Here is a 72,089-nt window from a genome sequence, read left to right on the forward strand (position 1 = left end):
CGAACAGTTACCAAATTGTAGTCTTACCGGTATATTATTGTTCATTATTATTATACTGTTTAAATATCATCAATATTATTGTGCCTAGTGTTTAAACCATGGCACCCTCTATGGTTTTAGTTTCATAGAGTTATAGAGGGCGCCATGGTTAAAACATATTCGTACTTTATTTTGAACTTATTCATTCGAGAATCGTGGCGGTTCTTCATTACAACATAACATACGTCACTCGCGACATAAGTATACGTCATAATCGCTAATTTTGTTACGTCACAATTAGTCGAAAATAACATCGCGATATTACTTTTTCGCTTTTGCTAATATTGTTCGTCACCTAACTTTGGTTCGTCATAGTCAGGTCGTCTCTCGTTTACACACGCTCTTATGACACAATGTGGTTTGTTCTACGCGTGCGTTGCGCAACTTTTTTTAACGAGACCTCACTTTACGTTGACGCAAGGTACATTACTTGTATACTCTAATTATATTTGCACTATGAACGCGAAGCAAGATCATTGAAAAAGTATAAATACGATTAGCATTATTACGTATATAAGCTACGTGACGTCACGAAAAAGAAAATGTAAAAGTATGACGTCACAAAAGGTCTGACGTCACGAAAGGTGTGACGTTACGAAAAAAGTGTGACGTCACGAAATGTGTAACGCCACGATAAGTGTGTGACGTCACGATAAGTTGTGACGTCACACTTTTACGATAAGTTGTGACGTCACACTTTTTTACGTCACGAAATATGTGACGTCACAAAAACTGTGACGTCACGAAAAGTGTGACGTCACGAAAAGTCTGACGTCACGAAGAAAGTGTGACGTCACGAAGAAAGTGTGACGTCACGAAAGTTTGACGTCACAAAGAAAGTGTGACGTCACAAAAGTCTGACGTCACGAAAAGTATGACGTCACGAAGAAAGTGTGACGTCACAGAAAGTTGTGACGTCACACTTTTTTACGTCACGAAATGTGTGACGTCACGAAAAAGTGTGACGTCACGAAAAGTGTGACGTCACGAAAAGTCTGACGTCACGAAGAAAGTGTGACGTCACGAAGAAAGTGTGACGTCACGAAAGTTTGACGTCACAAAGAAAGTGTGACGTCACAAAAGTCTGACGTCACGAAAAGTATGACGTCACGAAGAAAGTGTGACGTCACGAAAGTTTGACGTCACAAAAGTGTGACGTCACGAAAAGTGTGACGTCACAAAAAAGTGTGACGTCACGAAAAGTGTGACGTCACGGAAGGTGTGACGTCACGAAAGCTGTGACGTCACGAAAAGTGTGACGTCACGAAAGGTATGACGTCACGAAAGGTGTGACGTCACGAAAAGTGTGACGTCACGGAAGGTGTGACGTCACGAAAAGTGTGACGTCACAAAAAGAGTGACGTCACGAAAAGTGTGACGTCACGGAAGGTGTGACGTCACGGAAGGTGTGACGTCACGAAAAGTGTGACGTCACGGAAGGTGTGACGTCACGAAAAGTGTGACGTCACAGAAGGTGTGACGTCACGAAACGTGTGACGTCACGAAAGGTGTGACGTCACGAAAAGTGTGACGTCACGAAAAGTGTGACGTCACGAAAGGTGTGACGTCACGAAAGGTGTGACGTCACGGAAGGTGTGACGTCACACTTTTCCTGACTTACAGTAGAGTGGGGGAATACGACACCTTTAGCACATAATATCCAAATACTTATCGGTCTATAAGAGTCATGAGGATACGGTTTCATAATCATATAAATGTATTTTTTGGTTTACTACCAAAGAGACGGAAAATACAGAATGAAAAGGTGTCCCGTCTTCCCCACCCTACTATATGTATCGCAGAATAGACTACATTGTTCTTCAAACAATCTCAGCTTTTTATTTAGTGACCAGAGCACTCGTGATATGCCAAGCAGTGAAGCCTATTTTTTACTTTGCTTATGCAGTAAGTTATTAAATCACATCGGTTGTCAACGTACCGTAGGTGTTTCATCTAATTATCTATTGCTCGTACATTTTCGTTTCGTATTTTCGTGTTCCGGAATATAGAAGAGATAGTTGGTTTTATAAGAGAACTGTTTTCTTTATTGTTGCTTTGACATTACCATGTTTACCTTAATGGTTACTTAACCACGCGTGTTCGGTGTACTAACTTGTACTCATACAACAAATTATGTTTTTACGAGGTTGCATCACGTTTGAAACTTGCTTTAAGACGGGACGTTTTACCAGTTAGGCTGTGTGAGATCTAGTATCTATGCTTTTACCCAGTGCCATTACATCATAGATTCAAAAACCAATTGGATGATGCAATTGTGTACCAGCGGTACAAATTCTTATTAGGTAAGCAATACATGTCTATGATTTTGAAAAGATCCTCTTTAAAAAATACACAACATATCTTTTCATATGTGTTTTGCTTTTAAAAACACTTGAAAAAAAAATGTAGTAACTTTAACAATACACTTTAAATTTAGTTTAATATAGTTGATTGTAAAGACAAACCTTATCCCAGCTGTCTATCCTTATGCTTCCACATGTATACAATATGTGCTACCACCACTTGAAAATCATGAAGTACCTGTTTTGTTTGGTTAGATAAATGTTCCACGCACTGTCTGAATGACTGTTAAATTTGTCACTATTGTCTGGATTGTTTTATAATGTTGCACTTATTAGATTAGGCATGGGTGATACCAATGTTAATGAATGTCCTCATATGTAATTGGTGAATGTGTAAATATGAAATGTTATCAATTTTAGCTCCAACAATTGATTTACCAATAACCCAATTAAAAGCACTGCAACTTTATATAACTGAACTTAAGAACACTATTTGGTATTTTTAAGATAAAAAGCAGTATTTGGGTTACTTTGTAAAACATTTAGTTATTTATTCATAATGCCAACATTTAAAAGAATAGTTCAGCAACTGTTCAGAAGGAAAACTTTTTCTGGTGCCTTGGAGGAATCGCAACAAACTCAACTTGCAAGATGTTTAACAACAACAGATTTAATAGCATTGGGTGTTGGAAGCACATTAGGTAAGTTGTTAAGTTTAATTTTAACTCTATTTGTTTTCTCCGTTACACACTCTTTTAATACAGTGGAGGGGTGTATGAAGTCACCACATATGGTGCTCCTACATGTGTTAAAGGCCCACATGTCAAAATAAATATAAATCATGGTTTTTCTAACCCTGTTTTATATAAATCTAACCTTGTTTATGGTTGTGTAAATTTCTAAAACAAACTTTGGAAATACAAGGGTTATTTTCTAAGCTCCCTCTGTACATCTCGTACTGCCATCTACAGGTGCTGGAGTTTATGTGCTGACTGGGTCAGTGGCGAGAGATAAAGCAGGGCCATCTATCGTTCTTTCATTCCTTGTTGCTGCTGTAGCAAGTGTAATGGCTGGTAAGTTGATTACACAATAAATAGTAAGAAAGCTGTTGAGTTTTAACTGATAAACTTCTCAATAAATATTATAAACCACGTGTTTTGCTTATATTATTTTGATAAAACTATTTTTAATCTGTTGTTAATTTTTGCCCTTTAAGTGAGTAAGGTGATAGTTTTGTGTTTGCCTTTACTTTTAGATTTTTATAAATCATGAAACAAAACTTATGTTGAACATTGTTAACTGTGACATATTCTATGCATCTGACACGAATTAGGCATTCATATCTTTGAAAGATTCTCATTGCATCAAGGAACTTCATCTTTCATTACTTTCTGGGACAAAAACCATAAATATTAGTTTAAACAAAATTTGCATCATGCATACAACATAATTAACTAAATTTTTATTTTAGGTTTATGTTATGCTGAGTTTGGGTCACGGGTCCCAAAAGCTGGTTCAGCATATGTGTATAGTTATATCACGCTTGGAGAACTGTGGGCATTTGTTATTGGATGGAATTTAATTCTGGAATATGTAATTGGTTAGTTAATATAGTCCCTTATATTTCTTTATATTTCTTTGTTGGTGTGTTTGGGCGCCTGGATGAAAATTTACCAAAAATATTAGAATAGTACTTGGATATTGTAGTTTACTTTTTTTAGGTGTTTAAAACACTTCTACATAATTCCATGCTTAAAGCTACAATCATTGATCGTGTCTGTTCATAAACAAGACGCTTGAACAGGACATTAACAGTTATAGCTATGATCTATGATCAATACAAGTGGGTTGTCCAACTTTTCATTCACACAGAAAAAAAACACAGTGTTACATACTTAGTAAGCAGTGTGTAAAGCCACTCTATATGGTTAGTAACAAGCTTTATAAATCTGCCTCTCTATTTAAGAATAAATAGTTTATCAACATCAGAAACAGCAATATATGTGTTCATGTTAACACACATCGATCGCAGGAACATCCAGTGTTGCGCGAGCATGGAGTGAAAATGTTGATGCATTAATTGGGGGGAAATTTCGGAACTTCAGTTTAACTTATTTGAAAATGGAAACACAAGGTTTTGCTGAATATCCAGATTTCTTTGCATTTGCCATCATACTTGTTTTAACAGGTGTTTAATGTTGTTGATTTAAAAAGTGTTATTCTAGCTTAATATTAGAATATCATTTATGGTGTATTGATAAACAAACTTGAAAACATACCAGTTCAAAGCTTAATGCTGCCATCATGTGGGGGATGTGTCCTTTTACAAGACACCTAAATGTTATTGCTCTAAATCGTCCACTTTATTGGCTATGCAATAAAACATATGGGGTAACTTAGGCCTGACGTATATGTAATGCAACACCTGTGTTATAACGACTACCATTGCTTCATCATATCAGGATAAATATGTAACATTCATTTATCCATTCGTAATTAGTGCATGTGTCTTCAGCAAAATCTGAATGGTATTTGGTTTAATCTAATTTTCGGGGTTAGATTGTCTAAGTTGTGCCACATAAAGAACAAGTTACAAATATTACTTCAGATATATTAGCAGTGTACAACAATTTATAGATCATGCTACTTGTTTTACCACTTTATTAATTTTTTAAATTTAAGTATGATTATAATTGATATAACTTTAATAGGCTATCCAACCTAACATTAACTTATTTTATTCAGCGGTGTTATGCTTTGGAGTGAAGGAATCTGCTCTCTTCAGTAAAATATTCACCGGTGTTAATATTCTGATTATAATGTTTGTAATAGTAGCAGGCAGCATTTCAGCAAATGTTAGTAACTGGTATATCACTGAAGATGATATTCAAAATTAGTAAGTCATGAGTTATAACATATGTTTAAAGTATTTATTGTTAAATAAAAATCGGAAATTTAATAGTATTGGTAATAGTTTTTTGTATAAACCAGGGTATACTTTAATTATGAATGTTTTTGAGGGTATTAAGTAAACTTTATTTAGTTTTGTCGCAAAATGCAACAGCACGAATGCCACAAACCAAGTTACGAATCTCACATCAGCGGCAACAAGTAAGTAATAATGCAATATTACAAAATATTTGATTTGGTTGCTAGTAGGAATTGGGTCATGTTTTAAGCTTTGATATTTACCTAAAATTAACAGTAGAGAGACCAGCTATGCAATTTGTCTCACCATTAGCATTAAACATGAGGTTATGTTTAAGATTGTCTGAAAAAACTAATACAAAATTGGGCTTTTTCTAAATTTAGTAAAACCTTTCACTAATTGTTGTAGATATATCAACCGATGAAAAATGTGCAATAACTAAAAATTTTGGAACTGGGGGATTCTTTCCATACGGTATTTCTGGCATGATGTCTGGTGCTGCTACTTGCTTCTTTGGTTTTGTTGGGTTTGACATTATCGCAACAACAGGTATTACATATTGAAAGCAAAACTATCTAGTAAAACAATATTTTTAAAAAGGCATAACATTTCTGTCTTCAGGCAGCTGAGGCAAATATAACATGTAGATAAATTAAACAACTTGACTTTTAAGTTTAACACAGATCTTAAACGTAGACAAGACAGGGGGTTGACAGTTTGAGTGGAACTATTATTCCAATCGTTATCTGTTTTTTCTACATAGTATCCATGTTTAACCGATTATGTCTTTGGTGCCTTAAATAATTATCACTACCTAATATTTTTGTTATCCGTTTAAAAAAACTACAATGGATAAATTATAAAGAACTGTCATGGAAATAACTTTTAATAAACTGTGGCATTTAAAGGTGAAGAAGTAAAAAACCCTCAACGCTCGATTCCGATATCTATTGTTGTTTCTCTCTTGATTGTTTTCGTTGCTTACTTTGGTATCTCTATTGTCTTAACATTGATGGTTCCTTATTATATCATGGATGCTGGGGCACCACTGCCCATGGCATTTGGTGAGGTTGGCTGGAATTGGGCAGTTTATCCATTGGCTGTAGGTGCTACATGTGCTTTATCATCGAGGTATTACCAATAATATTATTTTTAGGATTTTGGGAAGAATAAAGTTAATTAGGTAATGTTTCGGTACTGGAAAAAATAATCTGTTGCTATTTTGTTTTTTCGATTTTTCTACTAGTTTATAGAATATAAAGTAGGTAACTAATAAATTAATAGTTTTTCGGCTTTATTTCTTTAAATTACCTGAACTCAATAAACATATCTGCACGTTGTAAAATGTTGTAAAAACGTGTAAATTAAATAATTGATATTTTAATATATTCTAGCTTAATGGGAGGCTTGTTTCCAATGCCACGTATTGTTTATGCTATGGCTCAAGATGGTTTGATATTTCGATTCCTGGCAAGAATTAATCAACGATTTAAAACACCTTTGATTGCCACCATACTTTCTGGGTTGCTTGCAGGTGAATTGCACTGAAAAGAAGTCGTCAAAAGTTATATTTTAATTTAATATATATATTCGCTTTATTTATGTGTGGTAATACTGTTTTAGGTATAATATTTTAAAATATTTTCAAATAGTCGCTGTATTGGACAAGAATAAATTTGTAGAACATATAGGCTACGGTTTGTATATAGAGCAAAAAATTTGATAGTTGTTGAACAACATGTGCACTTTATGCAAACTAAAATCTTTTCAAAATTTGATGACGCACCACTGCTTAAAAAAACAAATCATTGAATCAGCATAATAACAAACTGACTACAGGTGTTATGGTTCTGTTATTTGATCTTGAAGATTTGGTGGACATGATGTCAATCGGGACATTGCTTGCTTATACATTGGTGGCAATGTGTGTCTTGATTTTGAGGTAACAATTATAAACTTTTTTACATTTATTAAGATAAAAACATTATTTATATGTGAATTTCTTTGCAGTGTGTGTAGCGTGTAGGTGTAAATAAACCTATAAAGTTCTAACTAAAAGTGCTGCTTAAACTAACTTTTGAAACTTAGTATCTACAAAAGTTATTTTTAAAAAATCATTTTTTTTTTATTTATTACACATGAATTTTCTTAAAAAAGAGAGTTATATATCTACCATAATCAAACAAGCATCCACATCTATCTCCAAGGTACCAGCCAGACATTACAGTTGATAAAGATGGACCACGAGTATCGCTCGCTGATTTGAATGATATGGACAGTAATGCATCATTTATGAAAAAACTTGTGAATCCGAAAATGAAGTTTCCAACAACAAAATCCGGCACACTTGTTTACAGCTGTGTTATGATCATTGGTAAGTTAATACATTATATTCATTATAACATCTAAATTTTTTAGTCACCAGAAACGCAAAATACTTTTGTGGTTTATGCAGTGTTATGATTAGAAATATTTTGTTTGCATTTTTCAGGTAACCAACAAAGCAGTTTTCGGTCGTCTTTTGTAACTTATAGCTGTAGGTAGATTACATTCATAAAAGTAGGATTGCCCAAAAAAAAATGTAAAATTTGCCATTTTGGGGTTAACTATATTTATACAATTTACAATATAATAAAAAACAAAGGGTAAAACAAAACTCAAGTTTCACAAAGCTACATTATATGCTTAACCATACTCAGATGTATAATTTCAATTACAATAAATATTTTACTATGGAGAGGTGAAACCCATTTGTATATAACAAACGCCTAAATAATAATAGTTTGATACAGGCATTAATCATTGTTTGGATTTCCTATGTCACTTACAATCATACTTCCAAATTCTCAGACAGTATAAGCGCTGTTTGACAGAAATTATATCTGACCTATTAACCTGATACCAGGTTCAATGCTAATACCACTATGACACCATCTGCATATGTGTCCTTGGTCAAGACAATTGCCTCAACATAATGTGCTTTAATAGGTCGACCAAACTAAAAATTAGACTACAGACATAAGCAAAAAGATAATTCTTCCCAAAGCCTGCTTGATAACATGAGGTTAATAAAGCCACTAAATATGGTGTGAAATAAACACCTATGTTATAACTCTTGGTTGTTCAACCACATGAGAATAAATAAGTGATCATGATCATCATGAGATATCAGTTACAGACAGACTAATTTGTGAATGCCATTGTAATTTAAATTTGTTTGTAGGTGTCCTCAGCTTTCTACTCTGTGCTACACTTGTTAACTTTGCGAAGCTTTCATATTCTGTTGCCATTATATTGTGTTGTGTCTTATCAGCTCTAATCATTTTAATGACAATAATTATAATTAGACAACCACAGTCCAACAAAGTTCTGGCTTTTACAGTGAGTAATGTTTGCATTAAAACTTTTATATAAAAACATTAGTGGTTTTTAAATCGTGGTCGTTTTACCTTTTTAAACTTTTGCACATTCTGTATTTATAAAACCCGGTCTGCCAAAGTCAGAAATTAAACAAAAACCCTGCAAAAAATGTAATAATAATTTAGTACGTGCAACAGCAACCCTTTTTAATTGAAACTTTTCATCCCTAGCAGGTTTTAACAACTGTTTTTTTACCGTTGATTCCCTTCTCTTCGTTCCTAATAACATGATTTTTGCTTTGTTTTTAAAAATATAAATCAAAACTATGTATTGTATTTAGTAATAAACATCACAAGTCTAATAGACTTTTCCACATTTGTTAAAACAAAAAAATTTGAAAACCCTTAGGCTACATGTTAATCAGTATTTACCTTTCCTGAAAATACCGAGTTTAAAAGCCAAACCAAGGATGTATGTCCAAATGCATAACAGTTGACTATGAATAAAAATATATAGAGTGTTCGTATCAGTTAAACTCAACAGAATTTAAGTCACTTTTAGTGTTCTAACTGATTAAGTAAAACAGTTTACTATGTAACAGCATACATCCTTTATTTTTTAAGGTTCCATTTGTTCCGATTCTTCCAATCTTTTCAACCATTTGTAACATTTATCTAATGTGCGAGCTCAGTACTGGAACATGGATTAGATTTTCTGTTTGGATGGCTATCGGTATGCTTAGGTGTAAATGCCTAGTGTTTTTTTCCATAGGTCCAACATTAAAAATGTATTTCTGGCACATTGTTGTAGATGCAGTGTCTGGTTATGACTACAAAATATTTTACGAAACATTTGCATCAGACAATACTTGTTTAAGGCTCGATGCTTCCACCATTGTAAGGGTGCATATGCTTAGACTATACATTTAACAGAACCCTATGTAAAAGTGATTAATTCGAAAAGGTTGCTCTCATAATATGGGTCGTTTATGCAAAGTTTTACCAATCACAGGTTTCCTAATATATGGAGGTTATGGGTTCAGAAATAGTTCCGAACAAAGACGATATAAAAAAGTTCCGGTGGTTCGTTCAACATCCTTCACTCAAGGTCACAACCTAGATCGGGAACTTATTTAGAGAATATACTGGGGAATATAAGTCTTATAAACTGTGTATTAAGTAAGGCCCATGTAAAATTAAATAAAAACATGAAAATCTGATGCTTCAAAAGACATATAAACTTATTAGAAACTTTTGTATTTCTATTCTATTTATGTAGTTGCTTTTGCAGGACATGATATTGTTAATATACACTTAATATTTTAATCACCACATATTAGGTTAATGATCAATTTTTTAGAAATATTTCCCTGACAAACGATTAGAAAGCACCAGTAAAATGTTTCTAATTTAATCTGAACTATTTTATTGCTATGTTAATGTAAATAAGATTTGCAATACTCGCTGTATGTTAATACCGTTAGTAAATATGTTACATAAATATGCTTTTAATATGCAATGCCTATTTGTGCAATGTGTGCTTGTGTATTCAAGTACTTTGTATGTTTTGTTCTGGAAATCGTGTTGTGATTTTCGGCAGCAGTGCAATGTACATGGTGTGTGGTGAAAATAAAACAAAACTTAGTCATTTACGTGGAATGTTTGGGTAAAACAAGTTTAAATCTTTTTCAATAGAGGAATATATTCAGGCAAAAAAGTCTGTGATAAGCATAAAATATCTGAGGCAATTATAAATAAAAAAAGGACAAAGTGAAATGTTTGTGGCAGACATAAAATAAGTATAACTTATCAAAAACGTGGTTGAGAACGTAGGTTCTGGGATACTAGGTTGTTTTCATTCCTGTTTAAACAGTGGGGGTAACATGTTTCCGTAGACTGACATCTATGTAATAAATAACTAGACTAACATTTAAAAATCAACTGTATTTACTATATTTACTTGGCAGACTGAAATCAAGTCTTTGTCAATTATAAGAATATACAAAGGTGATCTGAAGAAATAATAGTGCAACATATTAAAGAGGAAGATGAAGCCACAAGTGTAAAATATGAAAACAAATGAAGAAAAGCAGGAAGATCATAAACTGTGCAACTATAGCACTAAACATAAATAACACTACCTGATTAGTAATTGTTGCACACAGGTTTTTACATTTGAAAAGTGTTTTTCTTTAAAGGAATTTGTACAAACAAAATCGTATATGATTCACCAAGCACTTTTCTTGGTGATTTTAAGTGCATTTTTAGCATTGTCATTCTTGCTCTTGGCCAGCTGTATTCTTGCACCTTCATCACTATGAGGTCGTCTCTTCAATGTTGGTTTATTTGTTTCACCAAATCTGTACGCAGCACTGGCACTGCTTATTGTGTTGCGTTTGCTGTAAAGGAAATTATGAAAATATGAGTAATGTGTCCAACACCCCGAGCCTCATATTTAATAAAACACAAATATTTTCATTGCTTGTTAACAACCATACACCTACTTTGTTGCAGATAATGTAGTTTCAGCATATGAGCTGCTACGTACTGAACGTCGCCTCTGTACACTGCTTGGTTCACTTGTTGTGGGGAACATACTGTTTACCACTGTGCTGAAACGTGTCTCTTCTGCAAGTGCTCTGTCGACAGTGGAGCTGCAAAGTATGAACAATAATTTAATAATTTTTGCCAACATTTTGAAAGTATATGTTCCAGGGTAACACACCATAACGCAGATTATTACATTAATTATTAGTTATTCAAAATTGGTTTTACAGAAAACAATCTTCTTAAAAATTTTATATTTGAAGGTTGGCGCAAAAGTTGTTTCTATCATGTTTAAGTTGTTAAAATTTTAAAATTAAGTTTATAAAAATTAAAGTTTATTTAGCACAAAGTTGTCGTTTATTGTATACCTGTTTGAACTTAAACTTGAATACAAACTTCTGCTGTTTGATTCTCTTCCCCTGTTTGATGTACTTGCTGAAAAAAAATTAGTTTACCACAATTTGTATGCAATTCATTACTTTACAAAGTTTTGTTGGTTATTTGGTTCAGTTTGCCAACACATGATGTTATTGTTGAATCAACCAACACTACAAAATAACTTAATTCAATATATACTTTATTATATATATGAAATCAAATAAATACTTTAATATATAGAAATTTGAAAATAAATTAAATAGTTTTAATTTTTGGATTGACCAAATATTAGGCAATTAAGCATATTAGCTTTACTGGTAAAGCAATTTTTGAAACACAATGCACACAAATTATTACAATTAAAGATTACATATGATTTATTTTTAGAATATTGTTCAAACGCTTTTGAACCACTGTGGAATTTTATCTACTCAAAAAAGAAGCCCAAGGGTTAGAATTGACTTTGTTTTATAAACAAAAATATTACTTATTGTATTTACTTCAAATATCATCTGTTAATTAACTAACAGCAATCTGTAAATTCTAGCACAAGAATATATCAGCAAAATAAGCAATTGTAAGAAATAACAACTCACATCTGCTTGAACCAGCAGTCGTGGTTTGCGATAAAACAGATCCAGGTGTAGATGCAGCAGCAGCAATTTCACTCGATTTTTGTTGAAGCAAATTACGGTGAGCATCTTTCTGTGTGATCTGCATACAAATACCAAGTAAATATAAAACCAGAGAACATACATGTTCAGATTTTATAATAATTCAAACAAAATATTTTAAAGTTATGTATAGAGTGAAATTGTATATCCCATATTTACATTAAATGAGGTAAAATTTTAAACCATGTTTGCCCTTTTTTTATATATTATACATAAACATTGACACATGTAGAATGTTCTACTTGTGTTTAGTTTCATTTAAAACATGTATATGTACACACCTTATTTAGTCATGATATAAAATACATTTTTTAGTTTATTAGACAATTATTTATTTCCTAAACTTTTACTTGATTATTTTACATTTTATTTCATTTTTATTTCATAACTTTTATTGTGTTTTTGAATGGTGTAGTTGTAAAGGTTACTCTAAATTTTGGTTTAAACCAATGATCCCTGCCCCCTGGTGTGCCTCGCTGTTGGACCTCATCCATAAACAACATAAGATTGTTGTTAACTCAAAATTGATTAATAATTTTACTGACTGTCTAGCGCCATCCTCTGACTGGGCTATATATTGCCTTTGAAGTGGCGCTAAGTGCACTTCATAACTCAGTTTATTATATGTCTGCCGAGACAACGACTAGGGAAGAATTTCGGATGTCTTGGAATCCTTACCTAGTACTATAACTCCAGCCATTCAGGGAGTCACTACACCTTCCTTCTGTCTTTGTTTCCTTGGGAATCTGGCTATCGCTTATGATTTGCGTTATCGTCAATACATATGTATATATTCATCGACAGGAGAGCATTGATTAAGGTATTAACAATATTCACTTATTGGTTACGGCTAAAACTGCAGTCACTTTAAACCCTAGCTCCTACAATTGTGTTTTATCATCAACTTACCTCTAACAATGTCTTCTCAATATTCCAAACATCATCACTAATTTTATTCAACCTTTGAAACCTTACAAGCATCATGTCAACCGAGTAAGATGATAGTCGGTTGTACAAATAATCAAGATGGATGCTATCCATTGGTTTCTCATAAGGTGGATGCTCTAATGTGAGGTAGTCAAACAAAGACAACGAATGTCCAGATGGAGTTCCTAACCCAGAATCTGATGATGCCAGTGATATACCTATTAGAACAAAGTTGTTAAACAGGATTCATATGGGTAGCACGTTGAGGTCTATGTTATCAAAATCAATGGTTTAATAATTTAAAGCTGGTGGCATAGCTTTAAAGTGGTTGTGACGTAAAAGTGGGTTGCTATTTGATTTAGTTGATTCATTTACAGTGATTCATATATATTTTAAAAAACGTTTTGTGATATTGCAGTTTTAATAGTTAACCGCTGAAGCCTTGCTGATAACTAATATTTATATTTGAATGTTTTGTAAAACTTCATAGGAGTGACAGAAGGTGTAGGATTATCTCATCGATGTTGTTTGGGCTTCAAGAAGAGATTGGAAACTGTCGGTTTAAATTTGATGTTCAAACAATTAATATACACAATTTGATTACACAACAATATTTCAATCTAATGTATGTGTTTGCAACAAACACTTTTTACGCAACACTTTCTATGCAGCATTTCCACTACCAACATTTCAACCAACCATCTTACACAAATTAGTATTTTTTTTAAACTGACCTGATCCATCGGAACACTCTGATAACCTTCCTGCAGTGAAGCAAGTTCCGAATGAATCAGTTGAAAGAAAGGATCCACGAGATGAAGGAGTTGACATGCCTTCAAATCGAACTGTAGGTCGATACTGTTACATTAAAAAAAAAGTTTAAGTCAGTATGATCTATGATGATAATAGAATTTCTAGTTTTTAAATCTGTAGTTTACGGCCTTTTTTATCTTTTTAAGGATTTTTAAACTTTTAGAAAAAGCAAATAAAAAGGTAGACCTAATCTGTTTGTACATCCATGTAAAACTGGAGTGGACAAACTGTTTGTTCCTCACATTAACTAACATGGTCTGTGCAGGCCACATTAATATAATACTAGTGTGCAGCAAAATAAAGGGGCTTTATTTAATGTAGTCATTTCTAATTACAGATTAAAAGTTTTCACACCCTGATATGTTGCTGTGGTTTATCCACCTAAGTTATGAAACACAGAACATTTAAACATGAAAGTTACAAATTATTTCTCCACACCACTTACTTGCTTAGGTTTAGTAATCCCCAGTCTGAGTTTAAGTCGTTGAAACATGTAAGGAATCATTTCATAATCAGGAATGTTCAATGGAACGCGACGTAGTTTAAACTTTGCATCTTTGTATTCTTGTATATAAATGGCAGAAAATAGTCTGCAAATAATAACGTTAGAACTAAAAATGCATTTGTTTGTATATTAAAAAAGAGTGTAAACAAAAGATGAAAAAAACAAACAAAGAATTGTCGTCATTTAGTTTGAGTGACAGCCTTAATTTTTATTTAGTAAATTTATTAAACTGTAGCAAAAGGTCAACCTAAGTAGTCAAATATTATTATAATGAAGATCTCAGACTTTCGTGATCGAAGAAGTAAGTGGTGAAGAAACTTAAAGAATCCGTGACTTCATAAGAACACATTTAAACTACATTAACTTGTATGAATTACCTGCAAAATATAAGGAACACACAGAAATAAAAGGAGAAAAAGAAGCAGATTGAGAAAGCAGGGTTGACATGGAAGCACAACTGTGTATCGAGTGTCCCTCGCAAGGCACGAAACATTGAATACAAACTGTTTTGGAAGTTTCGGAAATCTTTCACCACAGCAATGGAGTTTAAACCAAAAATCTAGTGAAAAATATTTTTAAAACATCTAACATAAAATCATATTGTACAAAAACATCATTATTTGTTTTATTAATTTAAAATTTAGTTAAATTCTTATTTCTACAAAATCATTATATTGTTCACAAAAAAATATCCCAATTTTTTTAATTTTAAAGAGTAATAAATTAGAATGAAAGTTTTGTAGTTTTTTAAAAATTTAATAAATTCAAATTTTATGTTTTATTTTTGCCTCACATGTAACTTGGCTAAGAATATGTTTGAACATAAATCTCTTAGCTCAAATTATTTTTTTTGTAAACAAATTGTAATAAATTGAAAACAAAACAGAATGTAGTTACATAAAATGAGTATTCAATAAATAAAAATCTTACCAAATAGCCAAACAAAGCATATCCAACCATAAGAACAAGCAACATGATTGCGGTGCCCAACACATGTTTACAAGCGCAATATATCGTGTCACCAAACACAGACCAACGTTTTATAAATCGAATCAATCTTGTTAGCTGAAGATTAAAACTGAGTTTTATTTAAATTAATAATAACAAACTTAAACATTTATTTAGTCATTGATTGCCAACTGACCATCAACACCTAATATATTTATTTTATGCATGGCATCAACTTTTTAAATGGGGTCTACAGGTCTCATTAGTTGCAGAAAAACTCAAAACAATGCTCTTTCCAAAATATTACTCCTAAATCCTAATTACCAGTTGTATTTATTGCTTTACTAGCAAGTACCTACATACCAACTCCTAAAAAATCACTTATTTTAAATTGTCTGTTTTCAACTCCATATAAGTATAAATCAGCATTTACAACTTTTATATTTAAAATAAATGACTTAAAAAAATGTAAAAGACATGTGGCATACCTTTATAAGCAGAATAGTCAGCAGTATGGTAGCTATGTATGTTACGAGGTTTGACAAAAATGCCATCTTATAGAAGTTGGTGAAGTCACTTCTATTGCTCTTGTAACGTTTCATCAGTTCATCCATGTATATTTGCCTGAAGATGAAACAGTTGTATTAAAATCCATACAATGAAACAAACAAATACAAGAAACGAAATGAGTAAAGTGCTAATAACACTTCACTGACCTAAATAACAACTATAAAGCCTTGCCTATGTTACAGATGGACAATACTAAACGATTTGTTGATTTATTTCATTTTTATTCCACATACCTGCCTATGATAATTCTAATTAAAGAGGAATAAATAATCAAGAAACCAAAAAATGTGCTTCTTTTTTAAAAAAAAATTGATTGTCCTTACTAGAAAATGTTTATATTATACACAACTTACTTGTACACAAACACGCAGCACAAGAGTAAGGTTAAAAGGTTGACCAAATTGTTCATCCAGTTTGTTGGTTTTTTAGCGTACACCGAAATATTTTGTTTATGGTGAAGAATTTTAACAATTTCATAAACCCAGAACATAAAGCCAAGTACTCCGATAAAACTCTGCAATTAAAGGTAATATTTTAAGGTGTAATAAATATAACAGTAATAATATTTTAATCTTTACAGCTTCACAAAGACCCCCTGAAACTTCGGAATCCTATTTTAAGCTTATGTTTATATACAACACTTTCAGAAACAACACTTTCAACACACTTTTCGTACAACCAACTTACAATGAACAACATATCCAATGTGAAATATGAGCTTGGTGTGAATAGTCTTATAGTTTGTGTGATATGTGATGGACGTACTGCGCCTGTTGAACCAATTTCAAACATTACAGTTGTAACAGTAAACCTGAAAAACAAGAACATATTTTGAGATATAAAATATATTCAAACACAGTCTGAGTATAACGTAAATTATGCTTTTTGATAAAGTGTTTTCAATAGTTATTAAACCATTTAAGTAAACATAGAAATATTTAACATGCTCAACCATGTGTGTTCACAGTTTCCCACAGTTTTCACCACCCCGCTTCAATCCTCTAAACAACACTAAAAAGTTGTTTTTCCCTGAAAAAAATATACAAAACAATCCCCCCCCAAAAAATAGCGCACTATACAACTGCTACCTTAATTTCTATCTTCCACATGAAGTTTAAAAATAAGAGGAACAACCAACACAAAATGCAAGCAGTTTGAGCAATAAACTTACCATTGACTTGCTGGGTTAAGCATTGTGAACTCAACCATACAAACTCTCGTGTATCGGTCGATCCAACTATCTTCTTGCATCGACTGCAGTTGGTTTTTATACATACTTCCATCAATGTATTTTGAATATCCGGAATCATCATAGATTTGTTCTTGCCCCCAGTAACCAATCCTACAGCAAATTAAAATAATTTTTTAAATAAATATACATACTAAAAAATATTGCATTATACTATGTATTATATTAAAATAATCCGCAAAAAAATATTTTCGTTTATACAAAAAGATTTTTAATTACATCCTGGAACTAAAAATTGAAGTAACTACAACAACATGACTTATTTATCACCATGTTGCAGAAAATCAAACACTAGGGTATTGTTGCATCATTTATTTTAAAACTTTTATAATTGTGTTATTTTGATTTTTTTCATTTTAAGTGAGAATTTGGAAAATCCAATGATGACTGTTGGATTTGAAACCAATTGCAATTCAGTGCCAACCAAGCATTTCAACCACTGTACTATAAACCACAGTAATTTTAATAAGTAATACTCATCCAAAATTATTTTGCAAAAAATAGTTTAAAGTTACCCAGTAAAACAGGGTACTTCGAACACCCATGTTGCGTTCTGTAATGTGGGTGAGTTCTTCCACCCGGGGTAATACGTCTTCTCATCAAGTCTCCATTGATTTGGTGGTAAACAGTTTTGATTTGGTAGAAGTGGGTTTAACTCATTATTTCCAGCTATTGTACATGTTCCTGTTGATATAGATATTAATTGTTATGTAAACTAGATCAGTGTTTTTCAAAGTTTTTCAGTCATTAAAACACATGGGTTATTTGCATCTGGTTGCCAAACATCAAATCATTTTTTTTAAATGTTACACGTGTGCTGTAATGTTTTTAAAAGTAATTGTTCATTAGTAAGCTGGGCGCCATACCTTTGTTAATGTCATGCAGTACATAGTTGAAGACACCCTGTACTATAATAATAACAAAATGCGAAAACCACAACTGCACAATGCAATATTGTGGAATAGTTCATTAAAGATTTCATAAAACATAATTATTAAGAAAAAAAAAATGTTTCACATCTGTAATTCGATAAACATTATTTACTTGGAATACTTCTTTGTTGTCGTATTCGAACGTTACCAAGCAAATGGTTTTGATTGATAGAATTGTCCAAAGTATCTTCAAACAACAGTGGTGACATCACTTGCTCCATCCACCCCCAAACCTCACTTAATCTATTTAAGGCAAAAATTTATAAATACATTTTTATAAAAGTTGATAATACATTTAAGTTTAGTTAATAACAAATTAAAGAAAAAACATTCACTGAAAAGTTGTGCTAAAAATTAGCTAAACACGTCTAGTTTTTGATAGTTATAAACACTGCTAGATTTATTTTATTGAATAAATTGACTCACGTTCTTATGTTATCAAATGTCATTGTCTGATTATCTTGAACACCATATTTTGTCATTGGCTTTTCATATAAAGCTTTCTTAATCGACCATGATGAAAGATAAGACGAGTTGTCACGATCCCACACACAGAAAGCCATCACCGCCCATAAGAACAAACCATGCAGTGTGAGCATAACAAGCAGTTTGCGAGATCTGTATGATTTCTTTGCATTTAATTTACAATGTTCCAATGCAAATCCTCGTGGAGGTCGAACTTTGTTGTTGTCCTAGAGAAAATAAATAAACTTGTAACATCAGCACATAACGTCTGTGTTTTAAGCTTTATTAAATAAATTCAGAAGTAACACTAGTCATAAAAGCTTGTTCTGTTAAACAGAAAACTTATTTTACATATATTTGTTTTATTAAAACGTTCTAGTATTATGGTGCTCTGTTTCACACAACAGTGGTTTTAATAAAGTGTCTAAATCAGCAACCATATTTTAAAAAAACTAAATTGATACAACAACAAAAACGCATAGCAAGCAAAAAATACACGAGTATATCAACTATCAATACCTTGACATGTTCATATGTTTCAACAAGAGGATCTTCCACCAAATTATCGTTTTCTTCAGGAGCATGCTTGCGTTTGAACATAGCAATATATGCTGCTAATATCAACACCTGTTGTGTGCATTTATAAACAGCAGATTAAAAAGCAGAAAAAAATAACAACTCAAGAAAATCTGGTTTATACCTTTATTACGATACAGTAAAAATGATTACATATTTGGTTAACAAATAAAAAGTGGTTTATGGACAACTAGACTGAACAAAATACCCAACGATAAATAAAAGAATATTCCAAACTACATTTTAACAAAAGTATTACCTTGGTTGGTTCAATGAGGAAAAAACTTTCCAATAAAGCAATGAACATCGTGAGGAGCCATCTCTGTGCAACTGTCACACCAAACGCATGCACGTATAATATGATGAAGAAGATGGAAACCACCCAGATAGAGAAGCATAAGAAGTAAGTGAAGTAAACAGTCCAGTGTGGCAACAAGAACTGGTTTTCATTTTCTGAATTTAAACCAAGTGTTGTGGAAGCTAGGGGAAAACGAGAACCCATTATATTTCAATTAGTAAACTAAATAATATGAAAACACTATGACTTTAGTATAAGTGAAAACTTCTTAAACCTTGGGTACAAATTTATTGTTACTTCTGTTTGACTACTGATTGCTTTTATCCATTAGTAACCACTTAGGATTTGGAGCAATCATGGTTAAGCGTCTTGCCCATAGAAACACCCACAGTGGGAGCTATGCTACACCTACTTCAACTCACCTCGTGATCTCAAATAAACTCTTCTGCTGTGAGTATTCCTCATATCCGGAAGAGGAACATCATCACTGTCGTAATCCTCCTCTTTAGGATCAACATCATCTTCCACATCTTCCAACTCAAGATCATCCTCCGCGGTAAATTTTGCTTTTCGAGTTCGTCGCAGATTTGTTCTAAAAATAAATAACATATTTCTATTGCGGAAGGTTTCAATTATTTAGGAAACAATGCAAAAGTTATATGTTTTATTTAATTTCATAAACTCCTAATCTAAATATATTGCAATTAATTTAACCCAAACAAATATTTCAACCCTAACCATCGTAAGTAAAGTAATGTTACTTCAAAATCTTAAAACTATTGATGAAAAAGGATTCCAGTTAAAGAAAACAATTTTTTGTATTCGCAAAAATAAAAGCATATAAACCTACAATACGACTCTTATTAAATAAATAAAGTTTAGCTTAACATATGCAACTACATTTCATCAATTTATTGATTAATCCGATATTTCCACCATTGATTGCTAACTTTAATACTTGATACAGCAATGGATTTTTTCCAACTAGACAAATAACTTAAATTGATACCTTAATACATTTATAATATAGTAGGGCGGGAAAAGATGGGACACCTTTTCATTCTATTTTCTTGTCCCATTTGGTAGTAAACAAAAAACTGTAAAAAAATTATAAAACAGTAACCTCACGACTCCCATAGACCGTTGTTGATTGTTTAAAACATGATCAGGATATTAGGATAATATGTGCTAAAGGTGTCTCATCTTACTTCACACTACTATATCACAATATGATGTACTGTATAAATATAACTTACCACAATACTATATAATATATCACAATAGATAAAATTTTACAAAACTTCAAATATAATTCATATGAATTGCAAACCCACCTTGTAGTTCCAGTTTCAGAATATTCTTCAAATTGTTCGTTAAGAAACGGATCCCAAAAGTCGTCATCACTATCAGAGGCATCCGCATTGTATAACGGAAGATTTCTGTGAAAAATTGTCAATGAATATTTTTCTTTCAAAAAGTTTACTAAGTGGTGTAGAGCTAATTATTGTTAAACTTATCCAAGTTTTAAGTAAATCTAGACATTAACTGTTTAATATTTTGTAAATCTGGCAATTAATCGATCATTTATGTTGTTGAATTAAATTAATCGATCATTTATGTTGTTGGATTATGTTGTAAGAGAATATACCAATTGCTACTAAAACCATAACAAACAAAGTAGATCTGTTGTTGAAGCAAATAAGATGCGAAAAAAAAAACATTAATATAAAAGAGTTTGGCGCTTTTATAGTGTCAAAGTTGAAAAAACTTGGAAAATTTCTTGTTTCACTTACGTTGTTGTCCCATGTTTAAGATCCACACTCGATGTATCAGTGTCTGTTATTAGCTGTGTGGGGGAACTTCCTTTAGAACCGAAACCAGTGTCATCTGTTTCATCTCCAGCCGCCAACCAAAACTAACAATCCAAATAGACAAATGTTTATTTAAGGAAGTCTCTGGTGAGGTTTAAGAGGTAGTCCCCTAGGACCTAGGTGATGGGTAATGGGTAGTAGCCTACAACATTAGTGTTTTGAGTTGTACGATATCTCCTTTAGCATCAAAATAAGAGATACAAAATTTTGGTAACTATAAGTAGAAAGAAATAACTTCAACTGATTAAAAATTAAAATCCCTTGAAACGACAACCTCTCATTAAAGCAAGTGTTACACATAGTTTTACATGCTTACTAGTTGTAAAAAGTTACCTTGTCCTTTATATCAAGAGATTTTAAAGTACCAGAAGTTTTATGAAGACCCCCTGTCTTTCTGCTTCCAAGATCCTGAAACAACATATGTTGAATTTCGTTTTAATTAAATACATTTCTGTTAGTTTTAAATTTAAAAGATTAAAAATAAAATTTAACAAACTCTTTAAATCACAGGAAACTAAGTAGTAAATAACATGAAATAATTTCTTATTAGGTAAAAATTGTTTAAATTGTGGATTTGCGGTATATACAGATTTTACCAAACTATATAAAATGTTAAACCTATAATTTAAAAAAAAACGTTTTTTATCTTAGCATTTTAACTTTCTAATAACATAATCCTTATCATGGAAATCCTGAATTTAACCTAAAATTAAAAATAAATGAAAACGAACGGTTTGTGAATCTGTTATTCCATCTTCACTTTGTCCAGGCAGTGTAACAATTGATCCAAACCGAGATTGTCCGTCAAATATTTCAATCTTTCCACTTGTACCACCCTTGCTACGACCGTCTAATATTTCATCAAGAATTTCAACGGTTTGTGCCGTCTGTGTTCGATCTGGCCATGGTTTGATTGCAGATACCTGGTTCAGGAGAAATAGTAAACCAAAACAAAAATCTTGTAAATATTTCTACAAGTTATTTATTTGGCTGTAAAACAATGTCTAACTCTTTCTATACCATTCAAATCAGATCACTTCCTAATCAGTGGACAACAATGCCTTTTCAGATAGGCTAACAGCAACTTTTTGGCATTTAACAAAAGTATTTGAAATTTAATTTCATAAGATATAGTTATACTTTATTGGTAAAACACAAACCTTTGACTTTGTGTGTTTAAACAGTGTCACCAATATAATGTTGACGGGAAATATCATGAGACTGACGATTGCTCCAACTGCAATATCCGACCATCTGAAATAAACATCTTCCACCAAACCAGAATCACCGTCAAAATTTTGAAACCAAAATGCGCTGCAGGAAATAAATAGAGTTCACAAAAATTTTTAAAATTAAGTTTAAACTTTAATTAGAACTATTTAAAAAAAGTTCATCTGATTGGCTTTTTCTAATATCATATTTACACGCTAAAAAATACCGGTACATTTTATCCTAAGGAAACCAATAAAAATAAAGTAATATATAAAACTTAATCTGCTCATCTGAAAATTTATTTTTACTGGTGTTTTAATGTCTCTGTTGGAAATATAATTATGCCCGCCAGCAGCAGTTGTTAAAAATTCATTTCCCAAACATGATTATTTGAGTTATATGGATAGAAACATGGTAATACACACCTCGCCACCATGAACGAATATAACAGAGTCACACAACATGTGAGTCGTTGCACGAGCGTGAAACGACTACGCTGTGGTCGTTCAATAAGTGACAACCACAAATGGGCATCCTCCCATCCATACGACATCTGGTTGCCAAATAAATACGAGAAATCTTCCATTTCTTCTTCAGCTGCAAACATAAATAGGTTTATTATTAAGCCCTAAGCGATAACCGTACAACTAAGACTAGTTTAACCCAATAGAAGGTGATATAACGGTCACAGGTTAGTGGTTATAGGGACAGGGTCTTAGTGCTAAACAATCCTTCCAGTATTTTAAAAGAACAATCTTGGGTTTGTACATAAACTAAATCTGAATATTTACTGTAGGACATTCCACATATTTATATTTATACTAACTTGCAACTCTGATAGTTCTAGCGAGACAAGTAGCATCCTCATCATTAGGATAAACTTGCAACCAACTGTCAACCAGGAAATAATATTTTTCACCATTTTGTAAATCCTTTACCATAACTCTGCTCAAGTTCCAACCAGGGTCAATACCTGTGAAAATAAACTTTTAATATCGTGACATGTTTGTAGGGGTAAAACATACACACAATGTAAGGTGGAAAAAGCAAAACTAGCGTGATGAATTATTGTAGTTATGCATTGTTTTATTCTGAGCGTGTTTTATGTTTTATTTTATGTCTACGTTAAGTTACAGAGCGTGAGTTTATTAGCCATTGCCGCTTTCCTTTGTTTTACAATATTGTCACATTAATGTGTTTTGTGTGCTGCCGTTGATTGGTTAATTGCGTGGGCGTGATGTTACATTTTATAGCTTAAGAATTAAATCAGTTCCTTTTGGTTAAGTACGTGAGCAGTCTAATTTTCATCTAAAGAAGAAAACGCTACACTAGTAAGAATTAACATCAGTTTTTATTACAAATAAGTGGAGTAATATCCCATTAAGAAATTTGTACCTGTATTATCATGCCATATCTTGATTTTATAAAGTGTTCCCAAACTTGTGTCCGATGCAACTTGAAACACGTCTACAGAACCTCTTTCAAATGAACCTTTCTTATAAAGATGTTTTGAACCAGTGCGTGATTCATATCCGTACAAACATATTCCAACGTTTGCTGTGGTTCCTGAATATTAAAATCAAGTAAGTAAATATGTTATTGATCCCATGCAAGTGACCCAACCAAACTAACAGTGACCAACCTAGAACTAACAGGCTGCAACATAGGAGTTAGAACACACTAGTTGTATGTTTCAAGTTGATTCCACCAATAAATACAACTTCAATTCTAACTTACCACTCCCGATGCCGGGTGATGTCTTGATAGTTATTTCATATTTATGACTTCCATTGTGGCCACATAAAGGAATCAAACTTGCATTTTCAATATCTTTTAAATCCAACTTACGTGCCCACATTGCACCAAGTATATAAACAACAAATACAACTATCACAACAATGAGTGCGATTGGATTTAATCTAAAATCAACATCCTGAAAAATAATTGAATTGATAGAACATCTTTTAGAGTAACAGCACTTAGATCTTATGGGTTTGTTTTGCATCAAATGTTTTTTTATAAAAGATTTATATTTCATCAGTTTGCATTTTTGGTGATTAGTGGAAGTTTAGTTTAACTACATTAAAAACCATGCATTTCCACTAACAATAAAGTTTACCAAAGTTATTGCATAATCATTTTTAACTTACAGCTATAGAATTGATATCCACAATATTAGGAGGACTTATTACAAAAGATCCAAATGCTGTTAAATGAGCTGAGAGACAAACAGCAGCAGATGGAACGGTTTGGTCGGATGTTCGTAATCCACTTATACTCCATTTCTCAGTCTATGTTTGGTAAAATGCAAATGATAATATATAAATATATTTATTCAGTATGCAGTAATATGATTTAATAATTAGTTTGAGTAATCAATAAGCATTTTTTTTAATATATAGTGTAAATTTAAATCAAACCTAAAAAGGCTTTAATTCTTAATTTACTTTTTTATTGCAGAGTACAAAGGTAGAAAATTCATTCATTTATAAAAAAATCTGTAAAATAACTTTTAAAAAATCTGTAATAAACTAACATCATTGTCAAAGTATTGGCACGAGCTGTAGTAAACACCAACTCCAACTTTAACAGTATGGTGTTCAAAGTAACTGCTGATGTTGAGATAATAATTGGGAAGCAAGTTTGTTGCGTTACTGGAAAATAAAATATGTTATAATATTACATACTAATGTATTTAAATAATATACTTCAAACATAAACGGGATATAACTTATTCTACAATTAATAAGCATGAATAATTTAAATGAATGACTTTGAAAAATATTATTTAAGTTTTGACCTATTTAGTTTGTATTCGGAATATTTTAGTTTGGTAACTGTAACCATAATTAACATGGAACAGCAGTATGGTAAATCACAAGTATGAATCATTAGGATTTTTATTATGCTTGGCAGCAACAAATAATTATAAAAAATAATTAACTTTAGGTAGAAAGTAAATGCATACTACACTTTTCACTTTGGGGTCTAATTCAGGTTGTATTCATTAAAGTTTAATAAGAAATATATTGAATTGATTATTTATAACCTATGAAGATGGTGGGTTGGTAACAACATATTTGTGAAAGAGTTGTAACTTGTAAAGTTAATAATTTTCAAACATATGCTTACGCAGGGTTCAAATATATTGTGTAGTTTCTATGGTCACTTTGAGATGAAACAAGATTTTCAGTCAATCTTAAATGTTTGTTGTATTTCTCCGCAGTTGGTGAAGGAGTGAAGTCAAAAAAAACATCTGTTTCATTATTATTAGAGGTGGTGGAAATATTTATAAAAAGTGAAAGGAACATATTGTTCTGCTGCATTTGATTTTTCCAAAAAGTTTATTTTTAAATGTATATATACATATATTTATATATACTTATACGGTTGTTGCAGAGTATTTATCGATTATCAAATATCTGGTCTAGTTGGAAAAATAATATTAAAGACAGTTAGATGCACGGAAATTGTAATGGGTGGAGCTGTGATAACGCTTAATCAACAAAGGACAGGAGAGTTAAAATGTTGATAATGTGCAGTTAACGAAATAAAATGCTGATAGAATTCTTGGTCTACATTTACCATTTAACAAGAGACTCTATTTTCAATTCACAAAGCAGTTTTGGTAGATGAACAAATAAATGACTAGCATTGTAATTAACTTGCCTGGGTTGTAAATTAATATTATATAGATCAAACTAGTAATACCTTTCAATCATGAAATCTTTTATTATAAACCTATATGACTGTTATTTTGTCTTACCAATATATGGATTTGGTTCAGTTTTGGTTGAAAATGTTTCTTTATCAAACACAACCATGATATGAACTGCAGTGTAAGGGTCTGTGTTGTTATTGGTGATTGTCACTTTAACAGATTTTAAACTTGGTAAACTTTCTTCAACAAAAGAAACTCCTTTCTGTGGAAACATTTAATTTACAGTAATGTATAACTAAAATATATTTTAAAAATACAGTCAACCAAACAAAGTTCATCATAATCCGGCCCCTACATCGCCCTTTCTCTCTAAATAGTGCACGCGTCTGCTCCCGATCGTCGATCAAGAAATACTCGCTTTTTCTCTCTAAATAGTGAACAAAGTCTGCTTCCGATCGTCGATCAAGAAACACTCGCTTTTTCTCTCTAAATAGTGCACGCGTCTGCTTCCGATCGTCGATAAAGAAACACTCGCTTTTTCTCTCTAAATAGTGAACGCGTCTGCTCCCGACCGTCAATAAAGAAACACTCGCTTTTTCTCTCTAAATAGTGCCTGCGTTTGCTCCCGATCGTCGATAAAGAAACACTCGCTTTTTCTCTCTAAATAGTGCCTGCGTTTGCTCCCAATCGTCGATAAAGAAACACTCGCCTTTTCTCTCTAAATAGTGCCTGCGTCTGCTCCCGATCGTCGATAAAGAAACACTCCCTTTTTCTCTCTAAATAGTGCCTGCGCCTGCTCCCGATCGTCGATAAAGAAACACTCGTTTTTTCTCTCTAAATAGTAGATGCATCTTCTCGGGGAAATGGTCCGTTTAACCGGGGAAGATTGTACGTAAAAATGTATTTAGATTCGGGACCAGCAAAAAGCGGTCCGATTAAGCGGGTGGTCCGATTAAACGGGGGCCGATTAAGCGGGGTTGACTGTATAAAAAAAGGTAGAATATAAAAATAAAAAACCGCTTGGAAATCTTAACCTACTAATTTGTATGCGCTAGACCTCAAAGATAAAATTCATTTAATTTAATAGATTTTGAATTCTAGTTCAACCTAAACTGGACTTGTTACAATAGTGATCAGTTTAAAAGGTTTTGTATCAAACCATCCAAGTATGCAAATGTGTAGTGTACGCAATATTTTCATCAGAAAATTCTGCCAGAAACAGAACTAGTGAGCTTTTAGTAAAAATAACAAACCCTCGGAGAATAGTTGGTGCTGTTTGAGAGAGTAGCAATCTCGCTTGTATCATCATTAGGAATGAACTGTCTGTTACTTGGAGCCATCACCATTCGAATCAATTGACTGTCAGGAATCACTGAACCAACTATAGAAGAATCTCCAACTCCAGCCAAGTTCTTTACTTCAAGTGGTTCAATTTTATCGTTGTTATGGTAGCTGAACTGAAGAGAGGGAACTCTAGTTGAAATGTTCGCAATCCTGCTGTCACTTGATAATGAAGTTGTGAGAAATCCAAATGTAAACGGGTTCTAAAAACAAAAGGTTTCATAAACATTTTTCTAATTTTAAATTTATATCACAGCGAACATATAACATTTGTCTTTATACTTCAATTTAAATTTAGTTAAACAAGAGAGCAGAGTTCTAATGAAAGGATACGTATATTCCAACTTTGTTGATAAAGTCATAGCATATATATATTATACAGTATATACCATAGAGTTTATGAGACCAACACTTGGGAAATAATCCCAAACACTAGCGATTAATGACTTAACCCACTGACTCTTAACATACAAATCGGGTAAATGAATTATATTAACATGAAATAAATTAGAAAATATATTAACAATAAAATAAATAAATTACAACATAAAAACTAAATAACGCACTTTAATCATATTAATTTCCATTTCATGTTGTAAAATCCATATACAAGCAGAAAAATTCATCAATAAAATTTGTTCAATCACGTTCAAACACATCTTATATTAAAGTCTTTAAATAAAAAATTTAAAATACAAAAATACATGTTTAATAAAATTATAATTACCTGTTCAGCTACAAAGAACATATAAAGTATCTCAGTATCAGCATCCAGATCAGAGAAGATGTAATGTGGCAGTGACATGTGGCAACCATTGTTCATTACAGTGCTGAAATATATTAGTAACATTGTATTGGTACAACAATATAAATGGTCTAAATATGTAGAACTTAAATGGAAATGCCAATATAAATTAGTTTAAAACAACTGAGTGTGTGTATTGTAGATATAAAATAACTTTAAATAGATGTTTAAAAAACTGTGTAAAGATATATTTTTATTAATCTGGTAATCAGTGCAAAACTAGCGGGAAATAACAAAAAGTGAAAGAAATTATAAAAAACTAAAAATAAATAAAACAAGACCAACCTGTTCATGGTAGCAGGTGTGGTACGCGCACTCACAGATGAAAGAGCTGATGCGTTGATAAACACGGGCTCTTCCCCTTCTACTTTCCCATCCAATATATTCTGGTTAAGTTGAACAGCTGAGTCAAGCAACCTGTTCACCAATGTTTTCCGGTAATCAGCGCTTAATGTGGGATCGGTGCTCATAACTGATGTGTCTGGTAAATAAAAATACAGTGGTTATATAAAATATTTTTAAAATTAGAACTATTTTGGGGTATTTAATCAAAAAATGTAAAGTTACACAATGTAAGACAATTTGTGCTAATAAATAAAAATATTGAATTATTAGGTCAAATAAAATAATGTTAAAGCAAACTATGCGATTTCATATGCCAGTAAACGTTATAAATCAACCAATTAATAAGTCATTGGAAAACCATAAACTAAATTTTTATTCGTAGCATTTAAACATTTGTAGTTTTACCACAGTTTGCGTCTCATTATAAATTAATATTATCTTTTCTTTTCATTTTTTCACCTGCTTCAAGGTCACCAGATGAAGCTTCACCAGTTACATATACATGATAGTTGGCTGAATCAACCATGGAACTGACGATCCCCATAAGGTTGGTTGTCACAGAATAAAATAAAGTCTGACTTGCAGATTCAACATATTCAGGCATCTGACTTGTGAGTTGTTCAAGTTTTTCAATGCTTGCAACTTGTAATTCATTATCTTGCATTTCCGATGCTACTTGCTGTTGAGTTTATATATAAGAAAATTTTAACAAGAGTATATAAACTGTTGCTGGCAGTAAACATTGTCTATGCCGATATTTCAACAACGAACTTAGGTTGCCTTTTTCAGATGAAATACAGAGAATTTTACCTTAACACCAAGAAACCCATTATTTCAAATATTTAGCACAAAACTAGGATCTCGTGTTTGAAATATCTATATCTTCATAATATTTTTTAGCTACATTTGAATAAGGATTAAATTACATCAGTTAATCACATTACATTTGACTGGTAACCAATGTTAATTCTAAATCATAAAATATTTTAGCCACAATCTATTCTTAATCTAATGTGATTAAGCTTATCATAATTAGGGAAATAATAAGTATATATATATATATATATGTTATAAATAAAAATCAACCAAACACATTGGTTCTTACCACACATTGCTTGAATACGGTTGTAACTTGTTTGATTTCATCTAATGTATTAGTGGACAGGGAAATAACGGTCTCTGTAATATTTTGACGAATCTCTTTACGTAGTTGGAATTCAGAGTCTACTGTACTGTGACCTTGGTTGTCGGATTCCTAAAGTGAAAAATATTAAAACTTTTATCTCAATTTGATAATTATGTAAAATAAAAATTGTATAAGAATTGAAAATAATACAAAACACATTGTTTTGTTTGTTATAAAGTAATATTATCCTAAATTTTATAACCAAGGTTGTTTTAAATAAACCATTGCTGTGGGGAACAACAAAATCTAAAATAGATATTTCAGCGAACTTATTTGCAATTCATATAATAATAGAACACCCAATATATTGCTATAAAGTTGCCCAGTCATGTGACGATAAACACATTCCTTTACAATAATCCAATGAGACAAAGTAAAGTTGGCAAAGTTATCATAATTTACTGCAAACACATACCTGGTTTAATACAGTGATAAGTCCAGCTGCAAAATCAGCAACAACTTGTGGGTTGCTTGATTTTTTCAACTCCAATAGTTCATCACTGGTTTTATTAACCAGCCATCCAACTGTGTTGCTCTTTGCATCAACAGGTAACTTCACGTTGAGAACTCTTGAGTAATAAAGTCAAGTTTTACCAGCATTGTTTAAACAAAAATAAAACTATTGAGACGTTACATTAAATGAACATCATAAATTAAAATAACATTATCACCTTTTTTAATAATACAAGTAATAAAGCAAATCAAAACACTAAGCTACCAAAATAACATATATACGTCATTATGTCAATAAATAGCAGATAACAAATGATAATGTTTTACAGAAATTTAATAACAAATAATTAAAAAAAACATTAAAACTGGTAAATTATCACTCAGCAACATTGTATACCAATGCAATTAACAAAGTAAGTAAATAAAATATAAATAACTAACTTGCTGATTCCAACCGTGTAAGTTCCTAATTCATCTTCCACACGAATCTCGATGACAATGTCGTATTCGTTTGTTTTATATCCAAGTGGAAGGTACGCCTATGTTATACAACTTGTTATTACATTTACTGGGAATTGTTAAACATTCCATAGAAATTTGTGTCGAATAATAAATTTCATATAAATGCGAGGAAAGTTGTAACGCCACGCTTGTCTCAAGGATCAAAACTAATGACGTCATCACCAAGAAAGGTGCACGTGAATGTGCTCATGTTTAGTCATAACAAATATAAGAAATATTAAATACAAAGCACCTCATATGTAGATAATGTTCCTTTATAAATAACAAAGTCATCCACTTTCACCCCTTCATTATATCTGATAGCAAGTATGGTGTATATGAGTGGTGATATATCTTCATCTTCCCAACCAGTGCATTCAAATCTAAGAAAATCTCACTAATTTAATTGTCCCACTGACATTTTTAATTAAATATACTTTTAGAAGAATATTTTTGGCATTCGGATTTTATATCATAATTTTTTTTTCATCCAAAAATGTTAAAACTTAACTTGAATTCCTTGTCATACTGTGTTAAAGGGTAATTCATTTACATTTATTGAAAGTATATTTTATTCCACATCTAAATATATTTTAAGCATTGCAATTTTAACAAATATCATTTTGCTGCTGTTTCCAGCGTATTAGTTATTGTATTTAGTTTTGTTGCAGTGATACTACATATATAAGTAACATGATATACTAAGAAAAGCTTAAAACTTACTGCACAAGAGTATCAAGTACATATATTTGATCACCAGAGAAGTTGATGTTACACACCCCGTTAACTGGGGGTTTGTTGGCGTACAGGATGAGTTTGGAATATCCTTTAACACCGTTCACTTTAATCTGAAAAATTGTTGTTTAAAATAAACAACATTATTTTTAAGTTTGACAGCCAATTGATAAATTGGTGGGGAAAATAAATTGCTTGGATGATTTGCATTGGTTTTGCATTGAGCCTGTCGGTGACAGTGTTTACATGGAAAAAATGAGTTGTATTAATAAATAGATTCTTCTACTTCAGTAGTTCAGAATACCATACGACTGTTGAGCTTCGGAAATTTGGTCATTAAAGCTTTGCTGTTATTATTTTATGTTTCATATTTAAGTTATTGCAAACTGTGTGGTTGTAAACAGTTTTTTATGTAAACAAAATCCCACCGTAAGTTTGAACTCATATTCATAATAAGATTGAATTGCTCCCACTCGAACCACCAAGTACCTCCCACTTGAACCAGTTGTTGTTGTAAGTTTGTTAAGAAGGAAAGGAGTTGATGTCACATCAGTTGCATTACGACGAAATGCTTCCCAATGATATTCCAACTAAAACATAATTGTATGTGTGCAATGTATATGTAATATAGCGTGAATTTAATTTTAGATCAAGTTTATAATTAGATAATAGATATACTTAAATTTAGCTTCAAAACAAATTTATATATTATTAGTATAATAAAAAGTCTCCATTGCAAACTAAACAAATATTTTTTCTTCCGTTATTAATTACGTCATCTTTTCTGTTGCTGCAAGTTTCACATAATCCTGACAACACGAGATGATGAGATGAACTGATCTGAATACTTGATTGCTTCAAACAAGAGTTACAAGTCACTTTCACTGTTGGTATCGTACACCCCACAATAGTAACCTGGGGAAAAATAACAAGATTTTTTTGTTCAAAATGTTTATACTAATGATTATGCTATAATAATTTTAGCACCAAACCTGAAGCTGCACTGGTAAATAGAGTGTTACACAGGAATGACAGGATAGTTTAAATAAAAAAAGCAGATTTTTTGTTTTTAACATAGCCATATTAAATTGAATTCCTTACACTTTGCCATGATGAAACTTTTATTTTTCCTGTCTTATTTGCCACAACAGTGAAGTTATATTCCCTTCTCGGAACAGCGTTGTTGAACTCAATTGTTGGACCATGCATAGTCGTAAAGCAGTTGTCATCACTATTTGTTACTGCAGACCCACACTAAAATATAAAAATTCATTAATTAGAATGAATGAAACCGTCATGTGACAAGGACAGTCGTTACAACATGTTCTTTTCCACCACTCATGAGTTACTACATATGTAACTTTGTGGTTATTTATTGATTTATTTAAAGTATGGCTGACGATTTAGAAAACAACATCAGTATGCACTGGATTGAAGCAACTGCTGTTAGGAGTCTTGCCCAAGGACATACAATTTAAGGCTGACAAAATAAAAGATAGAAAATTTAAGGAAAGTGCCCAGCTTTGAATTAAAATGCAGAGCAAAAATTATTTTATTTTGTATTCTTTGCACAGTTTAGAAGCTATAAAACATTATGACTATTCCACACATATTCCCAACCTAACATAACCACACATATTATTATTTTATCATTTTATTTTTATATGTCCAAGCTACATGTATCAACTAGCAATTTATTTTATCTTGGGAGCCAAGTCAATACTAACGCAGTACTAACTAACTATTGTAAAAAAGACACAAAAGGCAGCACCATGGGACTTACTTTGAATAGGAATCGCCAAAATGTTAATGTTGTAATTAATTAATTAATGTCTAATTTGACTAAAAATCCAAGCAAACTTGAGTTTGGTTTTGACCAATTACCTGAATATCTTCCAACTTTGCAGGCTTGCTTGAGCAACTCCACTCGTATGTGATCACTGACTGGTCAAGTGAGTTTGGGTCATAATCTGGGTCAAACGAAGAGCTAGCATCTAGTTTCACATTTGTTGACATGAATCGGTAAGTTCCACCTGATATTACAACCACCAATGGTGTTGGTAACATCTGAAAAATGATTGCCAGGAAATAAATAAACCCAGTTAGTTGGTCAACATAAATTTTTCATAGAAGGATTGTTGCAAAATTTAAAAACACTTCATGTTTTTAAATTAACACATTTAAAACCTAACAAGGATATTGCCATCAAGTAAAAGTATAATATTTGCAACATGTACAGTAGTTTTCAACTAATGGGCATTAAAAATATCTTTGGCAGGGCTAAGTTACTTGACTTTCAACTATAAATAAAAGAAACATCGTTTCCTGGCTCCATTTCTTATTTTCCCAAGTAATTTTGAATTATTCCAAACTACAAACACATCGTACCCGTATTTTAATGACTTGTGAATCAGTAAGTGGAGTATTTTTATACGACACGCTGCATGTCACACAATAATCACCAACTTCTAATGTTAATGCTGGTAGTGTGAGTAAAGGGGTGTCTGCGTCCAAGCTCTCAGTATTCTAAAAAAATAAATTGTTCAAGTTTTATCACTTCTTATGTTTACCATACTTACCACTTTGGTTGAATCAGTTAAGTCATGGCATGTTAGCTGTTGGTGTATGGTCCATACATACTGTACGTCATATGCTGTACAACCATCAGTTGTAATCCGTGTCTCCAGATACAACATACGTGATCTGTAAAACACAGGTTCACCATCCGCAGCAATGCTTAAGGTTGGTTTTCCACATGCCAGCTTTCCAACAAATATGATCATGGATTTAATAACCTGAGATAACAAAATGTTTATTGGATAAAAAACAAAAAGATGTGATCAAATAAGTCACATTAAAATGTATTACAAAAATAAATCCCACTTATATTAAATTAAATTCCACAAATATAAACTTACATCCGCAGCTTTATTATAAGCACGCACAGTGATATTGTATGTACCAGAAGTTGCATATTGATGTGTGTGTATGGTTTTGTTGGATTGCACTTCAGTTACCCCATCTTTGAAGTCAATATCATGAAGTACATTGGTACCCTGTCAAAGCAGATTAGGAATAACACAGTGATTATTTGTGACATTGAGACAGTGTTTGGTGTTCAACTTAGATCGAAATGCAAAAATTCGAGCCTGACATTTTGACCACCTAACCCCAATATAGCATTTAACCCGAGCCTGCGTAACACAGGATGCCAACAAAACTTTCAATGCGGCACAATCATTTATATGAATGTAAAAAATAAATTTGTCAAGTTATTTGTAATAAAGAAGATTGTGTCTAATCATTTATGCTGTACTGTAAAGGTAAGGTCCTACAGCAAGGCACGCCATGGAACCTGAGATTAAAAGTTAGAGCCTAACCCCAAAAACATTAATATAAATTTGGTTAAGGAATAAAACTATCAAATAATATAATGTTTGACAACAATTTTTGACTGAGAATATATTATAAGTAGTCGGTGCTCTGTTACTGTATTTTATTAGAATGTATAACATAATACTTTAAATTGCACTTCTGGTTTAAAAAACATTAATGTTATGACTTAACACCGAAGAAGAGCCAACGTTTCATTAGATTGGGGGGGGGGCCAAAAAAAAAAAAAAAAAAAGTAAAAGAAATTTTGAGTATTACATTATATTATCCGTAGTTCAATCCCTATCCAGTTATCCTGTACAATGGAATATCAAGATAAATGTGTTATTTTTTAAACGAAAGCTTTTACTGACTAGGACATTTTTTACTATTTTGAATTGTTTGAAAAGTCTATAGTAGGTATGTAAAAATTGTAGATAAAGTAAAATAGTTTGAAAAACAACTAAAATCAACAACCAAGTGGTAAATACATACAGTGGTTGCAACTTCAATTAGGAAATTTTGATCGGTAAATATGTCGCCTTGTGTTAATAATGTGATGCTTGCTGTTGGTGGTTGACGAATCTAAGTAAGTTAATTAGTTACGTTGGTGCATTAAAATATATGTAATTTACATGAAATTTACAAATGTTAGAAATGTATTGGTTATTATAAGTTTTAAAGTAAAATTATTTTTAATTGCATATTTAGAGTAACTAAACCAAATATCAGAAATTTATTTTTTTATTTAGCGCAGTAAAATAAATATTAATAACCTGAAGTTTAAAATCATAAAGAAAAAGTTTTAAAATCTGTTAAATATTATCAGTACACCATTAGTTACATTTGATTATTTTTTGCTTTGTATTTAACAGCAATTGGTGTATTTTGTTATAATTCAACCAGAATTGCACAATATTATGAGTGCTAGATCAAAGGATTATCAAGGCCAGATTAATGGAATATATCAAACTTGTAACAAACTTACCATAACAAAAATACTTTTTGATGTTATGTTGACAGCATTATCTGCAATTAATCGAATCTCAGTGTTGCCAACCACAGAAAATTTAAAAGTTAAAGTGTCGCCGGTTCTGTCAACACTGCTTGCATCAGAGTTGATTATTTTCCATGAAAATGTAACGTTAGTTCCAGAAGTTATGATTGCGCTGAACGTGTAATCTTCATCATTACGAAGATACTGCAATAAACACAACATGAGATAACAAAGTTGCTCGAAGGACTTTTTAAAAAGATAAATTGTTTAAAAATACTTTTATTGCAAATATAAAGCAACAAAGTTATGCTTCTGTTGCATATTCATATTTTCTTTATTGGTTTCTTGATTAGATGGTATTTTGAGGGAAATCTTTAAAAAAAATCTGACGGTATAAAAAGAGTGTTGATAATTTTCAGATCTCTGATATTAGATGAAAGATGATTAAACCAAAACCAACAGGAATAAAGACTGATTCATATTTAATATGTATAAGACTTAACAATAAACAATTTAGATTATTTGGTTTATTGGAAAAACTACAGCAGTACAAATAAATTATTGCTAAAATAATTATTCTAATTAATACGATAAAGGCGGTAAAGGCGGTAAAGGCGGTAAAGGCGGTAAAATATATGAAGCTGATTTAAATAACTTTTTATATACAATCTTTTTACAAGCATACTTTACATTAACTTTGTTTTATAACAAGTTCTAAATAACTTAAACCTTACTTGATTCTGAGTTAAGCCATTAATATCAAGACCACTGATTGGATCTCTAACATAGACAACCTGTGTATGTTGTAATGAGGTTGCGTTGTTCGATGCTATAACTTGGACCTGGAATAAAAAAATATGGTAATAAACAAAGCACAACCAATAGTATAGTCAAGTGGGGGAAGATGGGACACCTGTAGCTTATAATATCCAATAGCCTGATCATGTTTTAAACAATTAACAATGGTTAATGAGAGTCGTGAGAGTACAGTTTTATAATTCTTTGAATGTTTTTTTGTTTACTACCTAATTACACGAGAAAATAGAATGAAAGGTGTTCCATCTTCCCCCATCCTACCACATGTATTAAAATTCTCGTTGTGAACCGAGTATTCAACTGAACTTAAACTTCTGGTAACATATGTTTAATGTTTGACGGTTTACTCATTAAATGGTACTGTTTATTATTAAGTATTAATGTCTTACTTCATAAACTCCACTATAGGCAAATACATGTGAAGCTTGGCTGCTTGTTGATGTTAGACGTACACCTTCTACACTGGTTACAGAGTCTCCAAAATTATACAAAAAATGAACTTCGCTGCCACTTGAGACAGTTGCATCAACCTATAGCAAGAACAATTGCATATTATGGAATATATTGTACATGCAAAACTGTTTATAAAGTCTAGAAATTGTTCAAATATTTTACAGGATAAACAGAAAAGATAGAAAGCAAAATGTATTGGGCAAAGTGGCAAGACAATTTGATCAACCAATGACAGTCATGATGAAATGTTGATTATATTAAACACCATAATACATATAGGATGTAACTCACTCACCATCAAACCATGATTAGTTGACACAATATTTCTTTGCTGATTATCCACAGTTATGTTAACAAGCAAATCCAACACGGGAGATATTACATACACTGTTGTATCTTTCTGGTCCCAACTTACTTTGTTACTTGCATTAACAGACAAAGTGTACACTGTGTCATTGCCCTGTGTATATGTAAAAATTTAAAATATGTTGGGTAGAAAATGCCTAGGAAGTTTTAAGCATGCCAGGATAAAAACATTACAAAACATCATTTTTATAATGCTGTTGTAGATTAATTTTTAGTTAAAACCTTTCAAAGTAAATTAAAAAAGACAGTATATATATGCAAAATAAGTTTAAACACAAAACAATAAATTTCACTTACCAATGAAGCCAATGAAGCATATTAAATCTTATACATGTCTGGCCAGAGTTTATATAATAATATATTACACAACATTATTTTGCAATTGTGAAATCAGTTCACAAAATAGTAAATTATATATTTATACAAAAACAACATAATGAAAATTAATGTTGCAAAATAGATTGTACCTTAACAATTTTAAAACATTATACAGCAGTAACATTATCAAGTTTTATAAAATAAGTTTTTAAAAGTGAAAAGAATGAATATGTTAACACTTTTCTTACCCCCGTAAAATTCCAGTAAAGTAGATTTCTTTCTATAATTCTCAAATCAGATTTAACACCAGTGACTGTTTCCGTATACTGCCAGTAATATAACACACCAGTACCAGTTGAAACATTTGCTTTAAAAAGTGTGTCAGTTCCATAAGCCACATAGAACGGCACAATTGGGTCTATGTGTTCTACTTGCAAACCTAAGAAGCAAAGTTATTTAATTTAAAAATTTCTTTAATAATCACCGTTGTGGTCATTGGGAAAAAACACTTAAAGACATTGCTGCAGCCTAGTGGTCACTATTCAGTTGTATAAACAAGCAAAAATTCCACTAAAGTTGCATTCTTGACAAGTTTAATTGAAGCATACCGAATTTTATTGTAAATTTCAGATAAAATTTTAAACCAGAGAAGCAAATTAGTTTATTAAAAACACTAATTTACCGGTAATTTCATCTTCCACATAAAGGGTGAAACTGACAGAAATTTGATTGAGTGGATTTTCGACATCAACCAACACTTTGTACATCCCAGGTATCGTGTATGTGTGTTCAAACTCATCATTATGATAATCCTTTGGGTTGTCGCCATCAAATGCTCTCCATGTGTATGAGACCGATGAACCGCTACTAACGGAGCCCTGGTGTGTATGTAATAATCTTATATCCTTTTTAAAATGTGTATTTGATGATTTTAACACCACTTGCCAATTTAAAAATAAAACCAGGTTAAAATTTGCCACATCTTGATATTTTTCTTTTACAATATACATATAGTAATATAGACCAGGTTTGTACACATTTATTGTCATGAAACACATTCATATTACTTGAGGTACTTTGTACCGTGACTAAAAGTGAAATCACACTATTTTTGAATATTTTTAACGTTTTAGATTTAATAAATGTTGCACAATATTATTATATGGGCCAGAACTTTTTAGACAAAACTATCTATTGCTTTAAAATTCCATTGAACCAAGCATAACTTACCCGAAGTTTTAATTGAGTTCCAGTAACAATAGAGTCCGGTGGACCAGACCCTTCCTTGGTAATCTGCACACCAGCGATTCTTTGTATGACATTTAATGTAATTTTCTGGGTTTGAGTTGTGACAGTATTGGAGACATTTACCCACACATAGTACAATGCATTGTTTGGGAAAGTATAATTGATTTTCGAAACATCTGAAAGGTAATGAAATTCAATTAAAATGACACGAAAATACATAAAACAGTCACAAGTGTGGGTCCAATACAGCAGTATCCGATCTTACAAATACCAACCATTTAAACCAAGAACTAAGAAACATTGATGGAAAATTTGCATTTATAGTAAAGTGCACAAAGTGTTTAGAATTCTCTTTACTGTTATTTTATTCTCCCTAAAGCAATAGGTTACATGGTGAGAAATACTAACCAGTAAACTCTTCTAAGAAAGTGGCGTTGCCTTCCATTGTAATTCTCCATTCATAAAACACAAACTGTGCTTGACCATGGACTGTGGTAAGCACACTTGCCGCGTTATCAAGCAGTGCTTGAAAATAAGTAACCTCATTTTCAGCAATGTAGTTGGGAGGAGAAGTTGAGTAGAATGATGAAGGATCATCTGATGCAATAGAGATGCTGGATATCGGATCAGCGACAAGAAATTGAGCTGAGCGATTCTCAGAGCTTACCTGGTACAATGAGGTTAAAGGAAAAAAATAGAAATTAAATAATGAATAATTAACACTTTTTATCCTCACATTGCGTGAGGAAGGCAAGGATATTTTATTTCATACTTGACATATACAAAATTTGTGTGTGATTGATTTTTTTATGTATTTTTGGCAATTTCTGACAAATTGATCAATTTCACAAAATAAAGCTATCAGCATCAAGAACCGAACTTCAGTTATGTTTCAGGTGCTGTAAACAGTGTGCGATGGTGCCATTTACATTATTCATTACTTTAAAATTAATAATAACATAGAGATACATGAATTGAAGATTTAAATTATGATAACTTATGTCATACTAAGTAAAACAACATGGAGAAAAAATGACAAATAGCGGAATTTAAAATACATTAGAAATAAAAAAAGTATGAAAAAGTAACATAAAAAAGAACATGTTCATTGAATTTTTCTGTCCAGCGCCATGGCTTAGTGGTTTAGGCGCCTGCATCGAAACCAAAGTTGCCCCGGTTCGATGCTTGATGGCGATACTAATACTGGTCGGCCTATGTGTCCTTGGGCAAGACACTTAACGGGTCAATAATATTTGTCTGACTGCGATGCCGGTCACACGAAGGACTTAAATGGACTTTCTGGGTGTTGGGGTAATGGGCCAAATCTGGCCTAAATTCCAGGTCAAGGACCTCACCCATAGTTGACAAGGACCTCACACATAAAGAATAAAAAAAAAGAGTTTTAAAGAAACTGGCTTAAAAATTCAAAAAAAGTGATCTACAAAAAACTTACAATGTTTTCAGCTTTCAAAACCACGGTATATTCTCCAGATTGTAGAAATTCTTGTGAGATTGATTTTCCTGTTCCATCCCATTCATGGATTGATTTTAAACTTGGCGTTATCTGCAACATTAAGTATTATTAACGAACCAATGGTAAAACCATATATATATATATATATAGGAAAATACTATAAATAAAAAAGTTTAAGCATTAATTAAATGAATTAAGAAACTTTTTCGCATATTATATTGTAAGTTATTTTTAATATAAAACTCATCATTTTTTTTAATAAGATAAACTACAAGAGTAATAAAAGACAGCATGAATGAAAAAGAATGTGCATAGTAACATAATGCACTTTACGTATTCGAACTCAAAAAAGCAGTGACTACCTTCCAATAAAAGTCGTAAACTTGATTTGAAGTTAAGTTAAAGTTGATAGTTGTTCCAACAACCACTATTGATGGTAACGGTTGAATTTCAAATCCAAACACAGGATGATAAACAGCAATGGATGTTTCCTTAAATTTTCTGTCAATCAAATTGGTAGCAGTTACCGTCATTACGAAGTTATCAATTGTCCCGTTGTATATATGTTGGACCTAGAATGAAATAAAGCATGTATTGCTCAGTTGCCCTTTGCAAATCAGTCAACAACAAGATAATGCAATCATTATTAAATGTGCCTTTGTTTTAGAGCAGTGCTCTTCAACCGGTGTGCACGGTGCACCCTAGGGTGCACCAAAATATGCCAGGGGTACACCAGAACAAAAGGGTATACAAGGGTGCATTACAAACTTCAACAATTTTCAGCAATAATATTCAGTTATGAACATTTTTAACAAACTTAGCCACTTTCCTACAGTTTTTTTATATGAATTCTATATCTTGTATCACTGGTAATCGAGAAACGTCATGAGTTTTACGTTAAAACAATCAGGGGTGCATGAGTTTGTCGCAACAACTTTAGGGGTTCACCAACCCAAAAAAGGTTGAAGAGCACTGTTTTAGAGCATAAAATATTGGGTTCAAGACCGTTGTAAGGAGATGTGTTGTTGAGAAGAGGCATGTTTCAACCAAGTGGTTCCTAATGTGTTGTCTACATTGGCAGTCAGAAGCCAGAAAATATATTCCTTCAATTACATATTTTTATTGCAGCAAAACATGAATAAAATAAAAAAGAAAGACTCACTGGGTTGCCAGTTTTAGCTAGAGATCCGTCACCAAATGTCCAAGTATAAGTAACATTGGAACCAGAAGAAGTTGCAGTGTAAGTCACAGTGTGACCGAGAGCGATTTTAAATCCATACTCAGAACTTGTTGTAAGGTCCAAGCCTGTGCCAAATTATCATTGAATTTGTAAATATATTACAACAATGTAAATGTTTCAGTAATTGAAATTAATTTTTACCAAAAAATTAATATTAAACAAAAGGTTAGTAATAACAAGACAGTTTAAAAAATGTATGTAGATTTAAAACAACTTTTCTAGCAGTACTAATTTAGAAAGATTATATTTTTATATGCATAACATTCACCTGATATTGGATCTTGTACAGTTGCCGTAACTGTACCATTCATGTTACTCACTAAGTTCTGTGCATTCAATATAACAAAGTAATCACCCGCTTGATTGTATGTGTGGCTGACTGAGGCTAAAGTCGAATCAAATATAAGAAATTATACCAATTAAAAAAATAGCACATTTAATTTTTATCACAAGTAAGCATAGCTCTAACAAATGTACATCTACTCTATAAGTTTGGAAACCACATAAATTTATTATACAATATACTAAGTTCAGAATCTGAACTTCAGACATAAATGTAGAAGCCCAACAAAAAAACTTAATAACTTTGTTTTTTTCATCTTGCCTACTTCATTTTATAACATTATATTAAAGTTTAGTTGCTCTGCAATTAATAAATGCTAAGGTTGATTTATAAATACCCATATAAAAACAAGGAATGTATCATGATCAATACTTAAAACTTTAGGCTATGCTGGCTATGCATTTGATGTCAAAACCATGAACTTACCAGATAAAGTAGACAGTGTGGTATTGTTACCATCACCAAAGTAAAGTACATACTTTGCATCTGTGCCACCAGTGACAGTAAATGTAAACTCATGGACTGAACCTGTAGCTACAGCTTGATTTACAGTGTTAATCAAAACACTTTTGACTTCTTCTTGCACACATACATTGAACATCTGCAATTGGATTTACTTTCAGTGAACAGAATATAAACTCAAAAAATGAAATTTCATGAAAATAACATGAAGTGATAAATAAATACACAATATCTGACTGCTTGTAATTTTCTTAGAAGAATTATATGAAAAAAGGCTAAAATGGAAAAAAAGTGATATGAACGTAAGCAGAAGGTTTTCCCCAAACTATGTTTCAAAACACATTGGTGATTCCATGAAACTTTCATCAATTTAAAAAAAATACTTTTACAAATAAAAGTGTATTGTAAAACATTTTTAATTATCTCATATTTTAAACAAATAAGGAATTGGAACACGACTCACTTTAGTATCATGGTTAGAAGTTCGAATGCTGTTCACAGTCACAGATCCAGAGTAAATATTAGCAACAGAGTAAATGTGGGTAGCTGTGTTGTTCTTGCTCACATTCACACTGGATGAACCATCTCCAAAATCCCATTCAAATGTAAACAAGTCGTAACTGGAAAAAATTTGAGAATGGTAATATTGTGTTTACAGTTTACTTAAGACATGGCGTCATTCATTATTTAAACTTCACATACCAGATAAAACATCATTATTATTATTATTTAAATATGTTGAAATTTATTGATTAAATATGTTGAAATTTGTGAAAAACTTCTTTTTTTAGGTTTTTAAACAAAAAATATTTCTTTAAGGACACCTTGGTACAAATTATAAAGAATGGATTCTAAAGTCAAAATATTTAAATATTTATACATTAAAGTGTATATTACATCTTGTGCTCTTAAATTGCTTTGTGGTATTACCTGCTTGTTGGCATGACAACATGCAAGATTGACAAGTCATCCATTTTAAAGCATGTGGAAGTATTTACTGAAACAATTTCTAATTGGAAAACATTAACCTGTGATTGAAAAACATTATTTAATTTTGTATTCAAACAAAAATACTTTCATTTTTTTGATTATTTAATATTTTGACAAAACATAAGAAATCACCAAATTTTAAAAATTTGATAATAAAATCGCTAATCACTTTTTAACCAAATTTCAGAAAAACAAAGATATACGTTATTCTTACCTCAAGGGTTGTATTGAGTGAATTGATTGGATTTGTTGCAGTTATAGTGACGTGAAAAATGCCAGTGCTTGAATATGTGTGAATATAATTCCACTGAGTTTGGTTTTCCGCAACTGGAGAATTATCACCGAAATCATAAGAAAGAAATAAAGTTGTTCCGTTGCCGGTCACCACACTTGCAGAAACAGTTGTTGTTTGTGTAAATTCTGTTGGCTCATCAGACCAAGCTGTGAGTTCTTTAAAAAAATTAAAACAATTAAAATACTTTGCTTTATTTGTAAAAATCATTTATAAAAAGTAATATATTAAGCCAAGTAAAGAACTTTGTAGATAATGCACTTACGGGTGATTCTTTCATAGACTGTGATAACTTTCCAAGCCTTCATGCTGCTTATACCATTCTCAACTTTAACGGTGACATTATATTCACCAGAAGTGGTATATGTGTGTTTTGGGGCCGCTGAAGGGGAAGTCCCATCATCCCAATCAAACTCCCGATTGGTTTCATAAGGGGAAGGTTGAATTGTTGTGATCAACTGATAAATAAATATTATTGTGTGTAGGCATGTAAAGCTTCTTTGAAATTAAGAAAGTTGAGACATGATATTTATTATAATAATGGTTGTCGTCTATTTATTTTTATCATTTAATTTATTAAAATATTTAATTTATATTCATTATACACAAATTGATTTAAAACCCTTAGAATTTTATAATTACCATTAGTTTGCGGCTAATTTACGTCAACTTTTAATGTTATTCAGACCTTGGTCAGTATACATACTACAGGTTTGCTGGTAATGCAAATAAACAAAACATCATGTTTGATACCCTACTTTACCTCAATTTCCTCATTTACAGCAGGTTGGTTAGCAAGTGACAACTCAAGTGAAATGATTTTTGCTTTTACATGAAAACTATGAGTTAATTCAACTGAGTCATATTCATTGGAAATTGTAACCTGGAAAGTGGGAAAAATTAAGCAAAAAATTTAAATTCCTAATTTTTATATCTTTCCAATTACATTAAATTACTCAATGAGAAACACGTCATATACGTTGGTCCCATACAACGCAAACATTGAAGCACAACAAAGAATAAGGTGATAACCTATCCATCTATAATTGTATAAAGTAAATCAACAAAGCTCTGTTGGATAATTTTACCCAACAGTTTATTGTCATATTCTAATTATTTTCATCTCGTACACCACATTCAAATTAATTATATATTTTTTCGAAGGTAGAAACAAATATGCCTAATTTTGTTACTGTGATGAAAACAACTTGTATATAATGTAGAAATGCCACAAATTAAGTCAGATGAAATATATGTGGCAGTTTTAGTTTGTTATATGGCACCTATAGTTCATATGGCTAACTGGCATTCATTTATCCCAATTCTCAGCGTGTCTTAGATATATATAGCTTTATCAACACACAGCAAAGCTGCAATTGTTTAAACCAAACACTTACCCTCATTTGAACTTGTCCAACTATAGCAAAGGTTTTGTTCAAACTATCTTCAAGTTCAATCATATTTGGGTGTGGTATGGAACCACTATGTGGTTGTAAGTATTTATGAATAGCTTCTTCTACACCATCAATGGTCCATGTTACATTCACATCTATGTTTTTATCCACGGAGAACTAAAATATAAGGGTTGGTTTATAATATACGTTCTTAAGTGTCCAGTATTTTTATTAAAAAAACTAAAACAAAAAGTGTCTTGTAAATGTTTATTAATTACGTGTGCTTCGCAAACTTTTATGTGATAACTTTATTTAAACACAGAGATTGGGAAGTTTCAGGAGCCCAATTACTAGAGCGATATATCACAAAACTTAATGAAGCCGTACAACATTGGTTGTAAATGTTTTTGAAACCACTACCATATTATACCACAAGTGACAACTCACTCGTGAGTTTGGCACATTGATAACAAATAATGGTTCAAAAACTTCCAAAATTTTTTAAGTTTTAAAACTCTTTCAATTTTAATATCAAATTCAAAGTTTTAAACGTTATGTTTTTTTGTTTGCTGGGACAGTAAATTATGATAAGTTACAAAATATAATTAAACCAGTTAATTCCACTTACAGAAATATTGAAAATAGTTGCTTGATTAAGTTCAACATTGGTTGGAGAATTTAAAAGTTTTTCATCGGTCAGTTTGTTCATGAGGTCAATTTGGAATGTGGTCGATACATTCTGTGTGCTTACTTCATTTGAAAGAATCATCTGAACATGTAAGCATAAACAATATTAATGCAAATATTTCTAACAAAGAAATCAATGAAACTAAATAGATAAATGAAGTTGTGTGTAATCTCAAATCCAGTGGTCGTCAATTTTTATCAAACAGAAAGAAGCCAATCACCCAACATTGCATCCTTGTTAACCACCAACCAGGTACAAATTGTATCGAAGCCACCAAACTTGGGCACAATCCAACACATTAGTTAACTGTCCTAAGTCTATATTGTTAAATACGATCACTTCAAACCAAATTATTAACCAAGAATACTGACCAAACTAATATAAACATTAAAAAAGAGGATATTTCTTACCATTAGATCATAGTTTCCAGTTTTTCTAAACAACACCAGAAAAGTTGACTTGGCAACTTTATTATCCACCAAGCCATCAACTACCCACGAAGTTGTTACATCAGATCCTGTTGTGTAACTTGAGGTAAACTCCTAGATGAAAAAAATTAGAATGAATCAAGTAAATGTAGAATATACCACTGGTGCGCAAGACATTACATGCATGTCATACACATGACATAGATTTGTGTCAAATACGAGGTGTATGTTGAAATGGCACAAAAATTCATTTAAAAATTAATTAGAATCGACTAAATACTTGGTTATGTTGGTTTACAAAGGAGTGAAAATAAAAGAATCATTGCTTCAGTGTGCGGGAAGGGAGCAAGAAACATAGAATTTATTTACGTACAAGATTTTATTGGTTTCATGTGAAAAATGCTTTAATAAGAATTGGTTACACAACAAACAATAGTATATAGGTTATCTGATAAAAAGTGAAATACCACAGCCATGGGCCAAATGTTTTTTGGATCAAACCTATAACTCACCAGTGGTATTTGTGCTAAAATCCGGTTAACACCAGTTGGTAATATCTGAGCACCAGTTATAACTTCTTGAGTAACAACTTTCACTTCAATCCTTGATCTACTGATTGTGTTGGCTGCTGTGACCTGCGTGGTTTAATTTTTTCGTATAAAACACATTGGATTTACAAATAAATTCAACAATATTTATTCATATTGTTTAGAAAGCCAGCATTGTATGGTGTCATCAGCAACAAAATGTACACATTGGATTTAGTGAAAAATAGTTTGTCCGCTATGTTTAGTACTCCACTGTCTCATATCCCTGCTGCCAATGTGGGCGTATAAAGGCAATTGCTCTAAACCAGTCGATGGGTTGTCCCAATTATCAGCCATATATAAAAAAAATAAAAAAAAATTTAAAAAATAATCACCCACAAAGTAACATACATGGTAATTATATATTGACTGTCGTTTTTTGGCACGCGAAGATAAAGTACGTTACATTCATTCGTTTCTTGATATACAATTTATACCAAAATTTATATATGCACACACTGCCAAAACATTTTCTATGCTTTTGGGATTTCAGATTTCTGTATAATACAACTTGCTTAAGTGATGTTTAATGCAATATAATATGATTTTTACCACTACTGATGAATTTCCTATTTCATCAAATTTCAAAACTGAAGTAGAAAGTCTTGTGCAATCAGTTGTGTTCAATTCAACTCCGGTCGGACATCCAGATTCCAAAGTTTGATTTTTAGCAACAGATATGCCTAAAATAGAAAAAAAATAGTACAAACAATTTTCATACTTAAATATCTGTTCGTGCTGCCAAATGTATTATAACTGTGAAAGAGATCTTAATGTTGTTTGTTTTGTGATCTTAAAGGAATCTTACATCCAGCATACAGCAAGATCATAAGGCCATAAGGGTTTGCCAAGTTCCAAGTTCAAGACTTGATACTGCTATCATTGATAGGCCAGACGAAACATTGGCCCTTTAAGAACACAAAACAAGCAATTTCCAGGCGACTTTTTTACACTTTCAATACTGAAACTGCAATGAATTGGTATTGCCACAACTCACAGCCCGATATTTCAAGCAAACGATATTCCTTTTTAACGATTACAAATTGCTAGCTTTAGATTACTGTAAAACCATTGTAAAATGCAAAACAGGCAAAATTATGAATTTACCTCTGTCTGTATTGCTTGTAGTCCAATTAGCGACTGTGTTGTCACCCCCACCAACAACTTGAAATGTAAAAGTTACATTTTCACCTCGTGCAACAAAAACAACAAGTTCTCCTGATTCTGTTTTGGTAGTAAGCGAACTTAGAAGTTTAACTTCCCTTATTTCATCGAGCACAGTGACTGTACAAGATGAATTGTCACCAGGGTTGCCAATCAATGATACTTGGTTATTTACCATCGCAGTGAATGTATATTCTCCTGGTGTCTCCTTGAAATTTTAGAAACAAAATTTACCTGATGCTCAAAAGACATCACAGAATATATTTAGTATAACAAATGTTATAAAACTCCTAAAAAATCCCATTGACGGGAAAGGAAAAAAAATATTCGAAGTAAGACATGACAGTTTCTTTATATCCCACACACATATATTGGGTATTCCTAATGCATGATATCAGGCAAAACGCAAGGCTGATCCCTTATAGCAGCATTTATCATTTGCCATTCTAGACCTGTACCAATGCCAACTAACTAAATTAATCTTAGACCTGTATAAGGAATGTAGATGAAGCTGTGTGTGGAGTTGATGGTTTGGTGTAATGAAGTCTCACATCACACCATAAATAATCCAACCAATCATATGTTAGACTTGCGTTAAGTATTTTAGTTTGGGATCTTGTAGAACTGAAGAACATGGCACTTTGACTCCAACTATGGAAAAACAAAAGTTAAAAGTTGACAAGAAAATATGAATGTAAGTCAGGGATAGGCGTCTTTATTACGATTGTAGGTGAAAATTCGATCCCTTAAAGGTCTAACCAATTACTGTCTAAAACATTCGAAAAAATGTGTATAAATTTTATACAAAATGTGCAAAAGCTAAGACTTTTTTACAAAATGTGCAGCTATTAGAAATAAAATAATTAATAAAAAATATTTTAAAAATTTAATCCTAGGAGCAGATTGATTTTAATTAATGAATCGCATACATATTTAAGCATAACGACCTAATACATGATATTGTAGCGGTTGAGGGTGCTCCGAGCACAAATATTTAATATATATAATTATCTAAATTTAACTTAATGCATAAAGATTGAATTTTGCGTTGTGTAACTTTAACAGCTGGCCAGCTGGCATAATGTGTATGCGCCTAGATTGTTTCCTGTAACCCATGTATGACATCATTGTTCTTTATATACAATGCTGAGAGACTTTGCCCTGTAACAATGCTGAGAGACTTTGCCTTGCTGTATAATGTGTATAATGTTTTCTCGTGTATAACGCTTCTTCTCGCCTTGGGAGTTCTCGCCTTTGAGTTATCTCCTTTATAAGCCCTGCCCTGTACTGTACAGCTAGGCAGTGTGAGCCTGGACCAGCCAGTTGGAGGCCGGAGAGTATCGTGACGTCGTTGTTGTTTTGTCGTTGTAACCCGAACTGTTTTGTTGAATAAACTGAGTTTTGAACCTGGACATGTTATGGAGTCGGACTGTGGGCTAACGTCTTATCACTTGACGCCCACAATATAAGCAACTTGTAGTAGACAGAGATTAAAACGTAGAATATTTACAACTTACCTGCTGAGGGAACTGTTCTTACAAACTATTGGTAGATTAGCCAATGTAGGTATAAAGGGAGCTGCAGCTAGTTCACTTGTAAACATAATTCCAATCACATCACCTGATTCCACATGTAGCTCATCAGTAACTGAAAGCTAAAAACAAGTTTGTGTCACAAGTTATACCACATGGTGGTATGATATTGGATTTGCACAATGAACCAATGTCTATGCCAGTAGTTTAAAGCCAATGGAAAGCAACGTACTTTTATTAGAGGTACTAATTATTTAAAATAATTTTCGAGCATTTAAAATGTATTTAGTAAACTTAAAGTAAAAAATATTTGGAGCATGATTATTTTTTTTATGGAAGCCATTTTAAACACCGAGCCCTGTGCTTGTTTACAGCTATATTTCTTGCGAAATATTATGTGACACTTACAACGTCAACACACAACATGTGAAAATAAATAATAAAACTGAGTTTTTAACTCAACTGACCCATAGCAGCATATTAATAAAAGTAAGCATATAGGATGATAAAAAAATAAGAAACAATTTTTTAATAAGTACAATATCTATAAAATGTACATGCTTTGTGAAAAACTTGTTCAGGTAAGCTTTATATCAATAAATCTGAAAAATTATCAGAACAACTAAAAGATTAAATGGTTCACAGCAGCATGAAGTGATATACTAACCTGATACAATTGTTCAGCAGTTCCCGATATTTGAATCGGATATTCAGCAACAAGATGGTAGTTGGGAATGTTGGACGAATGTCTAGCAGGTCTTGATGAACTTTCATCATTATAATAATTGCATGATGTGTATGGAGACTATATTAAATCATGTAAAGTAAGAGTTATGGATAATAAACTAGCAAAGTTTTCCAAGTATCTTGAATTATAGAGTGCTACCAGATTATCTGTATTCTGTACCGACTTTAACCTAATGACTATCTGCATGTCGACTCAAAAACATAATAAAACAAACATACATACAAATTTTGGACGTATTAAATATAGTCCACACTTCAAAGTTTTTATTATATTATAATTTCACTTGTTATCTGATGAATTTGCATTTTTAACAGTTACAATCTTGGTTGATTGGAGCATTATACTGTTTTGCTTATCCTGCTGCTAAAACTATTTTTAAACAAGACCAGGTAAACAAACAATATTGTTTGAAAAAACATTTATAAAAGTTATATATATATATATATATGCTACATCTTTAATGCAGCATAACACCTTTAAATAAAAAGTGTAATAATTAAACTATTTTATAAAAAAAATCTAATTCACCTGGCATTTATTAGTAAGGCAACAAAATTGTTGTCCAGAAGGACATTGTTTGATGGTTGGTGAACAAGTGCTGGTGCCACAAGCTGCATATGGCATGGAGGATGAGCAACCTGTATGGTATATATGAATTTTAATCTAATGTAATAAATCAATTTGCTAAAAGTAAACATTCATATTATAAAATATATATAGTAAAAAAATGTTGCATTTTTATATAGAATTAAAAACTCAAGTAGAAAATTTTCTACACTTTTATATTATTATGCCTAGAAATAAAATATCTCACAATTTAAACAGATGCCGCCAGGCATACTACAAAATTTAAAAATATATTTTTAGACCAATATTTTTCGCATAATAAATCTATGTCTTTCAAACACTGGTAGCATAAAGAATTGCAGAAAAGCAATTTCAGATTAGTCCCATACAGGATAATTTGTTTTACAACTTTTACAGTAAAAAACTAAATAAACACCTGGCATTTGAAGATGTTGTGCTGTATTACATTTTGGTCGATAAATTTGGAATCGTAATTCAACAGCTGCAGATGAAGCAGCTTTAGCAACAACTTCCCATGAGTTTATGAATCCTTCATCAAAAGTCCACATACCAGGAAACAAAATCACATGCTTCTGTACATTAATTAAATTTAATAGAAAAAAAAACAAATACTGTAAACAAACTTATTTAGTTGCTGTGACGTATGTTTTTCTGAGCAAAAATATGTGGTGTAGATTTCATAGGCATTGTCATTATACAGTAAACAGATATTAATTTTAAGATTTTAATTTTTTGCATTTTTAATTCTAACAAAGCTACTTTCTAGAATTGATTTTGAGTAGTGACATTGCAACATGCTATTTAAATCAGTTTTAACAACACAAATCCAAAAAAATAAGAAGAGTTTCTTTAGATGGCAATTACAAAGTATTTACAATTTTTATACTGGGAGCGATGCTTGTTGCAGTGACATTTGTCACGGTTGGGTAAGTACTTTCAAACACAACTGTTCCAGCTAACTGATGCTTTGGTGATGAAAGTTCAACTGAAATGAAAGAAAATTATGAAATGTTTTAATCTTGATTGTAATAGACAGTTAGGTTGGTATGACAAAACATAACATAGGATACCACGAATACAAAACCTCATTTAGTGTTACCTTGTGACGAATACTGACAAATGTAAGAATGAGGATCGTCACATTTTGCTGTTGACCATTTTCTGCTTACATTCATTGCAACACATTCCTAGATATAATTACAAAAGTTAAGCTTTGTAAAGTAACTATATTTGAGTCAACTTTCAAACGAAAATAAAAATTGCAAAATAATGAAACAAATATTCTAAACACAAACTTTGGTAAAAATTAATTGAAAACCTAAACTATAAAGTAGACAGGTCAAAGTTTAAAGTCGATAATCTCTAAGTTGTAAGCCCGAACACTAACCAATAGCCCCAACATACAGCCACTTACCAGTATAAGACATTATTACTTATTTATTATTTTATTATTATTACAAAATAAGCAAGTTTGTCGCCACTGACCCAGTTACCCATAACCATCTAATATGTTAATATCAATTAAATTTCAAATTACCTTGGGTGCTTCTGTAGTTAGCATAGTATCTGGTTCATTTGTATCCCAATTTTCATATTCATTGTAGACACTTCTACCATTGACGTGAATAAAGTTGTTTCGTAACTTAACAAACTTGTTGGAAGGTGTGTAATAAGTGTCACTTATCCCAATCCAATAAGTCCTGGAATTATGTTTAAACAAAGAAATATTTTAACAGATTTTAGAAAAATTAGTAACAAACAGTTAAGTTCTGCGATTCGAAAAAATGTACAAACCGAGATTTTAAAACATGTGTGCTTAGAAAAAGTTCCACAGCTGCAGACTCAATCACAACGAGATCTCCTCCTTCACGAAGACAAGCATCACGTGCATCACTCCATGATTTTTCCGAATCATATGATTTATAACATGTTTTCTTAGCGGAGTACTTTATTGATCCTGCCGGGCAAACTGTCCAATCTGCAAAGTTATTTTGATTTTTAATACTTTTATAAGAAAACTAGGATCCAGATAAATGCAACATTTAAAAGAAGAGCAAAAATAAAGTTTACAGTTTAGAATAAAACTACTGTTAATTACTGTAAACTTAATTGAATAATCGAAAAGGTGGAAATAATAAACTAAACCACTCTTAACAACATAGCTTAAAAACTTTGTAGCAATGACATGTCATTTAAATTTCTGTGTGGAAAAATTGTGAGAAAACATATGGAAGTTAATAACCTGTAGCAAAACACTGAAATTAAAAAATATTAAAAGTTCTAATTTTTAACATTTCGTAGTTTAAATCTACAACTATATTGAACTACAGTGGTTCAACTGACTGCAGTACTTCTATTAAAATATCTTATTTAAGTAAGGTTTACTTGCTTACAAAAAATTTTTGAAATGTTGTTTTAAAATATCTAGTCAACCAAGCTTTTCTGTTAATTTATAGTTTATATTTGTCATAAAACTATGTTAAATGGAACTTTCTTTGCTTGTATAATTACTCATTATTCTTTTGATTTTCAAACATGCTTACCAGTGAGGTTTATGCAAAACAATGCTTTACCCCCGGCGCCAATGCTGAAGTAGGATACATAATAACAGTGTAAGGATCTGGTGCTAGAAAAAGGGTAATAGACAAAATTCAAGTTCAACCAATTGTATGATAAATGATATATATTTCCCCTAAATGGAATCGTCAGACTCTTGTTTAAAAAAGCTTTTATTCCTTAATTGGTTAAACTTGATTTTGTTTATTTTGTTTTCGTAGCACCAGATCCTACTGTATTTCTTTACACAAAAATCGTGAGCACCAGATCAGATCGGCAGAATTTATTACAACTAATAAGAGTGTATTTACTTTAAATAAATTCATATTTACCATTAACTTTGGTTCCATTATTCATCAATGACCATGAAATGAAAGAATTTGTTCCGTGATCCAGTGTAATGTTGATAGATGGTAACTTACCAGGACTTACTTCATTATCACAGGTAAGAAAGACTTCACTTACTGGTTCTTCAACAATTACAAACAAACTGTGGATAATGAAAGTTAAATATATTTGTAAAAGTTGCACTTGTTATAAATAGGAAAGAAACATAAAAATTAAAAAAAGAGTAAATAGCCTATACTACGATTATAATCCAAAACAACAAATCCTATATTTTACCTGTACGTTGTGCTTCCTGCACCAGTTTGCGCAGTAACTGACACCCAGTAGTTTCCTGGGTATGCAAATTTGTGTCTCACAGTTCTGTCCTCAGTAAGAACCATAGAACTTGAGTCATTAAAATTCCACATGTAAGAATACACAATGTCTATCTTGGGAACCACAGTCAAAACAACCTGTAAATGAGAATATTTTTTTAAATGACCTGATGAATTATTATTTTGAATATTAATATTAAAAAAAAAAAATTGTTTCCACTATTAATTATTTTTGTGTAAAATAAATAAAATAATCCTATCCCTGTACGACATTGAGGTTGGATAGCATTATCTGCTCAATAGCAGCTTATTACACTTCTCTCTTTATTACAAAATTTTAAAATTTAACCAAAAATATTTTTTATATATATTTTTCACACCATGCCACATGCAGCACCATGAATAAGCAAGATACCACCATAATAATGTGTCAAAATATATAATGAAAATCATGGAAAATAATTCAGTATTTAATATAATACTTGCACAAGAAATAAAGATTAATTAGTAAAACGTGAATGAAAAGAAAGATATTTTCAAAGTTATATCGTGAATAAAAATAGCCAGGTATTTTCACAGTTACATCCAATACACATGTTTAATTAAATTAATTTATATTTACAAAACTTTTAATTACTATTTTTGCTTTGTTATACAGTAGGCTATTCTATAAATGGCAACTTTGGAAGACCATCATTTTAGACGGAGATTTGGCGATCAAAGTGGTAAAACTGATAAAATAAAATAAACTCGTGCAAAAATGAGTAGAGCATGCTAAATATGTTGAATGAACCACCAAATAAATAGCAATTACCAATATACTGAAGATCACTTCCACATAACTGCATCGTTATCACAGATTCTTTAAATAATTAACCACAGCTATGTAATTAATTTATATAAAGTAAAAATATAAAATAAGGTAACCCAACCTTTGTTCCTACCTTGCAGTATACAACTACCATTCTAATTGGTTACAAAGTTTAATCTTTTCCATGGTTATATAAAGTTTATACTATTAAGTAATGTAGCTATATATCTATATATGTTTAAATTTAACAAAACTATTTTAAAGCATAAAATAAGCGGTAATTGGGCAACTCTGACATAAAACCCTGGTCTCCTGATGTGCCTTGCAATTATACAAACAATAACTGAACCCGAATACAATATGTTACCTCCTCTCTCTGAGAAAATGGTCTCAGCCCAACAAATGTGAGTTCAGGTGAAGCACGGAACACAGAGTTGTATAGTCCCTGATTAATAATAAAGTAATTTTTAAATATTTGATTTAAAGGTTTGATCATCATGATCAAAATGACTGGCTTGTTGTAAATTTTTAGGCTTCAATGTTCAAACAACTGATGCCTATTTTTAAGAAACTAAGTTTAGAATGCACACATTGAGTTAAGTATGCAATTATTTTAAATATGTTTGGTTGGACGTTGGAGTAACAAGCGACTTTCAAAAAAAATAAACAGTGACAATGATACAGCAGTTACTTTTTAAACAAAAATAGTGATTAATGAGACAAAAATTTGTACTAAATTTCTTTTTTAAATAAAATACATAAAGTTATTTATGAAATGTAATTTTGTAGTTTTATTCGTCTCATTATATTTAAAAAACTATTGCGGCAAGTTTTAACATTGAACAATGACAGAACTTTAAAATCACTAATAATTATTAACCTTTCTTCCACATGCTTCAACAGGTTTAGTTTGTCCACAAGCTTGAAAACAAGCTGCCCATTCGCTGCTGTTTGAGTTGACGATTTTTTTCGCTGTATCTTTACTTGCACACAAGCAAGATGAATCCTGTAGTTGGTTACAAATAAATTTTAATTAGACTAGTTAAAGAGGAAAACTTTAAAGAGATTAAAATGGTTGGAATTCAAAAGTGGTTTGTTATTTACTTGGGTTTGGTCAACTACAGCTGCAATAGTTATTGCTTAGAATAATTTTCCTTATTTGCCATGCTATATAGTTTTGTGTGAAATGTAGATTGTAAACTTTTTATTTATGCCTAACATTTATTTATTTTGTTGTTTTACCAAAACAACAAACTAAAGGTTTTACCAAATTAGCAACTGCATGATTGTTTCTAAATCCACAGTTAGGATACTTTTATTCTCAATAAATTATAAAATGTAACTATGGTTCGAAAAGCTCCAAATTATAAAATAATTAGACAGTGTTAATACTTAGTACTCACAAGCACATTAACAACAGCATAATAATATCCGTGAGAGAAGCAAAACGCAATGCACATATCATCATCGTATATCTTTGTTTCGTTCACATCAGTATATTCCCAAACAATAAAATCAGTCTGAGAATTGTCAAAATCCCACGCACATGAGATAAATGAATCAGCTGTATGAATGAATTCAAAATAAAAAAACTAACAAACTTTTTAGATCGAAAAGCCCTAACTTCATTAATATGGTTGCTTAAAATATACTCAAGCATTGAAATTCACCTGAATGGGTGACTTGAAAAAAGGAAAAGGCAGTATATGAATGTTTAGTCAAGAAAAGGAAATTGATTCAACTCAGAAGTAAAAAACATAGCTATATTACAAAGTTGACTTACCACATCTTGCAATTGTTAAATTAACAGACGTCAAATTTTGTCCTTTTACTGATAATGGATTATCACAAGTAGTTTGTGAAATATCTGGAATTTTATCACTGTTGGCTAACATCCAGGTTTGGAGAGACTTTAATTCACAATTGCAAACCCATGAATTTGCTGACAACCACCTGAAAAATACTTTCATTTAACATGAATATGTTTCAATTACAATATTTTCTTGGTAAGTTAAATATGAATGAAGATATTAACATTAAACACTACCTTAGATAGGGATGCATAACACATTGTGGTTATCTTTAACGAGTGTTAGTTTACAACAAATTAACAGAACTCAATGGTCACTATACAATAAAAGCATGTTAAAACATTTGGGAGTCTAATATCTCATAAACCTAAAACATGATTTGCTTTTAATTCATCTAAAATATTGGAAAAGTAGTTTTGAACATATCATAAGTATGAAGTTATTGAAACACATTAACTTGAAGGTACTTCAGCATTTTGAATAAGAGTGATCTTTGAAATAAAACGATTGTTTGGAGAGGCATAAAGAGTGTGGGTTATTTCAGACACTATTGTGTTGGAAGTGCTTGAGTAATTCAACAGAAGGTAGCTCACTCAGTCCTTGAACCAACACAACGTTAGACATCGAAAACATTCCATTATTTACTGAAGATTTTAACTTACAAGTCTGTTAATGTTGGTAATGAAAGTAAATCTTCTGGCAAGACTTTTAACAAGTTTCCACTTAGATTTCTGTATAAAATAAAAATAAATATATTCAAATGACAACAAAAATCACAGAAACAAATTTCCTTTTATTGAATTTATTTGTTGGTTAAAAATTGTGTGCCTTACAGGAAAATATGAGTTTAAATGTTTCAGAGATATGAGCACATCATGAACAAAGGAATCTAAACAAAGCCATCACCACCTTGTACACCAGTTTTCACACCTTACACAAAGGCAATAAAACAAACAATAGGAATGTGATACAAATTTTGTAATCTTACACTTCCTCCAATGCTGGTGTTTGGTCGAAACAATCTGATGGAATTGATTCAATCAGGTTGTGCGATAAATCTCTGAAGGTAAAAATACAACTTGAATATTAAAAATATGCCATTTTTTGGAAGAAATAATAATAAGGAACAAGATATTGCAATTTTTTTCTTTTTATTAAATTTTCACAACGCAAACCTACGCATATGAAAGAATTGTTCTATCAATCAAAACCCTATGTAATCTACAGTCTAAAACTAAACTTGACCAATTGTATTTGAAATAACTTACAAAACACCTTATAAAATAAACACTAGTAGGCTATAAAAATGAAAAAGTTTCAAGATTACATAAATAATACAACATTGATTACTCAGTGTTGGAGTCTATCCATATCTAATACACATTTTTTGTTTGCTTTTGCGGCATATTAATCACCTATGATGTGTTGCACATTAATGTTTCAGTAACTTAACTCACATTTTTTCCAATCTCGTATATCCAGAAAAACTTGAAGCGGTCAATGTTTTTATAAGATTGTTATTGAATGATCTGTAAAATAAGTTCAACATATTGATTGTGGTTTGTGTGTGGTTCATGTTACATCATGAGGAAATATCATACAAATAAAATGTACACGGTAAAGTAAAACAAACAGACATGGTGACAATATTTAGGAAATGATTAACATATGTAATGTACATACATGTATATCACGAAATAAAGGAAAATAGAAACACATAATGATCAACCCAATATATGTAAGTATCAAAATCACTTATTACCATCTCCAAAATAAACAAATATATCTTAAAGACTTTTTACCAAAAAAACAGATAAAATACAGGCGATAAAATACACAACTTACATTTCCAGAATTCTTTTTCTTTCTATTGACAATATCAATGATGTAAAACTGTTATTGTCCATGTAGCTATAATAAATAACAAATTAACTTTATATTTAAACATTACTTTATTTTTCTTTTTATTATACAGTAAGGGTAAGACAGAAAAAAAGAAAAAAGTGTTTTCTTCATGAAACTTTAAGGTTAGATAAATGCGGTAACTGCTACACCAAACAAACAGGTCAGTTATGTTAAGCCAATTAATTTATACAGCAATTTGATTTAATTTCAAAAAATTGAGGTAAGAAAGTTCCTTACACCCATGATATGAAGTTTGGTAGTGTACCAACATCAGGAAACCGGTTGAAATTTACATCAGTACAGTTCACTTCACATGAATTGACCATTATGCCTTGACGCTGGGGCAGTATTCTTTCTGTACAAGTGCACTCTGTAGGACATGGCGAACATGTCTGAAATAGTAAAAAATATTATTTCTTCATGTTCAATACAGATTGCATTTAAAGAGAATATACCAAAAAATAAAAACCACAATATTTTTCATGGTTAATAACTGTAAAAGCCACTACATTGCTAGAACTTATATAGAACTCATCAACAAGCACAGCCATTTGTATGTTATAAGTAAACACCATAAAAATATGGTTAAAAACATACCTGTAAACTTGAAGGCAAAATGGAAAGCAGCAAAACAAAACAATAATAAAAACTGAAGTTCTTTGAGGCACCTTTCCCAATGAAGCAAAACATAATGCTCTTTTTGTTACATTACTTCAGATAATTGTTTAAATTATAACCAACAAGTGGATTACCATAGCTAACAAAAAATAACAGGGTTATTAGTTAGGGAACGCATGGGGAGATTCTTTACTTATACTTACTATAACCAACATTTTAAAAAAATGTGCTGCTTAACTAATCATTTGAATTTACTTTTGTTTATTATGTTGGTTATAGTTAACTCCATAAACAACACAACTGACAAATACTCAACATATGTTGATGTTGATGATACTACATACGGTAAGTTATAAGCGCCATATGCCATTCGTAAGTTTGTACGGTCAAGTAGATTAATTCGGGAGACGGCGTGTTTACATCTCACATCTTACCAACCGATTACTCCACTTTGTTGTAACTACTAAACGGTATTTAAACCCACTTACAGGTAGACACTAAAATCTGTTTTGTCAATGGTTTAAATAAGGCAAAACACATAATAAATAAACACTACGTGATTTACGCGTAAATCGCGAACTACGAACAACAGGACTCTCGCTTACTAAACTTCAAGACCGAGTCGGCTCACTTCTCATGCGCTCTTCGTTTTTCTCCGTCTGCTCCTGTTAAAATTGCCTTTTTTCCCCGTAATTAATGAAAAGCTCAAAGAGAGGGGAATAACCGCGCAGTTGGGGAAATTGGCGATAGTAAAAAGTACCTGTAGCGCGCCGTGTATTCATCCGCGCAAACAGAATTTTACAGTTTTAGCAGAATTTTATTTACACCAATCTGTTTTCGGCCTTAATTAAGCATAGAGCTCTTAATTAAAGTACTTGGAAAATTTCAATACCAGATTTTACACGATTTATAACATTGCGTGTTTATGTAGGCCTACAATTACCGAGATTCCAATTTTCTAATATCGTTGCTCGGTGGATACCAGTCCGTAACACCATGGTTATTAATATCAACTTAGGGCAATGGCGTTTCCGTTAAAGAGCAGGCAGATTTTAGAATTTTATAGTAATAGTTTAGTATTATATAAATAAGGCCCATTCTACTTGATCATATGTAAGTTAGTTCCCGTCAGAAAATACATGGAAAGGCTACGTATATATGCTTGTACCTTTTATTATACTATTTTATCTTTATAATTATGAGGTGTGTATAAAGTGTCTGTTTTCGTATAAGAAAAATATATTAGGTGTGATTGGGTGATTTAATAAATAGGCTTGCAACCTTTATGTCAAGTTTTCTTATCTTATGATATAACTAGCCAACACCTTTCATTTTTGAAATAGTTTACTAACAAACTTTCTAGAAAAACTTATATTTGATGTTTAGGAATTAGCTACCGTAGCACAAGATGTTATCAGCAAGCAACAAACATGATTTAACTCCGAAAGAAACTTTGTTTATTGCAACAGAATGTCATCTTGCATCACTCCAAGATAATGATGGTGACACGTAAGTGAGGCTTGCCATATATGAATTATATTTTGCATTAGAAAGACGCACCAATACGCAGAATAATTGGTAATGGCAAAATGTTTTTGTGAAGTCTTGGCGATATAAAATATAATTTTGAACATAAGCGACTGATAATCAATATTGGTATCTGAATGTCCAATCATCACTTGGCTTCTGAAGTAATTCTACAAAAACCTTAAAAAGTTATATATTTATATATAAAAATGTTCCGAGGGATTACCAGCGAAAAATTAGAATTTGTATGTAAGCAGAGATGCTCTAGTGTAATCTAAAGGGAATAGCACCAGAGTTTTGAAAAACAAAAAGGTTATTAAAAAAAAGAGAAACAAAACAGCTGGAGGAAAATAAATTGCCTAGATGACAATGCCTGGGAGTTTCTAAATGAAATAGTGCACTTAACTTTAAGCATTTATATTTTCCAAATTAGGCCTACCGAAAAAAAAAATCTTTTATTTTGGATTTAGTGTAATGAATGCCTCTTTTTCTTTATGAATGAAAAAAATGTACAAAATATTATATTGACTTAATTATGTTTGCTTTTTTATGAAACCTAGCTGCATACCAGATTTCACTTTTGTTTAAACTTATTTTCAACTCGAAGGACCGACCTTTTTCTAATGAAAATAAAATAACATGTACCAGTAGGACATAATGAACATTTAATCAAATGGGGGTAAAAAAATGTTTAATAGAAGAAAAAGTGCTGAGTCAGCGTGGTATGTAGACATGTTCATTTGAAAAATTAGAACACTATAAAGTAGACCTATATCTATACGTCTTTCAGCAGCTTTTTAGTTTTTTTTAAACTTTGGTGCTACATTAGATGAAATTCAAGCATCTCTGTTCATATCAAAAACTGATCGTGGTATGGCCCTTTAAACTGTCAGTCTGTCACAATGGTTTATTTGCAATAAATTGAATGATATGTATGTGAATTATTTTTTCCTTTAAAGTTCTAATGTCCTACCAAGTTACTTGGACTGAAGAATTAATACAACATTAGATTGGAGTATAAGAACTAGGAGATTGACAAATATGGGTTCATGGCCTAAAATATTAGAGAAACCTTGTTGTATGGAAATATACATTTTACAGTTTAATATGAATATAATATTTTACAGGCCTCTTCACATATCTATAGTGAGACACGACACACAGAAAAGCTTGGAACTTATTCGATTGTTTCAAATTTCAAGAAAGAACATTGATATTTTAAACCGATTGATGCAAGTTAGTGTTGTTTGCTTGAATAAACTTTTATCACAACTTGTGTTGTAATTTTAAGAGTTTCACTTTAAAGGTATTGATCCGATTTTCTTTGAGGATTTTCAATTAAGTTTTTCCATCGTTATCCTGTAGCATTTCGCTTAAAGACTGGGCAGAATACAGTGGTTAAATGCTGTTGTAATTTGGCATGTTTGTAAACCATGACGAGATACAAACACAGAAATAAGATATTTATAAAAAATAAGACTACATATCCAATATTTGGATCAGACCTCTTTAAAGTTAACACCAATATCGTCAATTGTTTGGATGATTTTAATGTTTTGTTATTTTACAAAAAAATATTAGACCTTGATTGAAGTTTTTATTTACTGACTTTATGTATTTTTTTTTGCAATGGATGGTCCTATGAATCCTATATATTACTCGCGATCTCTTGCATCATAAATTTGCTTGTAAAATTTTTTGTTTTCTGTATGTATTACATTAAGTTAAGAAAAGCTTAAAGTTATGCAGTTGCTGCAAGCCTGCAACGCTTGTTTAGTACCTGGTCTGAACTTTTATATGCTAAATTTAGACCAACATTTTTCTTTAGTTTTATCCTATTGCAAGATGTCTGTTTAAAATCCATAGTAGATTCAAAGTTCTCCTTATTGCTGTGTCTCAGCTTTTATGAGTTGATATCATTTCATCTTAAATGGATTGTGAGGCTTACTGTTTATTTAACTTTGTGAAACAAATGGAAAGGTTACGTGTCTTAACACCAAACTTATAAAATTGTCTTAACAGATCAACTTATAAATATATATGTTTAATTATTTCAGACCCCACTTCATTTGGCGGTAATTACAAGCCAATGTGAGGTGGTTGATGGTTTATTGAACTGTGCAGCAAATCCGAATGTATTGGATAGATTTGGTTGCAATGTTGCTCATATTGCTGCAAAATACAACTCATTAACATGCCTTCAATCTGTTTTTAAATATTCAAAGTTTCCGTTGGATATCGAAAAGATCAATTTGGAAGGTAACAAAGCTTAGTTTATTAATTGAACACTGTGCTCATAATCTTTATTTTGACTAGGCCTTACATTTAAATTTCCCTAAATGATACAAGTTAAATTTTAGATTAATCGCAATATATCACTAGCCAAGAATCCACCTATGTTAATTCGTTCTACACATTACTCTAAATGTAGATACATATTTAAATGTGCTTAAAGTCAAATAACAATAAGTTTAGATGTTACCGTTATGGTATGCAAAATTAAAACATACTCACATTAATGTTTTATATAGGTGTCACGGCTTTACATGTTGCTGTACAAAACAATTCAATCAATGTGCTCAAGCAGTTGTTGCAACACGGTGCCAATATAGATGTGAAGGTACTTTTATTATAATGTGATTATTGTAATAAATTGTTTGCTGGTAAAATTAAGCAGAAGGCTACATATGTTGTAGCTTGTAGGCTATTTAATATTCACACATTGTAAATTCCATTCCTCTTAAAGTTTTTAGTTTTGCGTCTCAATGTTTCAGGACAACAAAAGTGGACGCTCAGCGCTTATATATGCAATTGAATCTGACAATGTTATTATTGTGGAGTTATTACTTGAGGTATTTACACATTCTTTTGACAAGCTTGTTTTAGACACCTTTTGATATAACCAATATAGTTGCAATTCCTTTTTATACTTGTTGTTGATTATCTATCCTAAAAATATTGTTTTTTAACATTGTTTTTTTTTTGTGCTATTAAAAGAAATATCAGTATTGTTATGATGAAAATGAAAATGTGTGAGATCTACTGTTTTTAACCAAAAATTCGTGATACAATCTTTTTAAAAAGTTGTTTTGTTTAAAAGCAAGGTGCAAGTGTGTGTGAACAAACATACAGTGGTGATACAGCTCTTCATATTGCAAGTGGTCGTGCTGTACAAAGTATTATTCGTCTTTTATTAAGAAAAGGAGCAGACGCAACAAACCGAAATCTTCCAAATGAGGATCTTCACTTTTTTAGTCCTGATTCTCAGGTATGTTTTGTTAATTGCTGTAATTCATTTGTTCATTTTATTTTTGTGATAAACAGTTAAATACATTTTTTCAAAAATAAATATATGTATATAGACGTTATAAACACTATATATACATATATAATATACATTCTGTCCCAAAATAAGCCCGATATTTATTTATTAGGTTAAGTTGCTTCTTTCTAAACGTCTGGACCAAGTGCAGTAAACTTTACAGTAAATCTTTGGGGATACAAATCAACTATCAAAAGTGTTTGTGAATTACTGTAGTAGACCACTCGGATAAATTAATTTGCAACCCATTTTTATTCACAACTAAGTGGTCAACATACAATGTGTCGATTGACAATTGGTACTACCCATTTTTTAAAAAAAAACATTTAATTCATATTATTTAATAAACTAAGCATAATTGCTGTTTCTTACCTAAAACATATTTGTTTTTAACTTTCAGCTTCAGACGTTGCAGATGATACAAGCTGGTATGACCAATGGAGATAAACAAAATGCACAACTAATGCGAAGTATGAGTTGTCCAACAACTCCATCTGAACCAAAATGTAATTTTAATTTCATATTATATGAAATTTTAATGTCAGAGTCTGGAACATCTTAGTAATTAAAACACTTGTTGTGTGATAAACCATAATGGCAAAGTTAAATGTGTTATTACCTCTTAGCATATATATATAATAGTAATGTTAAAAAGAAAAAGCCATTTTACATTGTTGAACATAATTGGATTATTAAATCATCAAATGATTAAAATGTGTTGTGTGAGTTTCACGTTAACTTTTTTACAGCCATGTCACATAAATCAATAATGGGAAAACATCAACTTGAAAATGAAAATCAAGATGAGAGGTAATATGTTCAGTAAACCATAACTGTAAATAATGTTAAATTAACCAATCTACATATTTTAGACTACTTTTGTCAGAATTTGAGTGACCCATTTATGTTAATTTGCCAACAAAGTAACTTTCCATACAAACTCTTATTACTACTTTTTAGCGAAATTTCAATCAAGAGAAACAGACTTGAAGTCCTTAAAAAAGGTGAGACAAAAGATCACATTTATTTTATAAATATTTCCTCAGGTGTGCCATAAAACTAAAATTTACTGGCAACATTTTATATAAAAAATGTTGGTATATGTTTTGTAAAATTGTTAAGTATTGAACCTTGGATTTCCCTTTTTCCCTAACAATGCTTTAAATTTCCCATAAAACAGTTTTTTGACCATCATTGTATGATAAACAAAAATTGTTTTTTGTTGTTCCTCCAGACTGGAAAAAATTGTTTTTTGTTAATTTTGTTTTTTATTACTCCACTTGACTATATTATTTATGTACTAACCTTCACTTTTTGCTTTAGAAATGAATTCTCAAATTCTTGGTTCATCTGGTTCTACAATCTCCACGAATAAAACTGAATTAAACGAGGATTCAACCACAGACAAGCGTTCCATCTTCCCTTGCATAAAACCATTTGGGTTTTCAAGTTATTCGTCCATCTTACCTCCCCCTCCCCCCATCTTATCATCAGGAAGAGCTGCTTATCTTCCCCCACAATTTTATAAAGAAGAATTATTCAGAAAGTGCATCCAAGATAGAAATGTTATGAAGGTTCTTTTTTAAAACAAATTTACATTTTTCTACAAGTAACTCACAATCGGACATGGGATTTTGCTACAGTTTTACCATGTATATACTGACTTGGCCTATGCATGTGTATATGTACAAAATGTTAGTTATTATTTATACACAATTTGATATAATTTACAAAGAAATGCTTTTTGGTTTAAATTCCTTCACCATATACTTTATTTAACAGATTTATACTAACCCTTATTAATTTATTGTTTTGCAGACGAGTGTTTCTCCGTTCCTTATTATTCCGAAGCAGGAAAAAGGTTTTACTTTTTTTTAAATTTTCTAAATAAATATAATATAACATGTTGTTAGTATAAAATTTTTAACAAATTAAGCATTAGTAATGTAATGTAATTTACTTTATGCTCGTGTGGCCAGAAAACGACAGTCGTTATAACACGGGTGTTCATACACTTCCTGCCAGCTCACGAATTACTGTGTATGTTACTTTGTGGGTGATTATTTTTTTTTATTAATGGCTGATAATTATCGAATTTGCACAACCCATTAGTGGTTGGAGCAATTGCCATTAAGTGTCTTGCCCAAGGACACATACGCTCATAATGGTAGCAGCGACGAGCCTTGAACCCATTACCCCTGGGTTACAGGCAGGCGCGCAAACTACTTTGCCACAGCCACAGAAGAATTCCATAAATAAGTTTCAATCATTAAAACGCCAATGTTAAAAAATGTTTTCCAAAAATGAGTTTCAGACCCCATGCTATCATAAAAAAACCTTAAAGACATTTGCTTTACCATCATGCTTTTGTTAGGAAATATATTACTTAAAACAAAAAAGTTTATATTCAATACAAATATTATAATCACAACCAATATATTTCAGATGTTTCTCCAACAACAAGTGAAGCTCCAATTCCATCTCCAACATCTACATGTAATGAATATAAAATTGAAAATTGTCAAAGTGATGTTCGTGGTCAGGTAAGTTTAGTAACATTCTGTAGTTTAACATTTTTTATCAACTTTCTTTATTTAAATGCTGTGTCCATTTTCTGGGCACAGTTCAAAGGTTAGGAAACATAAGCATATGTATGCTTGACAGCGCCTCTCGTGCAAGATTGTGCTTTTCCATGAAAATAATTTATGATACGGCTGTTTTGTGAATAATATTTGATTATAATATCATCCAACTATAAGTATAACGATTATTCTTTACATTTTTTATTATACACCAGTACTATATTACCCGTGGGTCGGAGACCAAAAGTTGTTTCTATTAAGTTGGGTTGCATAATACAATAAATATAAAGCGTTTTATTCGCTTTGGAAAAGCAAAAACTTTTAATTATAATTGTACTTGTGTATTTTGTTTAAAGATTATACCAAAACAAGAAGGTAAAACATCTCCTGCGTTAACTAAGCCCACTCTACCAATCATGACTCAATATAGAAGACAAGCTGAGCGTTCCATGGTAAGATAATCAGACAACCAGTGTCCAGTGTCTATATTTCTTAAAAAATTACAACTGTGTACTAATCCATGTAAATATACATCATTATATTCATTTGTATTCTGAATTAGTTTCAGGTTCCCTAACCATCACATTAACCCTTGTTTTATTTTTCCTATTAAAATGTCAACTTTGAATTGTCATCGTCAGTATACCATTTGATTAAATTTAAATCAAATCACTTGCTAGAAAACAGCTTAACTTGAATGATAAAAAATTTAGGAAAACAAAAGATGTATAGCTTTTAAGGGTTCTATTTCGAAATTTTAAATCACTTTATAGTGAGTAAAACTTCAAAATATAACCTTACAGTCACTACCTGGAAGTCCAAACCCTTCAGATGAAGCTTTGTTCCAAGTTGCAAGGGAAGGACTTGCAGTTGCCGCGATGCCTTCGTTGTCAACATCCAACTCTTTAGATTTTATAACTCAAGCCAACACTGTTCCATCGAAAATTCGACCAGCTAGACAAGCAGAGATAAAATCAAAAACAAATGAACTGCAGAAACTTGCATTGCAAGGGTTAGCTGTTGCTGCCATGAAAGGTATATTAGGTTTCTTACACATATGTACTCCTATTAAATCTTTTTTATTTTTATTAAACAGTCTTTTGGTTGTTATTTTCATATTAAATGTTTTACTAAACCATAAAGGTAGCTGGTTTTTTGGTTATAGGAATTATTTATTAACCTAGTTTAGATGGAATGGAATGATAGTCAAAAACAGGGGACATTAGTGAATTTAGACAATGTAAAGGAATTTATTTATGTTGTTTCAAGTTTTAAATATGTATTTTTTAATCAGAAATGAAACATGAAATCGTTGAAAAGTCACGTGGCACCGAGTATAATGAAATCTACCGACGACCACTTGAACACTTTATTTCTAAAGATGGAAGAAAATCAAGTACTTCGTTTGGTATTCCTTCACAACTGCAAGGCACAGCAAGACAATCTCCAATTGAACCATCACTTCTTCTCCTTGCACAAGCCAGTGTTGTTCAACCAGGTGTAGCCCAAGCTATATCTGTATTTAATGGAAATGTTAATGAAACTGTAGCAGATGATGCATCAAGCAAGCGTGAAGATCATCAAATATCAGTTGAAACAAAACAGAGTCTTCGAGAAGTCATTTTGGAAAAGAAAAAGTCAATGGAACCAAAGGTTTTGCCATTTTTCTGTTTTAATAAAAACATTGTCATTAGATAAGGTATGGCTTGAAATTCAAAGAAACTGGCAGATAATAAGCTGTTTTGAGCTGCTTCAAAGTTCTGTTTTATATATCTGACATCCACTCAATAATATTTTATTTCACAGATTCCTGTTTCGTACACAACAGTACAAACTGCATCCAACCAAACACATATTAGTGTTGAGATTGTGAGACCTAATATACCAACATCGCTTGAAACCAATGTCAAAAGTAAGTTACCACAATGCAACAGTTTAAATTTGGCTGTAATATTAGGAATTCTGTTAAAGATGATGCATCAAACAAATGTTAAGATCGTCACTGCAGCGCTGTGAAAAAGGCTTCATTTTACTGTTGATTTTAAAATTCATTAAATGCAAATTATTTACGTTGATAATATTTTACAGCAGAAAACACAGAGGATGTAACGGTTCCACTACAACAAAACGAAAGTTTAAAATCTGCTTCATCCGGTTAGTAGGTCTAGTCAAATACATAGATATTCTGATTTAGAAGAATACGCTGTTAGTATAGTAGGTTGGGGTTGACAGGACACCTTCAGAACAAATCCGAATATCCTAGTTGTGTTTCAAACAAGTAACACAGTCTATGAAAGTTGTGAGAATAGGCTTTTTTAATTCTTTGAATGTTCTTTGTTTACTACAAAATAGGACATGAAAATAGAATGAAAAGGTGTTCTATATTCCCCCTACTATATATTAGAACTTTTTTACTGGTACTTCTATTTGGTTAAAGGAAAATCTTATTTTTTTATCATAGTAGAGTTTGGTAAAGTTATTGCCCAGTCCAAACAAAAAAGGATTTACTTTATTCCAGAAACTTCTGCAACAGATGATTCCTTGCAAGACATCCGTCAACGACTTGTTCAGTTAAATTATGAAATCCAACATTTGTTAAGTCCTTCTTCTGATCGACCTAACCCTGCAGATACTCAGCAAAGAATGTCGACTTATTCTGCGGAATATGCACGACTTTGTCAGAAAGCAAAGGAATTGAGCAAGAACACGATGGTTTCAGCTGAGCCAGTGGAAACATCTGCAGCTTATTCACCTCAAAAACCAGTAAATCCATTGTATCCAGTTGCGTCTATACGACCGGTTCATCAGACAGTGTTTCCCCACTCACCACAGTTGGTGTTACATCCTCAACTTATGAGTCCACAACTCCCAATGCCATTACATTATCCTTATATGGTACCAAACTATTCAGTAATGCCAGGTAAACATTACCCATCACCTATGTATTATCTTGATTATAGAAGACAAGTGCCAACCATGCCTACCACCCATTTGTGGCAAAATCCTGTTACTTCCGTACCTCAAAAATCAGCAGTCGTTGCTACAGTTAAAGTATTAAACACTCACGCTAAAAAATCTTTCAAACCGGGACAACCAAGTTCAGAAACTGATGAAGCAAAACTAATTAAACCAGTTCACCAAGTTCCTAACTTTCCACAAGAAAGCTACGCACTTCCTCAGTCAAGTCAAACTGTATCGATGACCACAGCTCATACCACCACAACAAGCATTTTACATAAGAAGCCCATGGCAGCTGTGATTGCCATACCAAAACTAGAGGTTTGTATCAGTTAGTTGTTTATAAGTAATAAAGTTTAATTTGTTTGCTACTTTAATATTCTAATGTCTAGTGTAGACATGTGTGTTTTTGGACAAGATGCAAACAGTAATTGCTCCAATTCAGTGGCTACATTAGGTTGCAAAACTGCCAGTTACATAAGAAACTAAAACGCCAAAACACTGTCCAAAGTAGAAGACACTCCTGTTATAACATCACTGTTATGTCAGGCTTTGTAATGTATTAAAGTAATTTGTTTAATACATTATCCAGGTAGGGGAAGATCAACCTTTGAACTTGTCCAAGAAGGAGGAACAACCCCTCAATCTTCAAACTTCTGGTTGGAATTCACGGATGACACACACATTATCTACACCGGTAAGCTTCTTTCTAATTTTCAGATTATTATTTTGTCAAAAAATGCTTATGTCTCATCTTTATGAGCTTTGGTGTAACGTTCACGCATTTTAATCAATAATTTCTATACTTCTGTTTTAACTTCTAGAAAGTTCTAATTCCGTTGTTTTTATTGTTTGATTTTGTGTACCAGATAATATTTAAAGATTGGTTTACTCTTTAGTTCAATTTAAATGAACAGATATATTAACAAGCACATTTATTTCAGTCTGCTGTTGAAAGTGCTTCTTCGAAAATGCAATCATACTATAAGTAACAAATTAAAGATATATGTGGTAAGTCTAAAGTGTAGTAATACAAGACTTATGTTTATCTTTAATAAATCAGGTTTTTTTTTCAGTGAAATTCAGTATATGAACCAGATCTTAAAAAGTGTTAAAGGTAACCAAGAACTGCAGAAGTTCAACTCAACTGAAACTTCTACTTTTTTTTAAGAATTAGAACGTCTCAACACAATATGGCTGAGTGGCGTGATGAACAAACTGTTGTTATTGTATAACAGTGTAAAATATGCAATTGCACATCTGATCAAAAAGCAGATAGATATTTAATGATACAATGTTTATTTATTTATTTTGTAATACATCATATATATTTAGTAATAGTAACAGTGGAATGACACTCAATGAAGATGTGATTATCGTTTCGATAAAAACACATATAAAATAACAAATTTATGTTTTTTTCTTTTGCCATATTGACATGATACAGCTATGGTTTGATGATTGTAGCTTTTATATGTAACTGATTTTGTAAAATCCTGTAGTTTATGTTATATTAAAGTTTCATAAATTAAATTTGGTTACTTGTATAACGAAGTGTGAGAAAAAGTTAATCTCATTAAGGAAACCACCAAGTTGAGTGATTTTATTGAAAGTAGAAAAATCCTGCACTAATAACTTTTATGTTAAAAAGTATATAAATCATATGAATATTAAATTTTTAAAATTTTTAGAAAAATATTGCTTACGAATGTATCTATGTAGGTCACTAGCCTGTGTTACTCCCATTGAAAAAAAATTCAAAAAATAAAAGAAAAAAAACTATACTTTTCCCCAGAACTTTTTTAGTCAGTACGTATTTATTAGAGCTTGTCTTGTATTTATTCCTGGCCACTGCGCAATAGCGCCCGTTAGAAATATATCAATCGGAACGAATATATCACGACACCGGGAGCTATTGCGCCGAAACACTACTACGCATGCGCAGTAGGTCGAAACAAATACGATATAAGCTCTAAAAAACACGTACCGACTAAAAAAGTTCTGGGGAAATATAACTTCTTTTTTTTAATGGGAATACCCAAAGTTCATAGAAATGATTTCTTTGGACTTTGGGAATAACATGCTAGTGACCTACATAGTTGCATGCGTAAGTAATAATTTCATGAAAACTTTTGAAAATTTAATACTCATATGATTCAAGTTATGTCCATACTTTTTTATGTTTAACAACCATTCCCACACTTTTATAAGGAAA

General features: G+C 31.5%; 3 protein-coding genes across 6 annotated transcripts; 2 read left to right on the forward strand and 1 right to left on the reverse strand.

The window, feature by feature from the left end:
* The first annotated feature begins 2,640 nt into the window (after positions 1-2,640).
* LOC100178417 (cationic amino acid transporter 2) lies at positions 2,641-10,282 on the forward strand. Its single transcript, XM_018813727.2, has 14 exons — positions 2,641-3,043; positions 3,314-3,415; positions 3,814-3,942; positions 4,375-4,530; positions 5,088-5,238; positions 5,386-5,453; positions 5,680-5,820; positions 6,180-6,402; positions 6,666-6,805; positions 7,111-7,213; positions 7,479-7,645; positions 8,495-8,652; positions 9,255-9,363; positions 9,643-10,282. The coding sequence occupies exons 1-14, from the start codon at positions 2,902-2,904 to the stop codon at positions 9,765-9,767; spliced, it is 1,914 nt and encodes a 637-aa protein (XP_018669272.1). The 5' UTR covers positions 2,641-2,901; the 3' UTR covers positions 9,768-10,282.
* Positions 10,283-10,557: 275 nt separating this feature from the next.
* On the reverse strand, positions 10,558-59,624 carry LOC100180787 (polycystin-1). 3 transcript variants are annotated; one of them, XM_018813725.2, is made up of 94 exons: positions 59,465-59,624; positions 59,105-59,259; positions 58,808-58,873; positions 58,420-58,491; positions 57,951-58,022; positions 57,625-57,693; positions 56,935-57,104; positions 56,555-56,715; positions 56,032-56,157; positions 55,519-55,596; positions 54,303-54,478; positions 54,011-54,168; positions 52,917-53,100; positions 52,660-52,822; positions 52,222-52,309; positions 51,998-52,107; positions 51,538-51,694; positions 51,063-51,172; positions 50,454-50,591; positions 49,772-49,908; positions 48,743-48,905; positions 48,198-48,462; positions 47,643-47,773; positions 47,016-47,138; positions 46,486-46,617; positions 46,016-46,156; positions 45,391-45,564; positions 44,757-44,876; positions 44,259-44,451; positions 43,916-44,151; positions 43,642-43,739; positions 43,175-43,331; positions 42,676-42,850; positions 42,175-42,291; positions 41,829-41,971; positions 41,029-41,238; positions 40,646-40,756; positions 39,601-39,859; positions 39,175-39,368; positions 38,627-38,822; positions 38,193-38,383; positions 37,556-37,720; positions 37,197-37,337; positions 36,726-36,833; positions 35,983-36,195; positions 35,490-35,579; positions 34,541-34,678; positions 34,202-34,417; positions 34,011-34,148; positions 33,507-33,689; positions 32,724-32,876; positions 32,397-32,537; positions 32,051-32,212; positions 31,611-31,735; positions 31,141-31,270; positions 30,828-30,925; positions 30,349-30,502; positions 29,853-30,002; positions 29,207-29,426; positions 28,688-28,883; positions 28,325-28,427; positions 27,510-27,800; positions 26,362-26,518; positions 25,728-25,851; positions 25,132-25,249; positions 24,746-24,886; positions 24,333-24,528; positions 23,991-24,161; positions 23,422-23,568; positions 23,021-23,192; positions 22,544-22,697; positions 22,115-22,306; positions 21,717-21,791; positions 21,306-21,427; positions 20,847-20,951; positions 19,935-20,104; positions 19,474-19,694; positions 19,158-19,265; positions 18,600-18,865; positions 18,286-18,416; positions 17,757-17,925; positions 17,164-17,334; positions 16,680-16,803; positions 16,346-16,506; positions 15,911-16,046; positions 15,405-15,539; positions 14,852-15,033; positions 14,415-14,559; positions 13,891-14,014; positions 13,139-13,374; positions 12,152-12,269; positions 11,546-11,612; positions 11,135-11,284; positions 10,558-11,029 (listed from the first exon to the last, which is right to left on the reverse strand). In XM_018813725.2, exons 1-94 carry the CDS (start codon positions 59,555-59,557, stop codon positions 10,858-10,860), a joined length of 14,187 nt encoding a protein of 4,728 aa, XP_018669270.1. In that variant the 5' UTR covers positions 59,558-59,624; the 3' UTR covers positions 10,558-10,857. The 3 variants fall into 3 exon arrangements, with proteins under 3 accessions (XP_018669270.1, XP_026692207.1, XP_026692206.1); XM_026836406.1 differs by lacking the exons at positions 56,032-56,157; positions 56,555-56,715; positions 56,935-57,104; ... (4 more) ...; positions 59,105-59,259; positions 59,465-59,624 and adding an exon at positions 55,155-55,182 and having other exon boundaries at positions 55,519-55,582; XM_026836405.1 differs by lacking the exons at positions 56,032-56,157; positions 56,555-56,715; positions 56,935-57,104; ... (4 more) ...; positions 59,105-59,259; positions 59,465-59,624 and adding an exon at positions 55,155-55,202 and having other exon boundaries at positions 55,519-55,564.
* A 1,247-nt stretch (positions 59,625-60,871) lies between these two features.
* On the forward strand, positions 60,872-71,418 carry LOC778910 (flocculation protein FLO11). Of its 2 annotated transcripts, XM_002122518.5 has the most exons (22): positions 60,872-60,994; positions 62,140-62,248; positions 63,070-63,271; positions 63,544-63,632; positions 63,787-63,864; positions 64,113-64,280; positions 64,735-64,840; positions 65,084-65,144; positions 65,295-65,338; positions 65,658-65,908; positions 66,153-66,195; positions 66,780-66,877; positions 67,273-67,368; positions 67,720-67,951; positions 68,211-68,414; positions 68,469-68,569; positions 68,723-68,828; positions 69,005-69,070; positions 69,435-70,195; positions 70,467-70,571; positions 70,819-70,885; positions 70,951-71,407. In XM_002122518.5, the coding sequence occupies exons 1-21, from the start codon at positions 60,894-60,896 to the stop codon at positions 70,864-70,866; spliced, it is 3,069 nt and encodes a 1,022-aa protein (XP_002122554.1). In that variant the 5' UTR covers positions 60,872-60,893; the 3' UTR covers positions 70,867-70,885; positions 70,951-71,407. The 2 variants fall into 2 exon arrangements, with proteins under 2 accessions (XP_002122554.1, XP_018669271.1); XM_018813726.2 differs by having other exon boundaries at positions 68,211-68,569; positions 70,951-71,418.
* The last annotated feature ends 671 nt before the right edge of the window (positions 71,419-72,089 follow it).

This window comes from Ciona intestinalis, chromosome 10 (assembly GCF_000224145.3).
Source record: "Ciona intestinalis chromosome 10, KH, whole genome shotgun sequence".
Taxonomy (NCBI): domain Eukaryota; kingdom Metazoa; phylum Chordata; class Ascidiacea; order Phlebobranchia; family Cionidae; genus Ciona; species Ciona intestinalis.

Bases quoted from the DNA above. Each gene is read 5' to 3' on its own strand.
- LOC100178417 (XM_018813727.2), top strand. From the start codon at position 2,902: ATGCCAACATTTAAAAGAATAGTTCAGCAACTGTTCAGAAGGAAAACT. The intron at 3,044-3,313 runs GTAAGTTGTTAA...TGCCATCTACAG, and splicing joins GGGTGTTGGAAGCACATTAG to GTGCTGGAGTTTATGTGCTG. The intron at 6,806-7,110 runs GTGAATTGCACT...AACTGACTACAG, and splicing joins ACTTTCTGGGTTGCTTGCAG to GTGTTATGGTTCTGTTATTT.
- LOC778910 (XM_018813726.2), top strand. From the start codon at position 60,894: ATGTTATCAGCAAGCAACAAACATGATTTAACTCCGAAAGAAACTTTG. The intron at 66,878-67,272 runs GTAAGTTTAGTA...TTTTGTTTAAAG, and splicing joins AAAGTGATGTTCGTGGTCAG to ATTATACCAAAACAAGAAGG. The intron at 67,952-68,210 runs GTATATTAGGTT...TTTTTTAATCAG, and splicing joins AGCTGTTGCTGCCATGAAAG to AAATGAAACATGAAATCGTT.
- LOC100180787 (XM_018813725.2), bottom strand. From the start codon at position 59,557: ATGTTTTGCTTCATTGGGAAAGGTGCCTCAAAGAACTTCAGTTTTTAT. The intron at 52,108-52,221 runs GTAACACTAAAT...CTTTCATTTCAG, and splicing joins TTGTCAGTATTCGTCACAAG to TTGAACTTTCATCACCAAAG. The intron at 35,580-35,982 runs GTAAGTTTGTTA...TAACTTACTTAG, and splicing joins CAAAAAGTATTTTTGTTATG to ATTCGTCAACCACCAACAGC.